A 71,699-nucleotide genomic window follows, 5' to 3' on the forward strand; every position below is an offset into this window, starting at 1 on the left:
TTTGTAGTTCTCGCAGGCGGTTGGTTCGCTCATTTAAAATACCGCGAGAGATGTCCATTTCTCGAGAGAGGCTATTCAAAGCCTCTCGAGTGTCGTGAGCCTGGGCGTTCGCGGCCGGTTGACGTTGGCGGGCCTCACCAAGTTCATTCAGCAGATCGTCAATGGCACTACATTGCTGCAGGGTCAATGCCTTCTCCTGGCAAAGATACCTTAGGGCTTCCAAGACTCGCGAGAGGATGTCAGTCTCCAATACCTGAGGACCCAGATGTTCGTGAAGCACCATCTTAGCCTCATCCACAGCAGAAGGAGGAGTTACCTCTAACACCCTCATCAATCTCTCGAATCTGGTAGGAGGCGGCGGAGGCGCCACAGGATCACGAACCACCAATGCAAAAGGGTGGACAACTTCCTCAGTTTCTTCATCTTCAATAGGTTGGTCTGTCCCTTCAGCCGCGGGAGAATCTGGAAACTCAACTCGCGGCTCACCATGGGCAAGTGGAGCAGATTCAAGCACAGGGCCCTCGGCTTCGACGGTTGTCTCATTTATTCGCAAGACTTGGGGGGCACCACCACCGTCAGTATCATTTTTCATCTCTTATGCGACTGTCCGACCGATAGGACCCTCAGCGTTTGTAGCCACCTCCTCGGTACAAACAGAATCCTGGTTAGATTCAGAAATGTCAGAGAGTGGGGTTGGATCAAAAGGGAAATGGAAAGCATTGGCCAACAGTGGCTTACCTCTCGAGTTGTCGGGTCAATATCTGGTACGTGGTCACCAAGAGGAAGAGGCCTCACTTCATTCACCTCTTGGACCTTTAGTGCCGCGAGAATCTCTGTCGTCATCAGTTCCTCATAAGCGGCAGAATCCTCAGAGTGGCTTTCCACACTTTCATGCTCCGAGGAGTCGTCATCGGAGATCGTTATTAGAATGGTAGGACCTTGCAGATGCTCTGTAGATGTGGGAGACGGAAGAGGCGCCACGGGGTTAGTTGATGCTTGAACTAGCGAGAGAGTTGGCTTTTCTGCAGTGGCTGAGGGTCCAGCCTCGCTCAGGCGAGAGGGATTAGTGGTCCTTTGACGGACCTGTCAAAAGATACATAGTGAAGATCCTGCCCAGATTCTAAATTTAAAAAGGATAAGACGGGATCGGAGTTTACCAATCGCATTCCCAGAGGTTCGTCATCTTCAAAACTCTCTTCGACGAATTGAGCTCGATCGCGTTTACAAGCAAAGACAGCAGTGGCCTGTACGAGAAAAGAGTCATAACTCAAAAAGGGGGGAAGCACCAAATATACAAGTTTGGGATCATTCTTAACTAAATTACCTCAGCGGGATCTTCATCATGCGAAGACTCTCCCTCAGAAGTCTCCTCTGCTATTGCCTTTTGTTTCCCCGCCTGAACAGAGGCTATCCTGCTCCAGGTAGTTTGCTGCAAAACACACTCAGGAATAAGAGCGAGAAAATCAACACAAGAAAAAAGAATGGTGAAGAAAGACAAAAACTTACTGTTGCCCTAGGCTCGTGGATTTGTATCCCTGGACGCGATGAGCGAGAAGGTAGAATAGGTCGCGGGGGTTGTGCTGCAGGGTTGGAGAAGCACTCAAGAATCTTGCGGTCCTCCGGACCAGGACTACTCATGCCACGAAAGATCAGGACGAAGAGTTCGTCATGTGGCAGGTCCCAACAGTTCACGGACACTTCTTTCCACCAATCAGCATAATCATCGTCGACATCGTTGAGGGGGTACAGCGCTCTGACCCAAGGGGGAATCACTATCAAAGTAAACTGACTCTGAAAGGGGGCAGACCCAGGTGGGGCTAATCTCCGCCAAGAGGTGTAGTAATTGGCAGAATCAACCAGAGGCCAGGGTACCAACTGGGCCAACCCAAATTGGCGAGCAAAATGGTTAGGGGCATAGAGCTCATAACTTACGCGTTCAGTGGCAACACGAATATCCAAGCAGGAGATGGCGCGACGAAAGGCCAGGAAGGCTCTTTCGCTATGATCCCGTCCACTGGGCAGAAAGCCATCATCAAGGGGAAGAGGGAATCGCCTAGAAAGGACTATTTTTGGGTCCGGCATCTCTCCCAGCAAGTACAAGTAAATAAAACACTCGGAGTAGGGTGGAGCTCGATACCTTACGTTGCGGCAAAGCCAGTTCCCCAAAAGGGAATCAACTGGAGGTTCCTTTGGAATATCACCGCGACGGAAGAGAGGGAAATAAATCTGCAGCCAAAAGGCAAGGATCCAGAAGGGGCCACTAATTTCGGTATCAAATGGGCGCATTACGGCTCTATAAAGGGAGCGATATAACGCACCCAATACAGGTTGCCCAAGGCCAACGCAAATACCATTGTAGAGAGCAGTGGCCAGAGAATTCCAAGGTCCAGTAGGTTTGTTGGAAGAAGTGCAAAAGATAAATTTGCAAAGCCAGAATTCCAGGAATGCGATACCTCCTGTATGGTCACGCCGGGTGCAGTAATACTCGCGCCAGGATGGGTAGGATCTGCTGTGATGCCCTCGACCAGCCATATCCATTCTCAAAGAAAATTGAGTGCCATCAAACTGACCATGCACATAGGGGTCAAAATCAATGGGCAACCCCGTGATGGTAAGAACATCCAGCCCAAACCGGAAATCGAATGTATTGCTGGAGGTGTTCCAGAAGCAAAGAGCGGCAGCTAGCGGTGCAGGGCTAGTATTATTGGGAAGACAAAAGCATAGATCGATGGTTTGGGTGATACCCACCGCATCCCATCGGGCCAAATCTCTCGCTCGGACCTCCTGATACCAAATATTTTCCTCGGGAGCGACGGTAGGCCAGTAGCCCACTTTCCTCCTTGGTCCCCAACTGCTAAAATCACCAGGCACCTGCCGAAGAGCCGCTATGGGACGGCGGATGGGAAGCCCATAATAGGCCATAGCATCATCTGGCAAACGATCGCGAGGTGTGGGACCCAGACTCGCTTGACTATCACTGCCACCAAAGCCCATCAGTCGACTTCTCTCCTCTCCGTTCTGACTTCTACATCGAACACTCATGTTAGTTCGCCAGGCGAATGCGGCTTTCTCAGTGATTTCATCTGCCTGATCGATAACGAATGGTTTCTTGGATGCCATTTCTAGGTCGCAAGGAATACTTCTCCAATACGCTTTGATTTATAGCTCAAATATGTTTGGAGATTAATTTATTAGCTGGGCCAGTGAGTGGCCCTAGTTGATAATTAATGAGTCATTATTCCATCTTGAGAATCGCATCTAAGGCGACAGTGAAGATACTTCTCCAATACGCTTTGATTTATAGCTCAAATATGTTTGGAGATTAATTTATTAGCTGGGCCAGTGAGTGGCCCTAGTTGATAATTAATGAGTCATTATTCCATCTTGAGAATCGCATCTAAGGCGACAGTGAAGATATTCCACCTTTTCCTATCACCGCAGGGCCAGCATAGTGGCCTGATATTTTTTAAAACATGATTAAAACCGATGCGGTTTTAGATGCTAAAGTTGCAGCAAAATATGGTGGTTTCAATTGGTCACACGTCATGATGACGATAGCCATGATCCAATCATCCTCTTTGGCATAAGACTCGCGAAGGATTAAATGAAAGCAAACAGTTTGCTATTTTGCATCTTATTTCGTCAAGTACTATAGGCCTTGATCTAGCCAGGAAAGCGGCTCCAACACCTACATTTGAGAAAATCAACAGAGAGCCAGCAAACAAGGCAGATACTTGTTGCTATACACATGGCGAAGCTACCACCAAGGAAGAGAAGGATCCTCATTCGCGATCAAAAGCAGTCTCCTTCGCATGGGGGGCACGCTAAAGTTTTGATTGCCTACAACCTGCCCAAGTTTCGCTAGATCCATGGGGGGCAATAAAGTTGGCAAAGGAAGCGTCAGTTCATGACAAAGGCAATCCAGATTGTGGCAAGCTTTATGGCCTATTTAGAGGCCTATATGGAATTAGTCAAGCCAATACAAGTGGCTTTGGAGCAACGACATTATAAGAGGAGTGCTGATTCAAGACCTCTTTAGTCAAGACGAGGACCTTTGACTTCGAGGTCTGGGGGGCAATGTTTGGACCCAAAATAAACATTTTGGCCTGACAAGGCGTGTCTTGGAGAAATTGAGGCGTGTCTTGGAGAAATTGAGCCAATGTCAGTGGCTCAAGCTATATATTGTCGACAAGCTCGAAATATATATTTAGAGGCTAAATAAAGCCTACTATGGAAGCATGGAAACATGAAAAGTCAACTTTAGCACATTTTCCTACTTCGGCTAGGAGAAACCGAGCTAAACAAGGAAGGAGGGGAGGCAGACTGACCAAATGAACTTGAAATGAGCTGAAACTCTGCAGATCCATTCTAGACAGCCCAAGGATAATTTCTTATGAAGAGTGCCAGAGATGTTTTTGAGTGGAAGGCCTTCAAACAATCAGTCCAATCTTTTGCAGAAGCAAAACTGGAAAACTGGACCTGTAAGAGGTCCAGCAGCGTTTTCGGCCCAACCACTATACCAAAAATTCTGAAATTTTGCCAGGGTGATCTACACTCATAATGGAACATTTTTTATGAAGAGGTCATAGTCAAAATCGGAATGCTTGTTGGAGAAATAATTGAAGGAATAAAGGGGCAGAAACTGACCTAAAACCAGCTCAATATTCACATGTTCATGTTTCCTACCCACATGAAGAAAGCTAGATGCTTTTCTTCTTTTCCTTGGATATATTTTTCAAGACAATCTCTTTAATAGATCATCATCACTTCCATGTTGTTGCACCTTCATGCCTTGCTTTCATTTCATCATTTCTCTATCTTTTCCATATTTTACAAATCACTTTCATATTCCACTTTCATTATTTTTCTTCCACTCATCATTGCACTCTTCTTTTTCTTCCCTATATAAACACCTTCTCTTCTCATTCTAGGACACATTCACTGTGAGCCCCGGAAAAATTTATCGAGCTTAAGTACAATAGTTCGATAATTTACTTATCGATTTCGATAAAAGTTAAAGTACGCGAGGTTATTTTCAGAAAGTTTCGTGAAGTGAAATCCTCAATTTAGAAGTTGGATAATGAAGTACACGTCACGACGAGTTCGTGGAAATTTTCGGGGAATTTTCCGGATACCCGAGCTAATTTTTAAGTATTTTGGAAGTTTTGGGATTAAGGAAATTGCTTAAAGAAATAGAAATTAGGTGGTTTGATCTGGACCATCCACCGCTTCCACCGCTTGATCACAGCCATCGAAGATTAACTGAGGGAGTTTATAAATGGGTCTGGGCTCAGAGGAATGAACTAGAAGTCTCGAGAGAGGACCACAGTCCTCCGACCCGGAAACGACCGCAAGGGAATCCGATTGGAACTCTCACGTCCAGCCACCCCACGACGGCGCGCGAGCTCCAGTCCCTTCGTCTCTGCGTCGCCTACCTCACCGTAGCCTCTGATCGTCCATGCACTGAACGGAGAAGAAGAATCGACGATGGGAAGCTTTGTGTCTCCTCCGGCGAGTTCTGCAATTTCCTGCTACTCCGGCCACCGTCTGAGCTGCTGGTGATCCGGCGCTGTTCTTCGACGCCGGCGGCTTCTCTGGTTTCTCTTGGTTCGCTCTCCACCTCAGTTCATCGTCAGTCGGGTTTCGGTTTCGAGATCAAAACAAGGTGAGTTGAATTGCTTTCGGCTTTGGTGAATTGTGATGGTTGTTACGCTGTTGACGGGTTGATGTTTTGGTGGGGATGAAATTCCAGAAGCTGTGAATTGGTGGGCATCAATTTGACAGTGTATTCATAGCCGGGTTTCGGAAAGGAGTTGAAGTAGAAGCTTGGGTTTTCCACCTGCAATTCGTGCTACCCAAGGTAAATCGAGGTTCTGCACTTTTGGCACGTTTGGCATATTGGATGAACTGTAGTGTTTTGCCTAGTCTAATCGAGTTGTATAGTTCTGGATGTTTGGAGTTTATGTTTGAATGTTGATATTATAGTTGTGGATTGAGTTTTGTTGTGAATCAGGAAATGGTTGTGAAGGATGAAAATGGTCAAGTGTGAGTATGGGTGTCCTTAGTAATTTGGGCACACCTTGTGTGAAATGGTAGTGTAAAGAAAGAAAAATAACATATTGGGTGTCCATAGTAGTTTTGGGTACACCTTATATGGAAATTGGAAAGTATTGGGTGTCTATAGTAAATTCCGTGTAATTACTATGCGACAAGATACGAAATGGAAGTAAAGACCAAGTGTAGCGTGATTGAGATAAAATGTTGATGAAATTGGAAACATGTTCTATGCTTGTACTTATGTTAAATGGATAGAAAGTGAAAGAAATTAATATATAAGTATATATATATTGGGTGGCCTTAGTAATCGGGTGCACTCAATATATGTTTGGTCGATAACGTAACTTCAAGTCAATGTTCGATAATTTAGGTAATTATCGAACCATTAATGATTGGTCAAACAATGGTCAAAGTTTGTCAATCCTGGTCAAACCAGGAAAGGTCGGTCAAACCTTGGTCAACTCCTGGTCAAACCAGGAAAAGTTGGTTTGGACGATATATTAATCGTCGAGATTTCGTTTAATTGTTCAAAAGTTATTAACTATCGAAATGTCGGAATCTAGGACTCCAGTTACCCTAGGAACAGAAGGTTCGCAACTCTCGAAGTACGTGAGAGAAAGCATCGGAATCCAGGTAGGGATTCAGGACTCTCCTCGGTTAGTTGTTTTCTTATATATTGTTATTTAAGTGATGCATGTTAAGTGGTACGGTTTGGTTAAGTTCAAATGCAACGCATACTAACCAAATTGTGAGAAAATGTGTGATGGCTTGAGGGCGAAGGGTGGCTCTGACTTCTTTGGGTTCGATCCCCAAAACCTCCGGAGGGTTAGTTACGCCGGTCGTCCGGGTATTCCGATCGTAATGACGGGCTCGGTACGTGTGCGTAGCTAGGTAGCGGACGCTCTCGCTACGCTTACCTGGTGATGAAGTAAATTGAGGTAAGGTCGTGTAGTGGGTCTATGGGACCGGCCATCTGGTAAGATTCAGCGCGCGTATTCAATTTTGTATCATGCATCGATTTTCGAGTTAAAAAGCATTCTTATAAAGTTTGTCGTTCTTTTAAATATTTGGTTTAAGTATGTTTCATACTGGAGCGCTCCCAATACTGGTCTAATGATTTTCAAACCCTAGTCGAGTTAGAGTTCCTGTTGAGCAGCGAGGACGAAAGCTCACCCCTACAACAGTATGGATGCAGGTACTGTGCACTGGTGACGGGACAGTAGCGGACGGAGCTGGGTGTGCGGAACAAGTTCGGTAAATCTTTGTTTGGTTTCCAATCTGAATTATACTTCGCAATCTTCGTGTTCAGGACTTGTTGAAATCTAGTCTCGTGTCAAAATGAGTTAAATTCTTTTCATAGGGATTCGTACCCCAAGCTAGCTTTTATCCAAGTTCTGGACGGATGAGATAGGTTTTAACAAATTCAAGTTTTTCACCTCAAAAGTATTTGTAGCTTCCGCTGTGTTTCTACAAAAAGTTTTTCAAATAAAATGCCTAGCGATCTTTAGAATGTAAATCGAGCGTTCGGTTTATGTTTTAGAGATTCGCGGCACTGTGACGTGCTTAAGCTGGTGAGGTGCAGTTTGGGGCGTTACATTCACATTCAACAACAACATCTCTAAGATGATCTAAGTTCTCTCTAGAGCAAACCTCTCTAAGAGCAACTCCTCTCCTTCTCTTTCTCTTAGCGGTGATCACACTCCTAGTCCTAGTCTTCTCAGAAGCCGACCTTCAGTGCCACCAAACCCTCTGTCAACGTGCTTCGGTCCTAGTCTCCTCGGGAGCCGACGGTAGTGCCGCGACCACAACGGTTACAGAACCAGCCAAGCAAGGGTAACGCCCTAGCAACCCAGCCAAGCTAAAGTCACGCTTTAGCAAGATCTCAACATTTCCCGGTGATGTCGCTCTGCTCGATCTACAATATTGAGTATCGATTGTGTTAACAAGAAGCTCAGCAAAAGTCCTCGCCACGAGGCACAAAGAATCCCACGACGAGGTTGGTGCTCTCCTCGTCTACAATCGCTTGATAGAAGTCAGGTCAAGGGACACCCCCGACGACCGCACCCGAACGGTGCTGGCACGCCCGCGCAGAAAAGAGACTGTTGACCAGCTGCAACAAAATTGGAGCCAAACACTACTTTCTGGGTTTTTGGTGGCATGGATGGGGGGAGAGAGAGAGTTTTGCGAGATCTGAATTCAATCCAAAATTGTATCCCCCATCAATTTTTGTTTCTTTGGTTTGAAATTGCTGTTCTATTTTCTGGGTTTTTGGTGACATGAATGGGGAGAGAGAGAGAGAGAGAGATAGAGAGAGAGCATGTGTGTTTTCACTATTTTGCGAGACCAAGAGGGGAAGAAGAGGAAAAAAGAAAAAAAAAAATTATTGTCAAAGAAAAAAGGAAAAAGAAAAACTGGGAAGATGAAAAGATGAAATTGCCCAGCTAAATATTATCCTGCCTCTGAGTTTCTACATGTTTCTGCTAGCCCTGAAGATTCCTATTCGTGGAAGAGCTTAATAAAAGGAAAGGAGGTGTTACGCTTGGGTACAAGATACCAGATTGGTTCTGGTCAAAATGTTTCAGTCTGGAACGATGCATGGATTCCACGACCTTACACGTTTCGGCCTGTGATGCCGGTAATGGAGGGGCTTGAAGACTTAAGGGTTGCAGATCTTATTGACGAAGAAACAAATGAGTGGATGCCGGATTTGCTGGAGGAATTATTCTCACCTGAGGAGGTACAAATAATTTGTCGTATTCCGCTTAGTGTGAGGAATCCAGAAGATCGGGTTGTCTAGCATTTTGACAAGCGAGGGGTGTACACCGTAAAGAGTGGTTATCAGGTAGCCAGGAGGATGTCATCCCATGCACAGCGTGCATCCACGTCATCAAATTCCAGTGACATGTCCTATCTATGGAAGAAAGTCTGGAGGGCACGAGTGCCACCTAAAGTCAGAAACTTCGTCTGGCGATTATTGTATGGCATTCTTCCAACAAAGGAGGCCTTGATCAAGAAACGCATCATGCATCTTTATCTGCATGGATTCTGGACATGCTTGAATGGCTCCCAGCTCAACAGGTGGGTGTTTTCTTCATGGCTCTCTGGACGGTGTGGGTGGAGAGGAATAATATAGTTTGGAATGGAGGTTGTTTCGTGCCCATGCATGCTGCAAACTGGTCTCTCAATCTGTTGAATGAGTATCAAAGACTACATCCTGCGACAATGGCTAAAGGTGGCCAGCGAAGAGCTGCAGGTGGGTTTGCCCACCACGAGGATGGCTTAAATTAAATGTGGATGGCTCGTTTCGATGTGAAGCTGGGATAGGAGGACTAGGGGTGGTTGTAAGGGACGACACTGGAAGGTTTAGGTGTGCCTGGTCTCGGCAGCTCCCATATGTGAGTTCTGCTCTTCATTGTGAGGCTGAAGCGTGTCGGGCAGGTGTGCTTTTGGCTATCCAGCAGGGGTGGAAGGACATTGAGGTTGAAAGTGACTCTTCCGTGCTAGTGAATGCATTGAATCGATGAAATGAAGATGATTCTGAGGTGAGTCGAATTATAGATGATTGTAAAGTTTATTTGCTTGAGTTTGATAACGTTGTAATTCGACATGTTTTTCGTGAAGCGAATAGTGTGGCGGATAGGATTGCCCACTTCGCTAGCCTGGGTCATGTGGTTGACCTGTCTTTTGAGGAGCCTCTTGACTTCATACAGGATGTTCTCCTTGAAGACTATTATAATGTAACTAATGATGTCCGAGGTCTAGGTATTACGTCCCCCTCGAGACTTCTATCTATCAATAATATTATGGGCGTGGGGATGAGCCTCCCAGCTTGACTGGGTTCCAAACCCCTATTTCAAAAAAAAAAAAAAAAGATGAAATTGCCATGAAATAGTTTACGTGGTAATGGAGTTGACGCCGTCATAGACGGCAAGTACTAAAAGTCGTTCCAGTTTTAATGTTGGGGTACTAAAATGATAGTTTTTGAAATTGATGTACTAAACTACTAAAGTGATGAATGACTTTTATTTGAGGTACTGTTTGTAAAATTTTCTCTTAGTATTATTACTATTATTTTTTTAAATAAAAAGAAAACATTAGTCGTATTATTAAAAAAAAGTTAATAAATAATAAAAAAATAAAAAAACAGAAAAGAAAAGTTGGTCTTGGGTTGTGAGTTGTGACTGGTGAGCCCCTAGTGGAATCTGAACTGCCCCATTTGAAGCTGAACCGAAACCCCGAGAGCGACTTTGCTTGACTTGGCATTCATGTCGAATACTGGAAGGTATGAGGAAACTGCTATTATTGCTGTTGTGATCAGCGCAAGCGGCCTTATTTAAGAAGTGATCAGAAGAATGGCACGAGTAAACTCATATACAAACATACAAGATGGTTTCAGCTATCTCCTCTTCTCCTTCTTTTCCCCATTCATGGAGATACGATGTCTTTGTGAGCTTTAGAGGTGAGGATACACGCTACAATTTTGTAGACCATTTGTTCAGTGCTTTGCATCACAAGGGAATCAACACCTTCATAGACAGCAATGACATAAAAAGAGGACAAGAATTATCTTCAACACTAGTTGCAGCAATTGAAGAGTCAAGGATTTGTATCATATTGTTCTCGGAAAATAATGCATCATCAAAATGGTGCTTGGATGAACTCGTCAAGATTCTTGAATGTAAACATTCAAAGCAACAGACGGTTTGGCCTATTTTTTACAAGGTGGATCCCTCCGATGTTGGAAACCAGAGAGGTGCTTATGTCAGGCACTTGCTTATCATGAATACCGATTTCATGATAACATGCCAAAAGTGTTATGTTGGAGGGCAGCTCTTACAGAAGCAGCAAACTTGGCTGGGTGGTCATTCTTGGACGGGTAAACTAACCACTACACTTGTATCAGATGATCATATATATTTTCATGATAGAAATACTTACAGAATATTGATATTGAGTATTGGTTACTGTCACTCATGAATAACACTTAACAGAGTATTTGCACATGACTGAAAAAAATTATTACTTGTTGAGTGCCGTTGTGATTGTTACTCAAAGCAAATTTTCAAAACAAAGACCCTACTTGTCATACTATGCATATTCTCTTCATTTTTGTGTGTTTATACACTGCCATTTCATTGATTATGTTGTGTGCTTTTAAACAAACAGGTATGAGTCTAAATTTATTCATGATATTGTTGGAGAGATTTCAGCGCAAGTACTTAACTGCACATATCTCAATGTGGCTGATTACCCAGTTGGCATGGAACCTCGGGTGTTACATGTGAATATGCTTTTAGATGTTGAAGAAAAGGATGTTCGCATGGTAGGAATATGGGGAATTGGTGGAATAGGTAAGACAACAGTTGCTAAAGCTGTTTGTAATTCCATTGTTGGTGGGTTTGAAGGTAGCTGTTTCTTGGAAAATGTTAGGGAAAACTCAATGCGAGATGGAGGCCTAGTGGAACTACAAAACACTCTACTTTTTGATATTCTAGGGGAGAAGAGATTGAAGGTGAACAATTCTGATAAAGGAATCAATGTGATAAAGAAAATGTTGAGCCATAAAAGAGTTCTCTTAGTTCTTGATGATGTGAATCATTTGGACCAGTTAAAGAAATTAGCTGGAGGGGTAGATTGGTTTGGTATAGGCAGTAGAATTGTCATCACAACAAGAGATAAACACTTGTTAACTGCTCATCAAATTAATCTGATATACAAGGTCAAGGAATTGAATTATAATCAAGCTACCGTTCTCTTCAGTTGGAATGCATTTGCAAGAAAGAGACATCAGGTTGATAAACTGATAGTCGAAACTGCACTACAATATGCTCAAGGCCTTCCATTAGCTCTTATACATCTAGGTTCCCGTCTATGTGGTAGAAGCACAGATGAATGTAAAGCTGCATTAGATTGTCATGCAAGAGTTCCAAACCAAGAGATTCAAGAAATTCTCAAGATAAGTTATAATGCATTGGAAGATCCTGTGAAGGAAGTTTTCCTTGACATTGCTTGTTTCTTTAAAGGTAAAAAGCGGAACTATGTGGTAGAAACATTAGAAAGTTGTGAACTCAATCCTAAGTATCGTATTGAAGTACTCGTCGATAATGCCATCATAAGTATTGAACGAGACAATATTTGGATGCATGACTTGATAGAAGCAATGGGTAGAGAAATAGTTCGCCAAGAGTCGCCAACTGAGCCTGGAAGACGTAGCAGACTGTGGTTTCATGAAGACGTTTACCATGTTTGTATATTTGATCAAACACTTGCGTGCTCTTTTTGGTTACAATACTTGCATCTTTTTCAATGAATTAGTTGATTAATTTTTGGATTTCTTTTATAGGGAACAGACAATATCAAAGGCATTGTGGCAAATTTGCCCAAATCAGATGTGAATTGTGATATGTTTGAATGCTGAAAGCCTCTCAAAGATGAAAAATCTTAGATTATTTATAACCTGCAATTCACACTTTTCTGGAGATGTGGAATATCTGCCTAATGAGTTGAGGATCCTTGATTGGCCTGAATGTCCATTACAGTCTTTTCGATCCAATTTTAATCCAAGAAAACTTGTTAAACTCAATATGCCTTGCAGCCATATGACACGACTGGGGGAGGGATTCAAGGTACTTCAAATATTTTCAGCCATTTGTTATTTGTTGAGTACTGTTTTCTTTAGTTTGAATATGGTGTAATAACCTCGTTAGAGGAATTGTACGAAACTCGTCGGAGGAATAATACGAACCTCAATAGAGGAATAATACCATCTCGTGAAAGAATCAAAGACAAACATTTCACCCTTCCTTTAGTTTTCTCACCCCTCCCTTTAGCTGTAACGGTCCTCCTCTTGTCGGAGAGCCATCATTCTGTTTCTTTTTTTCGTTTCTCTATCGACCTCTCTCTCTCACTCTCTCTCGTCCGAAAGATACCGAAACAAAGCAAAAATTTCTCCAAGCTCTCTTTTCCTCCACAGGCCATCATTCAACGCCGGACAGCCTCCAGTGGCATCATCTCAGCCTTGCGAAGCTACCTGCAGCGGTTTTGGGTCACGGCACAGTCGGAAACGGCGGCGAAGAGACCGGGTACGTCCAGCCCCGATTTCTTTCCAATTGTGATAACTCGAGCTACAGGCCATCAATCCTCACCAAACTTCATCCTCGAGCTCGCCTCAACTTCCTGAAGCTCCCAGAAGCAGCCTCACACGGCGGCGTGGCCCGAAGCAGTGGCTGCAAGTCAAACCCAATCAAGAACGAAACCGGAGCTATCGATCCAAATATCTTGAGCTACAGGACGTCGTTTTGAGTGATTCTTGAACCAGTGAGCTCGTCTTGAAGTTCTGAACAACTCTTCAGAAGGGATCGAAGCGAGTAGTGGAAGTTTTTACGTCGAACGGGAGCTCGCCGGATTCTGCAAATTTTCCGGCCACCGACGCTTTCGATCAAGATATCTCGAGCTGTAGAGCTTCTTTTTGAGTGATTCTTGAACCAGTGAGTTCGTCTTTAAGTTCTGAACAAGTCTCCTGAAGGAATCGAAGCGAAAGGATGACATTTTTACGTTGATCGGAGCTTCGCCGGTTTCTGCAAATTCTCGCCGGTTTCTGGAAAAAATTCCGGCCACCTCGACTGTTTTAGGTAATTTCAACCACTTCCGGTCATTTTCAGCTTACATGGTAGTTATGAAAGTTGTCAAGAATGATGAGAGGAAGAAGAGCAGCCCGGCCCCGACACCATTGGTGGTGGTCGGCGGCGGCTCTGCCACTAACTCCGGCGGCCCTTTCCGGCCACCTCCGGGGATCAAAAATATGGTTTCTGTACATTTTCAGATTCTATATTTCAATACGATCATTTTGATATATTATACACAATTTTTGGATATCGTATGATTAAGTTATGAATTTTTAAGTTTAGATCGATTTCGATCGTTAGATTTGTGATCTGTGAAGTTAGGACCGTCAGATGGACTTGTAGTTTTGATATGATGATCTTATGACTGTCCCAGTGGCTTTGTGTGGTCATGGGCGAAGATCCGACCGTTGGATCTTCGTATAAATGCAAAACAGTGATTAGGGAGGCGATTCGTGAGAATCCGTCCGTCGGATTTTCGTATAAATTTGTAAAGATGTTAGTAAGGATGATTCAGGAAGATCCGACCGTTGGATCTTCGTGATGATTTTTGGGGGGTGATCCTAAAGGCGATCCGTGAGGATCCGACCGTTGGATCATCATTTAATTTTGATCCGACCGTTGGATTGTCGTTTGAGTATGTTTTTTGAGCTATTGGCTAAGTTAAGGTCATGTGTGATTAGGTGATTGACGGTCTCCCTTGGGTGAACGATTTCGGTGTGTATTGTGTTGAATTGAAGACGCAGCGGGAATATCGAGGTGAGTAAATCGCACATGGTTCATTCACGAACCGAAATTCGGTGATTTTATTTAATTGAGAAATTGTGGAAATTGTTTTATGAAAATAAATATTTGTTTTAAATTATATGGACTTGATCGACTACGGTCCATAGGTAAGTAAAATGTATTTAAACTATAAAAATGAATTTCTAGATTTTATTGCATGTGAACTATAGTTGGTATTAGTGGTCACTCTTGTGTGGGTGACTACGTATATATATATTTACGTGGAATATATATTGGATGGTGTAATTTACTGAGTTATATCTTGAGCATTACCCTTTGGAATATGTGATTTATCTTAGATGTTGTGTTGTCTATGATAATGGGTAATTGAGTAAAGTGCGATAGTTGAGTCGTTGAGATAAATTAAATGAGGAGTCGAGTGAATTGAGAAAAGCAGTCATTCGTAAGGTGAACCTTGGCCCAGGTGACACTTTACGATACAGTTAGAGCTCTAGTCTGTCTGCCATCATACTGCTTGGGGGATAAACGAGTTATCATATGCCCTTGGGTATGACATGACATACTGAATGGGGTGATTAATATAATTAATCATAAGCCTGTAAGTATGATATACTGAATGGGGTGATTAATCTAATTAATCATAAGCCTGTAAGTATAATATACTGCATGGGATGATTTATATAAATAAATCATAAGCCTGTGAGTATATATTGAGTAAACAGTTGTTTGTTTTTGAGTAGTCATGTTGAGATGTGAGTTGATTGATGCTTGAAGTGACGTTGTACACTTCAATTATTATGCAAAGAAAATACTTGAGTTAAATTTATGCTTGAGTCGATTTGGTTACTTTAAATCGTGCAATCCTTTCATTTACTCATACGAGCTGTCAAAAGCTTACCGGGTTTGTGTTGTTGCAATCCCGGTACACTATTCAAATTGTGTAGCGGGTAATCCTACAGGTCAGGAGAATCAGGACGGTGATCGTGCGGGTTAGAGAATTTGTTTTAGTTTTACTGCAATTGTAATTGTGAGGTGAGTTATGCTCATTTGAGCCTTACAATATAATTTGGTGAGAGTGTGCTGTAATAAACAAATTTGAGATTTGGTTTATGTAATATCGAGCGATGTGAGGTGTGGTTGTTTTGAGAAAAAAATTCAGGTTGTATTTATGTGAGTTGTATTAATTCATGTTTCGGATTTGGATTTGTTATTCAAAATCCGGGGCGTGACATATGGTGATCTTGAAACTTTGATCCTTTCCTTGATTTACTTTCTTTGTTTGCTTATCTGTTCTTTTTTTTTTTTCCTGTCTCTCAGAATTCGCAAAATGTGAAATCTATAAATTTTTGTAGCTGCAAATTCCTAAAAAGCATCCCTGACTTCTCCGGAATCCCAAACTTAGTGTACTTGAATCTAAATTACTGTGAAAGTTTAGCTGAGGTTCACCCTTCAGTTGGATTCCTCAAAAGGCTTGTTCACTTAAGTGCTGAGAAATGCTCTAGCCTTGAGATGTTTCCTCCAAGACTCAGCTTGAGATCTCTGGAAACTTTTCTACTCGGAGGTTGTAGCAAGCTTAAGAGTTTTCCAGAAATCGTGGGGACAATGAAATCCTTAAAATGTATCACACTACCTGGCACTGCCATTAGAGAATTACCGTTGTCAATTGGATATCTCAGTGGACTTCAGGAGTTAAATCTAAATGAGTGTGAGGACCTTACAAATCTGCCATGCAGCATTTATGAATTGCAACATCTACAATATCTCTTCCTTGATTCCTGCCCAAAACTTGTTGCATTTCCGCATTTGGAAAACTCTGAAGTTTCAGGTAGTTCAAAATTACTTCCTTTGGTGCTTCCCAAGCTCTTGCGATTTAATATGGGAGGATGCAATTTATCCAAAAGTAATTTACTGGCAACTCTGGATTGCTTGTCCACATTACAAGAACTTGATCTATCCGGAAGCAATTTTGTCAGTCTTCCTATATGCATTAGCAAATTTGTCAATTTGTTGGACCTTAACTTGTGTTGTTGCAAGAGGCTTCGGAAAATTCCACAACTTCCACCAAAGGTATGTTGGGTAGATGTGGGCGATTGCAAATCATTGGAAACGTTTCCAAAATTGTCAAACATATTGGAAAGTCGTGAGTTACAAGGTATTGAGTGGATGGACTTGTTCAATTGTCATAGATTATGTGATAATCTGCATTATGAAGTGGCAGAGATGGATAATATTTTTCAGAACCAGGTCTCATTTCTCTCTCTTTACATAGAATGTTTAATTGATGTCACACTCTGTCAATATGTTCTTGATTCATGAAGTGATGCTTATTTTGTGACAGGTCTCTTCTAAATTTGGCATTATACTGCCAGGGAAAATTCTACAGTACTGGAGGGTATCCCATGCTGTGAGTTTTGTGAATATTTGTGACCGTTGGATCGGTAATATATCCAAGGGTCATGGATATTCGAAACAAGCTGACCTATTCAGAAGGTATCCCGTTTGGCCGTCACTCTCAGTTCGTCACCGTGCCTCCAGCGCTGGGCCTCCGTGCGCGGCGCTCCTCCGCTTCGCTGTGCCACCACGGCTCTCTCTCTCTGCGCGACTCTGCCTCGGTCTCCCTCTGTTCCACTCCACTGCTCATCCAGTCCTTTTCAGCCTCCAGCCCACAGGTTCTCTTTCTCCGGCACGGACCCTTTCCATCTCAGCCTCTCTCCTTGACCGTCGAGGCGTCGACGGTGACGGACTAACGGTGGTAAGTGAAATAGTTTATCGAAATTTCTGGATTTTTACTTTTCAATCAATCTGTATCTCATGAACATCTCCACTACTTTCTGGGTTTTCAGTCGAATAGCCTTGAAGTCTCGAACTTGGTTTCTCTCTTCCTCAAGCAGCAAAGCAGAAAGCCAGAAACTGTTGGTTACACTCTGGGTTCGATTTCTGGGTTTTCACTTACATTCTGGGTTTCACTTTTCAAGCTTGCTTGGTTACTGAAATCAAGCTTGGTAAGTTGCTGGGTATTATATATTTGTATGAATGTATAATCATTGTATGATTAAAATCATTAAATTGATTGAGCTTCAAGTTGCTGCATTTCTGAATATCTCCATTAGTTGATCGAGCTGTTGCCTGTTGCCTTGTTGATAAGTTGTTTTATTGGCTGTTTTGATTGAGCTGTTTTGCCGTTATTTGTATATCTGTATTGGTCCTGTATCTGTTTTGAAATTTGGCATCTGTTTTGCCAGTTTTGGATGGTAACTGAATTGCAAACAGTTTGGTAATTTGGATTGGGAATTGCAATCAGAGTGTTCGAATGATTGTGGAAACTATTTGTAGAATTGTTTTTACTTCCATTACTGAGAATTATTTGTACTTCAAGTTTTCTGATCCTATTTTCAAATGGTTTTAGATAGATTACAAGTTGCATTTCTTTTCATTTGTACATGAACTGTGTTCAGGTTTCATGCACTCTGTGCATTATCAGTAATCTAAATGTCCTGTTTGTGGTAATTACAAGTTTTAAGACAATAGTTACCAGGTTAGAAACTATTTTACAAAATTGACGACAAATGTGTTGTACAAGTGGCAAATCTTCATATATCGTACCAAATAGAGCATGTATCCTTATTCATGTAATAGAGTTCTCGAATGTGTAATTGGGTGGTACCTTGTGTAATATTCCTCAATGAGAAAATAATTACATCATTGACAATGCTTATTACGAATATAAAGACAAATTATCAAAAGTATTGTAATAAATGTCCTCTTTGTGGTAATTACAAGGTCAAAGACAACATCTACCAATTTATGAACCATTTTATGAAATTGACGACAAATGTGTTGTATAATTGGTAAATCTTCATATTTCGTACCAAATAGAGCATGTGTCCTCATTGATGTAATAGAGTTCTCGAATGTGTAATTGGGTGGTACCTTGTGTAATTTTCCTCATTGAGAAAATAATTACATATCTGACAACGCTTATTACGAATATAAGGACAAATTATCAAAAGTATTGTAATAAATGTCCTTTTTGTGGTAATTACAAGGTCAAAGACAACATCTACCAATTTATGAACCATTTTATGAAATTGACGACAAATGTGTTGTATAATTGATAAATCTTCATATTTCATACCAAATAGAGCGTGTGTCCTCATTCACGTAATATAGTTCTCGATTGTGTAATTGATGTTAACATTTTGGTATTTACTCCATTTAGGACAATATTTACATGTATATAGACAATATTATAAATTGATGACAAATGTGTTGTTAAATTGGTATAATTTTTTTTTTAATTTTCATGTGTCAAAATTTGATTGGGTAACCTAATGACCAGTTCATCAGGTTACCATCAAATTAAATTGTTCTATATTAAAAAAATAAAAAATAAAGGTATGGGGTACCGTGGGGGTACTCTAGCTTGTCTCATACTGCCAGGTAGTGAAGTTCCAAAATGGTTCAGCTGTCGCAAAGATCCAAATCTTATATGTGAATTGCTTGTTGGCTACTCTCTAGGCTGGAGATCAGTATGTGAACTTTCCATTGGAATCCCTCCAAAAATGAAACAGAAGAACATAGGTTTGGCTCTCTGTGTCGTTTTTGAATGTACAGAAAGTAATTCTGCTGATTGTTGTTTTCGAGCTCAAGTGTTAATCAATGAAGGATACAGCTGTCGTCATGACTTCCATTTCTATTCAAGGCAGACAGAGTCATCTCATGTGTGGCTCAAGTATATTCCATTAGAAATGAGGCCAATGATGAATGGACTGAGTTGGTTGCTCCCTGATATATGTAAAGTTGAATTTTACTGCAGCGGCAACTCCGGCCTTGTATCCTTTATAAGTTGTGGGGCCCACCTAATATGCCAACAGGTTGATGATGTTATGTCTGTTGATGGCACTTATGCACAAGAGCAGTGGCTATCCTTCACTTTGGAACCAATGATTGGTCGAAAGCGCAAGCACCCATCCACTTCAGACAATAGTTAAGACTAGAAAAGGAACCCGCGCGATGCCGCGGGGTTTTATTGTCAATTGATCTAATTGTAGTAATACATTCTAGCTAGGTTGTTAATGATGAAAAATTATTGTAACGAAAATATTTATCTACGTTGTGAGCTGCGGTTAGTAACGTGCTTATGTAGATAAATAACATTTTAATTCACTCACTCTTAATAACAATAGGAATTGTTTGAAATGAATCCTTAATCTTATACAATTCAATTAACAAACCCTGCACGCTTTCTTGACATTACAACAGATCTAATATAAATTGAGAGACACATTTCTAGCATGGTCTATACCTCTAATCTGCTCTTGATGGGTCTCCCACCGCTCATTCGAAAACCGCACTACAGATTAAGATTGCAGAATGTAATGTGTTAGTAACTGATCTGGATTACACGAAATTTAAGGAAATGCTAAGCATGTGGTGATAGAAGTTGCTGCAAAGTGTAAAGCGGGGCGGTAACTATGACAATGGGAATTTCATTTATTAGTTTGACATAACCCTGATCATTGAATTGCTTTTTAAAGTATACAACGTGCATGGTTATTAAATAATAAATACAGTATGGATCACATGTTATTTTTGTTTTATAGGCAGCCAAAAACTTAAAAAAGTAGGTCTCAATCATACTCATCGAAATTGAATTGGATATGAGCACCGCAGGAAGTATAGCCAAAAAAAAAAAATTATCATATGCAAATTGAAGAAAGTATCCCAAGTAAAAGAAATGAGAAATACCTTGAGTTCATCAGCCTCACCCTCGAGCATGCTTCCATAACTACGGTGAATTTGGAAAGACTGATCAATCTGTACTAAAATTTCCACATGAGTTCAATGCATACCCATGCTCTGCAAAAAATCTATTCATATGGCAGCTATTTATCTGTGAATTTTGAAGGAAAAAAGGATACTTGATGCAGAATCAACAAATTGGCCATCGATTAGATCTTAGTGTATTCAAACAACAAAAAAACTCGTTCCTTTAAGCACAAATGCACTGACACACTATCGTCTTGCTCCCTGCAAAATCACAATTCAAAGCATTGATACTAATCCTGTTGCAACTGAAAATTAAAACACTTGCATCCAATTACCGTTAGGATACAGTCAGTTTCCTTTTTTAGCTGTCCAACAGCTGCATCCTTGAATTCAATTTTTTCAGGACTCACTCTTGAATTCAAACTTGATTTGGCAAACCAATGTTAGTATCAACTCTTTCTGATCAACTATGGCTCTTGGCCCAGACAACGTCCTAGGCATAAGGGAGATTGGAAAATTAGGATATCATCAAAGTAAACCACCAGAAAATTTCCATTCCTTTACAAAGTGGTTAGTGGCAAAGAAGGAGCGTCTGCTTAATGTTTCGATGTGTCACCTTTGGTTGAATGGCCTTGTGTAAATAAGCAAGACTGCAAAAAGTATATCTTGTTTAATAAGAACAACATCTTGGTATCAAAGGAAAAGTGAGATATCTATGGTGACGCATACCTTCATGAAGTCAATGCTTCAAGTTTCCATTGTTGATATACATGCAGTATATCTGAGATAAATATTTTGCTCTCGACACTCCTAGCAAGGATGCACAATTATATATCAAGAGTATGGGAAAACAAATGTACCCATTGAAACCCTGATATATACATACAGAACATCATTTTCAAATTTATAAGTTGGAGGGCAGAACATTCCAGGAAGCCATGAAATGAGTATTACTTAATCATCGTAATGAGTTGTACTACATTCTCACCACTACTCGAACTGCTTTCTAATTGTTTCGACCAAAACTCGGTTACGCAAGGTGCATCTCTCTCAAGTTTGCACTGAAGTATCACATTATAACTGGTCTTTGACAACTATCATTGCAAGCCCATGAGTCTGAGACACGGTACCTTTTGAAGAACAACTTTTCCCATTTGGATTGGATCAGAGTATAGATGTGAACTCCATTGTTATTTGGGCAAAGTGGCTGCACTACAAAAGAACATTAAATTACAAAACTTTCAATATAGCAGATTCTATCCTTCAACAAAGTAATTTCAAATCTATCCTAAACCATCAGGTAATATATTTGCACCTACCAATACCTCCATATTCATTCAATGTAAGAACAATATCAAGATCTATCAATGATGAGAACCAAGAACACTGTTCACACTGAAGTAAATAAGCCAATTAAATTACAAAAAAAAAAAAAAAAAAAAAAATCAGAGTGCATACGTTTCTCAATCTTCTGACTTGGGATCGAAGACTGGTGATCTCCTCATCAATATCAGCGTGGATTGGATTAATTCTCAATTGGATTTGATCTGGGTTCACCCTTTTGTGAGTCATCTTTCAAATTCAAGCCTGAAAGCCATCAAACATTCAAACGTTTCTTCACTACCTGAAGAAGTCAATCGCCATCATAATGATAAAGTTTAAATTTTTGAGCCATGAAAATTGCAGAACTTAATAGATGTTGGAAACTGAAAACAAAAACAAAGGCAAGAAACCAAAAACCCAGATGACCAGGTTACTTGATGATCAACCACATCCTAAACCCAAGAGCACAAAGCCACCAATGTTGTATGGTGTAACGATAATTCTTCCTTAATATCAAATTTCCACTTTAGTTTTGATTAAACCCAGTTACGAATTGAATTCAAACCAAGAATTAGAAGGATTACCTTTCTTGGTAAGCAGTGGGTTCCAAATTGAGGCTTGGTTAACTTGTTGCTTATGATGAAGACATCGCTGGCTGCATAGGTTTTGGTGTCGGATGATGCCGGAGAAACTCGGATTAAGAGAAGAGGAAGTGATGGGGTTTAAGTCTTGGTGCAACTTAGCCCACGTGCCAGTGACGCGTTTCTTTCTCCATAATTCCTGAAATTATTTTTTATGTGCATTTTTTAATTGTCAGAAAGATATATGGACACATTGTCAAATCAACACCAAAATTCATTAATTAGATTAAATTTCCCACCTTTTTGCTCTTTGCTCATTTAGATTTCCCACCTGGAAACAACTTTAACTAATCAACATGAATGCATGTGCAGCATCATGAAGGAAAAAAAATGTGCAGCCTTATTAAAATACTTGGCCGAAGGGGATCCCTTCCTCTTTGATGGATCAACTCCTTACCAAATTTGTGTTTTGCATAATGTTAAGGAACCCATTAGAAATGTCTCTCTACTTCTTTCTGGTACCTCGGTATGTGTAGTTAGACATATCAAGAGAAACTGGATGTAGTTCAGCATTTGTAATCTTTGTAAATATGTAGTTCATTATAGGCTTTTATTTACAGATTTTGTAGAACATCTCTGTAAACGATGTTTTTAGTATATTTATTTGACATATCATTGTTATTATTTATTAAAATTTTTAGACCATCTTTCGACGTAACTCTTGATAGCGCAACATATAATTGTCCATGAGTGAAAACAGGTTCAGGTAGATATATGCCTACTTGATTTAGTGATTGGCCTTGACTTTTGTTAATCGTCATAGCATAACATGGTCGAATTGGGAATTGGCGTCTTTTAAAAATGAATGGCCATTTATTTTCAGATGCAGTAAGAACAATTCTGGGTATGAAACATTTGTATCCTAGCTATATTATTTCCTGTTAATATTTTTGCTTCTATTAGTCTATCAAATAACTTTGTTATTATTAATCTTGTACCATTACATAAGCCAGATGTTTGATTTAAGTTTCTTAGTAACATGATAGGCATTCCGATTTTTAAAGTTAATTTATGCGACGGTAATCCGTTGAACTCAAGTTTATTCAAAAATTCTGTAGGATATAAAACATTGATATTTTCATTACTTCCAGAATTTATCAAAATTGTGTCAGAACTTAAGTAAGTTGTTTTGTCACCTGGTAATAAATTTATAGCATAATCATTTATATCTCGAACTGTGGTATTTCGAGGCGTAACAATTGCACGTTCTCTCAAATAATTAAAGTTATTGTAATTGATGTCAAAATTTGAATAAGTTGCAAGAAAAATTGATTCTATTGGATTGTTATAAGAGTTAATAAGCAAATCGTCTGGAATTTCTATCCAAGATGTATCTATATCGTTTTCATCATCAATTGAATGTATACAACCTTCTCCAACTTGTAATAGCCAATTTGCAAAAATTGATATTTTCTTTTTATCCTCATCTGTTAAATTTTTTTTTGATAATCTCATATTTTCTGTTAGTTGAAATATTTTAAATGATGACCAAAGGTATGAACTGTTTAATGAAGCTTCAATTATCTGCTCTTTAGTTCCTCCTGCAACAACTGGTAGAATTTGTCTGAAGTCTCCACCCAATAAAAGAGGTTTACCACCAAATGGTTTGTCGATTTGCATATTGTTTGGACGTGATAGAATATCGCGAAGGGATTTATCAAGTGCTTCGAAACAATGTTTATTACACATTGGAGCTTCGTCCCAAATAATTAATTCTGTTCTGTCAAGTAATTTTGCAAGATGAGTGCCTTTTTTTATTGGACATATTGATAAATTATTTACTATGAGTGGTATTTTAAATCGAGAATGAGCAGTTCTGCCTTTTGGAAGTAATAGCGAAGCAATTCCAGATGAAGCAACAGCTAAAATAATTTTTCCTTCAGATCTTAGTTTGCTTATTATTGTATGCCATAAAAAAGTTTTGCCGGTTCCTCCATGGCCATGCACAAAAAACGCGTTTGATGTTTTTTCTTCGATGGCTTTAATAACTTCATTGTACACAATTTTTTGACATGTATTTAATTGGGCCACTAAATTTGCATGTTGATGTTTCAATTCAAGACAATCATAATCTAGTTCTTCTCTTAACAATTTGTTTTTTAGCTCCAGCATCTTATTTGTATCAGGCATTGGCAATTGATGATCTTTCAATGATGTGGATGACATGTTAAATATTTGCTCTAATTCGAATAAAAGGCTATTTTTTAATTCTGATTCTGGTAGAATTACATTTGGAGTTCCGAGTTCAGTTCGAGCCTTGTGTAAAATATCATCAGACATGTTTGACCAATGTGAATCTAATAGCATTTGGGGATTTGCAACATCACAGAACAAAATTATTGTAACAAAAAGTTGTCGCATTTCTGAAGCTGTTGCAACATGTGAAGAATTAGTCAATGCTTCAATCCATTCTTTGTCATCGCCCAATAAACCTAAAGCTCGGCAGGCTTCTTGATAAGATGGATGTGTGATACCATTAATCGTTTTTATTGAATCGAAATCACGACAACCTTTTTGGATATTTAATAGCATTCTCATGTAATATAATTCACCTAATGCAGGATTCACATTTGCTATTCTGCCGATGGTTTCACATCGTTTTCTGGGTTTCCAAGATTTGTTGCGATTGTCCCAAACAAATTTAGTTGGAAATTCTGTGTAAGTTAATCCGCTTGCTTCAGGGTAAGTCTTATTTGCTTTAAACCATCCAGTGAGCGTAGTATCTTGCGTACTCCTATAATTTATTACTGATTCAAGAGATTGAGATTCGTTAAAAATGATATTTTGTTCTGAAGGCATATGAATTTGTAGATGTTCAACTGCAGGATGTCTAGAATGAATTGCATAGTTAAACAATCTCCACACAGATTCATGGGGACTCAAATAACGACAATTGAGATAGGTTTGAATTTCATCGTTTAGATTTTGATGTAACAAAACCCGAGCTCGATCTGGACCTTTATTAATATACTTGAATAGATATTTAATGAGCATAGATTGAGAGCATGATTCAACATTGATATGAGCGTTGTATCTTAATAATAAATTTGGATTGTAGGGTACAACAAAATTATTCCCGACATGCACACCATTTTTTATCACAAAGTTCGTGCCATCGTCATGTCGCCTATATGCTGGTGGCGCATTTGCTTCAAATCTAGTATTTGTGTTGTATGCTTTTGGAAAAAATTTAGAACATCTTCCATCTCGCATGCAAGGAGATTTTGAATTTATTTGTCCGCAAGGTCCATGAATCATGAATTCACTAACTATTTTAAAAAGTTCGGGATTAACTTTTTTGTCTGGTAATTCTGCTGAAATAATAGAATCTATATCAGTAGCTGTATAACATTTGTAGTTTCTTTTCAACCAAAATAGCATATGGGCATGAGGTAGTCCTCTTTTCTGAAACTCTATTGTGCAAACATCTGCATTAAAAAAAAAAAAAATAAACAAATAAAAGGTTAGATGCAGTAAAATAAAATAAAAAAAGAATAAAGTAGAATGCTTTTTGAACAATTACCTGCTTCAATTTTTCCAAAAGGCTCTCCAGATTTAACATAAGCAATCATATCTTGCAATTTCATTTTAAAAATTCTTGAAATTATATCAGGTCTATCTTCTGGTTTATATCCAGGTATGTTTTCAAAGTATCTCACTATTTCGGGCCATTTAACATTGCAAGTAAAAGTTATAAATAGATCAGGATTGCCGTATTGTCTACATATTGCCATGGCATCTTGATAATTATTTATCATATATCTAGGACTTCCAGTATGGGAGCTTGGCAAAATAACTTTTTGTCCTAGATCACGACCGTCATTAATTCCAGTTGAAGCAACATTGCAAATATTTTTGTAAACTTCACTTCTGAAATTTTGTTGATTATTTCTAATCCAGTTCAAACGATCTTCTTCAACAGTTGCATAAGAGTCAACTAAAAATTGTTGGAACAATCGCCCACCTTTTAATAAAGTGTTTTCTTCATTATTTCTATCTTGAATTTGATATGCAATATAACTACACATTGATATTCTCTCTCTTTTTTGTTTGTGATTTGCTGTATTTTGTTGCATTGGAATATCATGTCTATATCCATCTTCACCATATGGAAAAAGAATTGGATATTGTAATGACATGTACTTGGGATGTATTCTAGAAATCCGTTGTAATCTCCCATCATTGGATTCAACAATTATGTCTTTATTTGAGTTAAACTCTCCAATGTCACCGACAATTAAACCTCCAATTTCTTCATTTATTGGCTCTTCATATTGTTTGCTATCAGTTGGTCGGCGACTGAGCATAGTCATATTGAATGAAGGCAAAGAACGATGTTCATATTTATCTCTAGCCATTCGATAAATTTGTACCAACTCATTAGTTTGATCAAACATCGTAATAAGTCCTTGCACAATCTCTGGTTTGATGTTTTCATTTTCATGAGTAGGATCAATAGCATTGATACGATTTGAAACCTCATTTTTTGTATCATATACATATAATTGTGCATACTTAGGGCATTCACCATCAGGAGGTAAGATAGATCCCATTAAATGATGTACCTGACCACTTATTTTGAAAACATAAGGACCTGATCCATTATTTATACTCCGATCAATTGTTGCTCCCATTGATGTAAAAGAAAACATTGAATTATAAACTCTAATATTCTGTCTAAATAATGTACTTTCTGGAACATTTTGTGGATCTAAAATTTTCTGAAGAAAACTTGGTGCTGAATTGGGTTGTTGAAGTTTAACTTGTCCATTTTTGCAACAATTGGTATAGATGAGATGTGCCTTTTTAGACGGTTGTTTGTTTGCTTCTTCTGACCAAAAACATGCGCTGCAATGATTACATGTGAAAACATTGTCACCCAAATCCTTATAGCTTAGATTCGATTCTGCAATTGTAATTAGATGTCATTGAATAATTTATATGTCTAAAATTTTTCAAAGCAAATGGTAAAATGTGAAATAAATAATTTATAACCTTGTTTGCTTCTTTGATACAACGCCTGACCGAAAGTAGATGAGCCCTCGACTGTATCCAAATTAGAAAAAAGTTGCTTATAATATCAGTAAGATAAAATAATTTTATAAATATGAATAGAAATAAATTTTACCCGTTGCACTTGTAGTGTCATTGTCTGAATTTATAGCAGCAAACAAATCCTGATTTCCAGTAACACCTTGGTTTGCAGCTATATTAACATTTTGTTGATTATTTCTAACTTGTTTGTCGCCATGTCCCAATCCGTCTACATTTTTCAAAACCCGTTTTCTTTTTGTTGTTGGCTGCACCACTGCATGTAAACAGAATTTACACAATGTAAATGCAAATTATTTTGAATTTTGAAGTGGAATATAAATTTGGTTCAAACTATTGATGTAAAGTAACAGTTTCTAATTACCTGTTCTGTCTTCATGAGAAAAAGGGCTTTCAGCTATAGCGGCAACGAAAGTTTGATCATTGCTCATTTCTCGAATATCTCCCTGAGTTGATAAACTTTTATCATGACTTTCAGCACAGTATAAATTAGCAGCACTGCAATCTCCTTCTAAGAACCTTTTTTTCCTTGTCGCCCGGGTCTTCGGAGCCATAACTGTATTTAAAATTTTGACACATTTTAGTACTGCTAAATGCTAATATGTACTCATACGTAAAGATAATTTTGTTGATTGCATTATACAATACTGTTCAGATGTACTGATAAGTAAAAACAGATTTTCCATTAGATTACACAAAAAATATTACACTTACGGAACATAAGAAAAAAAAAAAAAAAAAGAATCAAAGCAATGGAGACCTCAAAAATCATGAAGATTATTGATTCTGGCCACAATTTTGAAACTGCGAGATGTAGACAGAACCAACGAAAAGCAAGAACTATTTACACTTTTAATAGGTATTCAAGTAACCATAATCAGAAACTAAATAAATCAGATATCTCTAAAACTATCATATATCTAACAAACCGAAATTCCAAACCATATAAACATGCTGAACATAAAGGAAATAGTTTCAAACATGCTACAATATGAGGCTTTGACAGTCATTTAGCAACCAATTAAGCATAAATCATTAAAAAAATAAAAAAATAAAAAATCCAACCTGCGGTTTTGGCGGCCAAAGCTAAAAACATGTAGAAAGAATATTTAGTCAACAAACTGTTAAAGCAGAATCATATGCTATAAGCGAAACATATTAGATTAAAAACATTATTTTCACCAAATAAAATCTTATGCTTAGTTTTAAAGGTACAACAATAACAAACATCCAACCTCAATTACTTATAACTCCAAAAATTGCTAACCAAAAAAGTTTAAATATGAGATTACCTGAATCCAAACCACTTGACGAATTCGACAGCACACTGTTCTGAGAATCTACAAAATGGGAAACCAATATATAAAGAATTTGACAATATCATGTGTATATAAGTGTGATAAAGTAAACATAAAAGAAAATAACGAAGATAATGCACACAACCAAAATCAGTAACTGATATAATAAAACTCACCTAAATCACAATAACAGATGAAGCTAGCACTAAACAACAGACAACAGAACAGTGGCGCCAAAACAACCCGTAAAATGTTTTGCATAGAATCTGCAAAAATCAAACAAAAGAACAATAAAATCCTCAAAACTAATCATAAAACTACCAAAACTAATTAAACATTGCTTCTAAATTGCTAGTAGCTTGATGAAGCAGGTTATCAGCAACCTAAGACGAAAGTAGCAGATCATTAATATTTTCAACGGTTTTGGGTTCAGGAATGAAGGCTCATAGTTTAGACTTCATTAACGCATTTGAAAAGGTCGAAAAAAAATTAAACGAAGCAAAATACGACCTGTGTAAAAAAATAAAAAAATAAGAAATAAACTACTTGACGACTTGATACCAGAATACTTGTTCCTTCTATATACTCTCTCAATCCCCAAATGAATGTTCAAAGAATTCTGAACATAATGAAAGCTAAAGTGTGAGACCATATTATCTGACAGTTAAGAAAATAAACATGCAACTCATCTTTCAGCATTCTTATAATTGGGAGTGACTATCTCTTATTAAGATGCATTAAAACTATCAAGATTGCAGCAAAGAACACACTTGCATTTGACGTCACAAAAATGCATCCTGTGAAAAATTTAAATTAAAAATGTAATTTGCACCTTGCATAATCCCAATGTGAGCAACTAATTTTGCAAGCAACAGTAAAATCTTTTTTTTTTCTTTTCTTTAGTGCTTAGTCCTTTTTTTTTTTTTCAATTTATAGCAGAAGTATGTTTCGATTTAAAAAAAAAAAAAGTACAGCTCAATGTAAGCAATAAACTGAATAAAGACACATATAAACCATCAAAAGCCTCTTTAATCATGTTCACATCATTCAGAAATAGCATGTTAGTTAATTGTACTAAAATTAAGCACCCTATTCAATACAAAGCATATAGATAAAAGATCTAAAGACTCTAGACGCGCTTGATTCAAGATTGCAGGGAGTCCATATGTGAATTTATAAAAAAACAAAGACACAGGTCAGATTTAAGTTGTGCAGCCACAAACAAAAGAAAGCAAAACAGCATAACCAAAGCCTCACTCTTTATGATCAAATACTCAATTTTGATGAAGGTAAATACGACATGTTCATAGGAATAGAATATAAATGAAAAAAAAAATAATGGACCTGGAAGTATAAATCTTCTCCTCAAATGAAGTACTATTTCTGTTGCTGCTCTTCTGGAGCAGAGCAAACAATTTCACCAATCTTATAAATCTTCTTAAAGAAATTATAAACAAAACCACCAATCTTTCACCCAATTTCAACAACCAAAACCAAATTGCTCACCTTTTAATGATATTAATAAAGCCGCAGGAATACATATCTTTGAAAGTAACTAATCACAATACAAAAGTAAAAAAGTAAATCATCCTGGAGTCAACCTAGTAATCAAGCCAAACACAGTCCAGCTAACTTCTACTATTGTAATGTGAATGCAAAGTAATGAAGAGAGAGAGAGAGAGAGAGAGAGAGAGAGAGAGAAAACAGACTATTACCCAACAAAAGTGTAAATAGTACAACCAAGCTTTAATAATTTGACAATTCATTGAGTTCTAGAAACTCTTTAACCGATTCTACATGTAGTTGTCTAAGACTGTATCCGAAAGCTTACGCAAAAGACTCTCTCGATCTATCTTCATGGACAGAACCGTAGTTTCAATCATCTTCATAATATTCTTTTGACTTTAAGAGCAATATTTGGCTTTAATACGTGTTCTTGTCACAAAAAAAAAAAATAAAAAACAACAACTCCAAAGATTGAAGCAGATTCCTTAAGTTGCTATAAATCAATTGGAATTTATCTAACTTTCAAGACAAATGATGCCCAAAACAATCTCAGCTATGATAATCACCACCCAAAAGGAGGTTTAGCCTCAATGAGTACAAACAAATAAAGGTAACTATTGACAACTCCATCTTATCGATCTTTAGGTACACATCCAAAAATAGCTCTATCAAAGCACGTTTCTTTTTGCCAATGCTCTTAGTGCACATATTGTTGCCAGTAGAGTGAATTGTCATTAGGAATTGGCACATAGTCTTCCAGAACAGAAAAGGACCAATGTTAATTCAAACCCAGAAAAAATAAACAGATCAAACAGAGGTTACAGAGCACGAATTTGCTCTCCTTTGCAACACATACTTTTTAATAACGTCCCTAAACAGTAATATGCGTATAAACCCACAAATCTAAACCTGTAACTTCAAACACAGTATAACTTTTGATACTCAAGAACTATCAAAGCGCTCAATTTCCTCAACACAACAGTGGACAAAATGATTCAAAGCCTCACTCTTTATGATTAAGTATTTAATTTTGAAGCATCTAATCCTTGACCCATCAAATACACGACCCAGATAGAATTTCAATCAGAAAATTTGAGATCAAAAAAAGAAAAAGAAGAAGAAGAAACCAACAGATTAGATTTTCACAAATACCTTCCACTCGCTTTTCTTTTCTTCCTTCCGCCGCTCTCTCTCTCTCTCTCTCTCCTCCTTCCTTTCCTTCTTCCCCTGTCCACAAATACCCACCAACGTTTTATCACTGATTCACTATTGACCTTGTAAGAGTTGATGTCGGTGTAGATAGGAAGCAAGGACCTGACACTTATGCTTATCCACCCAGCAAGAATGGCAAAGCTGCAAATTATTACAAAATAAGGACAGAACCGTAGTTTCACATCGGCTCGGCTGGAGCCGTACTGTTACACGGCTTAGTAACAGTACCCATTATAGCAACTTTAGTATTATGTATAATTGTTGCAACATATTTCTTGCTGCCTATGCAAGGGTTCCTAAAATATGCTTGGTAGGCCTCTATTCCTTGAATCTCTTTAAAGTCCTGGAAGTTATTTCATCTAACTTTTGGAGAGTGATCTAAAGTTTCCTTTGCATGTCATGGTATTGAATCACAAAACGTTCTGGAAGGGTGTAATATACCGTGCTAATTAGATGTTTGCGAGAATGCCTTTGACACCAAAAATGCTAGGAAGAAATTCTTTGAAAAGCATAATTCATGAATTGACATTAATTTATGGTACCTCAACTTCCAATTACTATACTTATATATAGTCTTATACTGACCTCAAATGCAAGTTTAAAAATAATATAAGTTAATTAATCCCCATTTGTTTTAGAATTTTGGTGATAAATAAGGATGCAAACAGTCCATGTTTAAGAGATCAATAAAATCCAAGAGAAATAATTATAATTCATAACAGTCTTCCTGGTGTCATATCTATTGACCACACAGACTTTAATCCTTTTTTTCTCATCTTAGGAGGAAACCTTCTGCACCAAGTGGCTGAAAGAACTGAAGAAAGGAATATCAGTTCCTTGAGAGTCCCAACATTTATTCTCAACTTGAGACTAGATGGTAGGATTCTTATGGATACTAGTTTTCCTTCAGTTTGTGAGGAGCAGCTGGAGGCCTGGAGCCAGTCTTTTTAAAACTAAACATGGTAGAATATTTTGAGCTTGCCAATAAAATTTGGGTGCAGCAAGGAAATATGCTTTTTTTGGCTCCAGTTTTAATTGTATTTCTTTATTTATCCCAATTCCCTCAATTATTATTTGGTTCTTTTTTGTAGCCCTGGGTAAAACGGCTTTGTGCGAGCCCTACAGTGTTCAATGGGTTCTGGTGCCCCAGATTGGATGGTCTGAATCTTCATTCCTTCTTTTTTCATTGCTGAGAGGGACATGACTCTAGAGTCGTAGACAAAGAGATGGAACTATACAAGGCCATGAAGAAGCATAAGATCAATTGGAAGCCTTGATTAGCCCCGGAGTACTGTTTGTAGGTGATTGGTTTTAAGTATTCTGTTTTTTATTTTATTTTTTATTTTTTTATTTTACAAGAATGGTTTTTACAAACGTTCTAGTCTCAGTAGGGCAGTAGGGTACTAATGTTACCGTATGAATTATTTTGCATTTTAAATGACTATATGCGGCTGTTTTAATTCCATATCGGTACAGTTTTTTCTTGTTATTATTTGGTAAAGATGGCTATTGGCTCAGTTGTATTATTTTGAAGTAAATCTTATTTTTTTGACATTTTTCCTGCTGTTTGTGTTAATTTCATGTAACACGTATTTTACATGATCGACAGAGATTGATGTTGTGGATAATTCTGCTGCTCAGTATTGTCTAATATTTTAGAGCCAGTACTGGGGTCTGCAGTTTACTAATCCAAGGACTTTTCCTTGTTTGTTGCTGCTTTGGGCACTTCTATCTGGGGTTATATAAGTTTATGCAATGCTCATGATGTTTCTCATGGAAAAAAGAAAAGGGTGAAAATTTATCTATTTTGCAGCAGAGTTTTTGAAGGAAAAAGTGAAAATTTAACTCTTATCTTCTCACATGTCATGGCATGCTGGGAATATGGGTAACTTTAGTAGACCAGGTCAAAATGTATAACAATTCTTACAAATGAAGTTGGGCTGGTCCTTTTTTGTCCTTCAAGCGGAGGTACATCTAATTTGATATGTTAAATATTTTATATTTTCAGAGCTTACAAGTTTTTGCCTCTGAGGTCTTAAATGTTACTGGAGTTCCCTTTGAAATGCGGAAAATACTGCATGCTGTTGCTCTGGTTTTGGAGTCTTGGATGCTTGGCAATCTTAGAACCAAAATCAACATTTATATTTTCAGAGCTTACAAGTTTTTACCTCTGGGGTCTTAAATGTTACTGGAGTTCCCTTTGAAATGCTGAAAATACTGCATGCTGTTGCTATGGTTTTGGAGTCTTGGATGCTTGGCAATCTTAGAACCAAAATCAACTCACAAACTTTTGGTGCATAGTTTTTCCATGAGCAATTCTGCAAAGCAAGCAATCGTGATGTTTAAGATGCTGAACACAAAACTGCAAAAACATTTGGATGCTCAGGTCAGTTCTTTCAAGTCTTTTTTGGGAATGCAATGTTCTTTTATAAGCATTCAAGAATTTTGGACCAAATCCCATATTGTATTCCAATTGACCTCTTGTGTAGCCACTCCCACAAGAAGGTCCATTTTTCTTACCCTCAACTACCTCCCACGATTTCATTCTCGTAATAATGTGTACAATTTCTTGGTCATATTCCTTCAGTTTAGCTCCACTCCACACGGTCAGCGTCAACTTTCCATTTCATAGATGCATTCTCAGCTTCTTTTTCTTTCACTCTGTTCTCAAAATGGTTCTTTGGTGCCTTTCTCTGAACAGCTTCGTAACTGATAGAATTTGAAACTGCAAGCTTGGCTTCAGAGGGTATTAACTAGGTTATGTATATCCTCCTCCTCCCCCACCCTCTCTCTATGTGCACACACATACAGAGAGAGGGTGAATATATATTAGCTAGGTTATGTATATATATATAAGTATATATATATATATAATATAGGTACACATACATGTACATGTATTTTCTGGCTTGGGCTTTTGTTGTTTTTTGCTGAAACAGAAGCCTGAATGCTTTATCTCTAGTATAGAAAATATCATATGCTGTGGAAGTGGCTCTTATGGGTTTCATGAAGGACATATAACTGAATGCATTAGGTAGTGACTCTCTCCAATGCTGTTATTTAACTTGGAAGCTTGAAGTTATTAAATCAGTTGAAAGTTTACACCCCATTTTTATTAAAATTTGTCAAAGGTGGTATCAAAAGATGTTCTTGCTTGGCTTCATGAAATAAAGGTGTTTTCTTGCCGTATGAGGTCCCTTTTTCTTCATAACAGCTTTTAGTCATATTCCAAGTATACGAGGCCTTGAAGAAGCATGAAACTTTTTCAAATTTTTGGTACTGTTAGTGTAATAGTGTGTAAGAAGGGTGGGGAGACAGTTAACTCGTCTCCTTTATTGTTAGGCTTATAGAGATCTTTCACCTCTGCTTTGACATAATATTGGTGCTTATTGTTATGCGGCTTAGACCTAGTTCAATAGTGATTTTGCTCTTTCACTGAAGAAACTGAACTAATTAGACCGGGTAGTGGGCAGAGGTTGGATAATGGTAGAATGGTGCCTCCTTTTTCAGTGTAGAAGTTGTTAAAGTGAAATGTTGATTTTTTTTAGGGTAAAGCTCGCACAGCTGTTTGCTGAGCTCTTGTTGATATTGTGCTCCCTATCAATGTCAACTGTTCAATTATAATGCTTCTTGATCATCCTCTTCCAATTGTAAACTTGTGAGATGTTAAACATCAATTATGTTACAGTGATATACTTCCCATGTCAAGTTAGAGACATGGAACTCGGATATTATTGAACAAGTCAATTAAGTAAGAAAAGTTGGGTTACTTCTCTGATCAGTTAAAAGAGTTGAGGTTGTGTTTGGGTGTTTATCTGTGCTGTTCTGCTTTCATTTTGGTTTGGTCTCCAATCTACTGTTTCCTAGTGGTTTGGTAGTGATTGGTTTGACTAGTAAATGAGCTTGTGATTCAAATAAATCCACAAACAACATTTGTTTGCTGTTTCAACTGAAAATGTATGTGTTTTTCCCTCAGGATTTTTTCTTTTTTCTTTTTATTCGTGTCTTAATTGGTTGGGCATAGTTCTTGGCTTCTCTATAGGATTTTGCGACATAGAAGGAGGTTTATGAAGAAGTTCTCCATGTTGGTTCCGAATTATGAGCATCCGGTGTTGAACCAGTTAAGTATATCAGTGATTTGGATCTTATGAATTATATCTGTAAATTGTATTCTTAATTTTCTAGTATTTACTTGATCATTTTTGCAGATGTCGGTGTATGCAAATCCAATTTGAGAAGGAAAACTTCACTTGATTTCAAGCCACAGTACAAGCTAAATCGACCAAAATAATTCTTGAAAGCTTAAGCATTGGTTAGTAGCTCCGTACATTTACTGGCTTTGCATGTCAACTATATCCGTTAATTTGTCTTATTTGTATTTTTGTTAATTTGAAATTGTCTATCAAAATAATCTTTACAGTATTTGTTATTGTAGTGCTTTAGTGAGTAGATTAATAATAGTTAAAAGACATTCTCTTCTACTGAGAAATGTTGTATGACTTGTATCTGCCATTCTTTTGAATTATTCTCATTCTATCTTATTTACTGAGAGTACTGTATATAATTAATAGAAGAAGAAACTTTAGTTAGCATTTAAAGAACGTTGAAGATGATCAAAATGAGCAACAACATGGAAACATTACATTCTCTTGTAGATAATTAGATATCATTACTTTCTAGTTGTATTGTCTTATCAAACATTACATTCTCTTGTAGATAATTAGATATCATTACTTTCTAGTTGTATTGTCTTATCAAACATTACATTCTCTTGTAGATAATTAGATATCATTACTTTCTAGTTGTATTGTCTTATCAAAAGTTGCTCTCTTTGTTGATGGAAATCCAGTTTTCTGAGTGTATAAGCATATTTCATTAGTCTGTCATTTGAAATCCAGTCTTCAATCGCATAAGCTTTTCATCAGTTTGTCATTTGGAAATCCGATCCAGTCCTTAAGTATGTAAGGTATTCATTAGTTTTAAATTTTTAACTCGGTCAATTTTAACCTTTCTACAGAATCCAGACTTCGCTCTAGTTTTTGTTTTTACAAGGATTATTTATGTGTCAGGCCCCTTTACTTTTCAAAGGGATTAGCATAACTTAGCCTTGTTAGCTTCAATCATTATATAACCTTGAAGCTTATTCTTGTAGTGGAAGATTTTTAAAATGAAAGATGATCTAAGATTAAGGCATAATATAGTATAAACGATTTGATTGAACAAGAGCCAATGGACTTCAATAGCATGACTTGGAGACCAAGGCTAGGTCCGCAGCAGTAGTTGTGCCTCAAGTATCTGATTTTTTTTTTTTTTTTTTTTTCAGACATAATGGCAGTGCGATGGAACAGGGCCCCAAATTATATATTTGTGTAAAAGGGCCCCAATTGCATGAATGTTTTGTAGTTCAGTTGACACTGTACTTCTAATTTCAACTAATTGATACAAGTTCAATTCACATTGCATGTCATTTGTTTTTTTTTTTTTTTTTTTTCCTGGGGCCCCTTTTCCTTCCTCTATTTTCTTGTTTTTTTTTATAAATACTACATTTATCCCTTATTCTTCTTTCATTTATTTTTGTACTACCCAAAAAATTATATTTATCTTCCTTTTCCTTCGTCCTTTTTTTTTTTGTTGATAATACATTTATCCTGGATCATTCTTTCATTTTTTTTTTTTTTGGTAGTATCGTATTGTATTGTATTAATCTTCGTTAATAATTCAGTTGTAGTTTTGCTTGTTTTAATGGAATTTTTGTTTACAAGTTTTAGTCCTCCATTCTTTCATTTTTGTTTTTTTTGTTTTTAAAGAAGTGGAATAGTAATATAAGATATATAAGAGGCCCAAAACAAAACAAACACTAAAAGAAAAAAAAATTTAATTGTATTTATATTTGTATATATATAACAAAAATTTTCAATAATATATTTATGTAAGATCGGGTAAAGAGGGCCGTATTCTCAATCTCGAACAAGGCCTCTAAAAATTTTGAGACGGCTCTGAGTCTTGGCATGAACCAAGATTTATAGATTTATTTCTTCATGTATATATGGTGGCTCAAGGAGAAGATCTGGAATGGTTTGGGACTTTGGGATTCTTTGTTGGAGGCTTTTTTTTTTTTGACTTTGTCAAGGGTCTTTGTTGGAGGCTTAATTTGGCATGATGGAAACTGTGTTGTACATGATGATTAAACAAGTTTTGACAGTTGAAGCTTCAATTGATGCTGCTGCGGCTTGGATGGAGCCATCTGTTACTATTTTGCAGTCGACATCCACTTCTCATTGCTGGAGTACAAATTTGGGAAGTGAATTAAATCAACAAAAATGTACAAGTCCTTCAAGTCTATTTGTGACATTAAATACTGATGGACCTATCAATCGACAACAAGGGCATTTCTGGTACTGGTGCACTTGCGCAATGATGAACGTAACCCGACACCTAACGCTTGTGAAATATTGGCCATTGTTGATGGCCATTATTTCTGTTTACAAGCTGGTTTCGACGTGTTGAAATATAGAGTGATTCTCCTAGAGCCCATTTTGTGGCTAGAGTTGCTCTTTCCGTACCATATGCTACTTTTTGGATTGGAATTATGCCTGTGTGGCTCAACTGAATCTTAGAAGTATACATTCTCAAAAAAAAAAAAAAAAAAAAATCTTAGAAGTATAGATCATGTGTATTATTGGGTGTGGTCAGGTCGTATTGGGACGATTTTAATGAGATCATTATACGCCTTTTGGATGTGTTTGTTGACTTGTTCTATTCTAAATATAAATTCAGCTTTGATAAAAAAATAAAAGTATCGATCTAATTTTCATATTTATCAGAAAGTCCAGCATAGTTTTAGTTTTCACTCATTTTTTCATCACAACAATTTTTTTAAGAGAGACCGAATTGATTTGTGATGATTGTTACAATAGGAAGTAAGGGCATTAAGTATAATTTCTAGAACATAAATGAACCATGTTATCAACTTGGTCCGTTGAACACCCAAACTATGGATGCAAATTCATTTTAGTCGCTATTATTCGAATTTCAACAGCGACACCACTGTATTCAACAATGTGATTCAATTCATCAAACCCCCTTAGTCAATTTGTTAATTTGGCTCGCCGACGTTGTTCAAGAATGGACCATCTTTTATCGACGAGGACTGGCTCAAGTGTTGAAGTGGACTCCTGTTGTTGTTGACATCGCATGAGGTTACAGGAGCAGTGGAATCCACCGCTTTAAATTTTAATAAAAAAATTAAATGCAAGTCGCTCTCATTGAGATTTGAACATGGGAAAAATACTGGTCACACCCTGTACTTTTAGGGCGTCAACAGTTTAGTCTCTATTATCCTAATTTTAACAAATTACTTCTCAGACATTCAAATCTCACACAATGTGGTCTAAAATGACCATTTTACCCCTCACATCCTCTTCTTTTTCTTTTTTGTTCTCTCTCTCTCTCTCGGCTCAGAAAGACGGCGTCGGAAGATTCATATCATCTGCCGGAATTGTGAGATCGGAGAGTTGTGGCTCACAACCTTTTGTTCCTCCACCTTTTGTCATACTAAAAATACAACCCCAACAAACTGGACATAACAAACACGGTAACCCCCGCACAGGTGAGGCCGAAAACAAGACCTGTGTTGCTCTTTTTGGGCTAGCCCACATGAGAATCCATTGACAAACCAAAAATACAAGACACAACACCATTGCTCTCAGGTCCAAACTCATTGATGATACCAGCAACATATAGAATTGTGAAGTACTAAGAATCTCTAGAGTGAGAAGAGTTACCATCAACGGCGATCAACTGTTGCTGAACCTTGAAGCCGGCGGCTACGCAAGCGTCGCAGGCGGAGAGATCAGTGAGATCTGGTCTGCAGGAAGAATCGAGTGCAGTGGTGCCATTGAGCTTGGGAAGACTCAATATGGGCACAGATGTTGGGGATGATCACAAACTGTGGTGACGGAGCTTCGGAGGTCTTCTTCGCATGGCGGCAGTGGTTGGAATTAGAGATTCAGTCGAGGTCGATAGCGACGGCAACCCACAACTCTCCGAGCTCACAATTTCGGCGGACGATCTGAATCTTCCGGCGCCGTCTTTCTGAGCCGAGAGAGAGAGAGAGAGAGAGAAAGAGAGAGAGAGAGAGAGAGAGACAGACAGACAGACAGACAGGAAAAAAAAAAGAGGAAGTGAGGGGTAAAAGTCATTTTGGACCACATTACGTGAGATTTGAATGTCTGAGGAGTAATTTGTTAAAATAAGAATAGTAGGGACTGAACTATCGACTCTCTAAAAGTATAGAGTGTGACTAGTAATTTCTCCTTTGAACATTTACATGATTGGAATGGATTGGCATTAAAAACTGGACTAGATTTGAAATGATTGGATTAGACTGTAAACCGTACGCTGTGTGCGAAGCACTGGATCATAACAAAGCAGGACTAGAAACATACTCACAAAGCTAATAAATTCCATTCAATCAAGCAAATACCTCCCAACTAGATTGGTTATCAACCTTAACTTGGGTCTTAATACTATATGGCTAAAAGTTATCCTGACTTAGAATTAACCAAATCCGGGAAAACATAGCCTCTCATTTTGAGTTGCTAAAGAGCAAATACAAGATTGAAGGGACCGAACTAGGTGATGCTAATTTCGTCGTACAAAAAGCTTAATTAAGGGCATACCCCTAAAAATTACTTAATTAACCGCATAAACTGAAAATTATGCGTCAGTGCTTCTCCACGAACCCTTTGATCCCTGCAATCAGACGCTCAGTCTCTGCAGCTGTTTCTGGGTCCATGTCCACCGCAATCTTGTTGAGATAGAAGCTGTGCATCATTCCCTTGTTCATCAGAATCTCCACATCCTTGTTCGCCTTCTTCATGGCCTCATAGTACTCCATCTCCGTGTCAATGATCAGGTCCTTCTCCGCAATGCACAGCAGGAACGGCGGCAGCTTCAGGCTCTCCAACGGCGGAGCGCCGGATCCCATCGGACACGTAATCGGATGGTCCTTGGTGGAACCTACAGGCAGTGCCAACCCCAAGAACTTGTCCACCATGTCGAGCGTAAGAAACGGCGACTGAGGCTGCTCCAGCTCCGACTTGCTCCTCTCCGACCGAACGAACCCTGGGTGGATGGGGATCCCGCCGGCGAGCTTCAGTGGACTTAAGTCTGTACTTCCCGCTTGAGCCGCCACTTGGTGGACGATGTTCCCTCCGGAGCTATCTCCGGTAAGGAAAACTCTGTTGAAATCCGCATAGCTGAGAAGCCATGGCTCTTTTTGTTCCGCTAAGGCGACAGAGCGGAGCCAAAGGAGAGCGGAGTAGCCGTCCTCAATTGCGGCAGGGAGGCGGTGCTCCGGTGCCAGGCGTTGGTAAACGGACACGACAATGGCGTTGGCGGAGCGCGAGAGCTTACTGTATATGTGGTAGTACATGTACGAGTCAGCTTGGGTGATGCAGAAGCCTCCTCCATGGAAATGAAGTATGATGGGGAGCTTTAGTTGCTCGCTGACTTTGTTGTCGTCCTCCTCGTGCTTTGGCTGCTGCTCCGGAAGGTAGATCCGGACGCGGAGGCCGGAGGTTTGGTCGACCAACACGTCCTTAGTGGCCACACCATCGATGAATTCGTCATGGGGCGGGACTGGTTCGGTCATGAACTTGACCTCGGGAGGTCCTGTCCATGTCCGGTCGACTGAGCCGTCATCGTAGACTCTTAGCCAACCGGACACTTCTTGGACAAGCTTCTTGTTCTCACGGACCATGGTGATCGGTGATGATAAATGGGAATATATATTTGTGGTTTGGACTGTGAGATGGTTTGGTCTAGTTAGGCAGCTACTTATATAGAAATAGAAGTGTGACTATGAGCAAATCTACTGAGCCATGCCACCAAGAATTTTCTCAAATTTTAATTAGTAATGATAATATGATGTCAGTCCTCTAATGTTATAGTGATATTGTTCGAGACTTTTCAGACCAAATAAGGTCGAAGTCTTCGATGTTTTCTTATATATATTTTGGTGGTTGACCTCTGTCCATGCCAACATCCTATTCCTACGTTATATAGCATAATTTATGTGTGAGAAGTATGAATATATTTCCTCTCTTTTTTTTTTCTCGCAAATTTCCTTTGTACAACCCTAATTTCTCAATACAGAATTACAGATCCCCATAAACTTTTGTACCTCAAATTATCTAATTTATCCCTGTTCTCACTACACCAAAATGAAATGATAAGATAAAAAACCTACAGAAGCCCATGGATGTCTAAGATTTAGCTCGTCAGCCTTAGCTTGGCACAATTCCTCTTTAATATTTTCGTATCACTTGGAACTAATTAGGGCTTCTTCTAGTGGGCTTTACAAAAAAACATTCCAACTATGAGAGACAGGAACGCGCCGCACGCGCTCGGATTTTGATCGAGGTTTAGCCAAGGTTCTCTCGTCCGGCGGCACTCCACGTCGGTGGGGCTTGCCTCGGCGTCGCTGTGAGGCTGCCGGACGGGTGTTGATGGTCTAGGGTCCTTTGGCTTCTAGGATCTGCAGTGGCTCTAAGTCTGATAGCAAGATTTTGCTTTGTTTGGTTTTTAGCTTCTCCGTGGTGGGGAGTCATGGCGTCCGGGTCAAGGGGTGGTGCGGGCTGGTGTTTGGCTCCAGGCATCGGCGGCTATGCAGCTTCATTGTCGGGGTGCAGTTGGCGTTCTAGGGGCACAAGGGATCCTTTTCTTTTGGATCAGGTCTGGTGCTTTCTCGATTCGATGTTGACTTTGCGGTGGTGGCGGTGTGGTATGCGGCGGTCCTTGAAGTGGGCGGAGACGATACGGTGCGGTCGAGGCAGGGCTCTGGTTGCGGCGTGCGTCCTCCTCAGCGTAGGGAGGTGGAGGTGGAACGGGGCTGGATCAGCGATTTGGGCCTAGGGTTCTGTTTTTTCTTTGGGCCATTTGGGCTATTTAATAGCTGGTTTTATTTTCCTTTTTTAAGGAACTCTAGGATAGTAATTTTTTACTTTCAATAAGTCTAATTTTTTAGGGAGCTACGCACTTTTGTGCCTCTAGCGAATCTTCCGGAGTAGTACCGATGGAAGATTCATGCTATTTCGATGTATTTAATGTCAAATGAGTGACCTAGTTTTATGTATCACTGTGGGTACTAACACATCTTCTTGTCTGTCTATAGATGGCAGCGGAAGGGTATGTAAGGGTCATTCTGGCTTTTGATCAATATATTGGCTATCGCCTTCTTTCAAAAAAAATTAGGGCTTCTTCTGATATATTTCATTATTGTTAACATGAGCAACTTTGAGAACACTAATTAAGCCTTTCATCTTTTGCTGGTAAAAAAAAATCAGCACTAAAAGAAGCAAATGAATAAAATGAGCTTGGTAGTTTGGTCTAAACATGGGAAATGGTAAATAATGTTTATGGAAAAAAATTGTAGTGTGGATGCACGCTCTAAATTTGTCATAAAAAAAATTAACTTTTTATTTTGGATATGAACAAAATTCTAAAAAGGTTTATGAAAAACAAAACAAAACAAAAATCTGTTGAAGTTGGAATGACAGGTTTAACAAAATGTTCGACATAGAATCTGTTAGAAATTGTTAAAAGCTATTTTATACTTGGTATAGAGAATGACAATATACAAAATATGAAGTATATTGGGTCATATTGCGCGCTATAATTATGTATTCAGGGGTCGTCTTGGGTACCTTGATGTATGTCATACCCTTATTTTTTTATTTTTTTTACTTTATTAATTGTGGAAACCTACTGAACTGGTCAACAGGTTACCCAATTAAATATCGACATGTGTCATTTTTAAAAATAAAATTTACCATATTAACAACACACTCTTTCTTGATATGTAACATTGTTAAAAATCATGTAACAAGTATTGTCAAAATAATAAATTACACATAGTTAAACTACAATTACGACTTATGACAACAGTTGTTGTGGTTATTGTAATTGAGTAGTCAAAGATGTAAATATCATATTTAGACAACTTTTATCAAATTTAGAACCTTGATTATCAAGTGGAGAAGCTTTTGGTCTAATTTTAATTTTACCATGTTCACAACACAAATGTTGTCGGAATTGTAAAATGGTTGGTAATCTTGTAAATGGTATAGTTTTTGAAGTAATTACTACAATCAGAACAAAAGTTACCGCTTTTACACCAATATATAGTTGCGAGTTATGGTAAAATATGTAGTCATTGAGAAATTATTTCATTAATGATAAAAATATAAAGATTTACTACTTTGACAACAAATTTGTTGTTGCACTTGTTAAATTGTCCATAAATTAGTACATTAGTTTAGGTTGAGTAATTACATAAATAGGACAAAAGTTACCGCTTTTACATCAATTGTTGTGATTGTGGTAAAATGTGTAGTCATTGTAGTAATCATTTCATTAATGATAAAAACATAAAGATTTACCACTCTGACAACAAATTTGTTGTCATACTTGTTAAATTGTCTATAAATTAGTACATTAGTTTAGGTGGAGTAATTACTACAAATAGAACAAATGTTACCGCTTTTACATCAAGTGTTGTGGGTTGTGATAAAATGTGTAGTCATTGTAGTAATAATTTCACTAATGATAAAAACATAAAGATTTACCACTTCGATAACAAATTTATTGTCACACTTGTGAAATTATCCATAAACTAGTATATAGGTTGTAGGTGGAGTAATTACTATAATTAGAACAAAACTTTTCGTTTTTTCATCAATTGTTGGAATTTGTGTAAATTACGTCGATTAAAAGTAATTACTAATTCGACGATGGACATTACACAATATATTACTTTAATTACGCAAGGGAGAACTTTATTACACAAATGAGGACGGGTAAAGCTATGGACATTAACATTTCTCATACATGTTCTATTTTATATAATATTTACCACTCTGAGGACTCATGTAACCACTTTGAGGACACATGTGGTAATTAGAAAAAAAATCCTCATTAAAGTAAATAAGGTATTCGTTTAGAGTAAAGTAGGTTCTCATTTGAGTAATTAAGTCCTAAAAGTGGTAATTGTAATAGGTTCTCATTAGAGTAAAGTAGATTCTCATTTGAATAAATAAGTCCTAAAGTAGGTTCTCATTTGACTACATTTAAAACAAATATTATTTATTTTTACACTAATTGTTGTTAAAATGCATGTAAAAAGAATCATATTTGGTTAAGGAAACTACTAATGATATAATTAATTGGTAATAAAGACTACTTAACTAATACTAATTTTGCGAACTTAGGTTAGAAGGTTTTGTTTTTAATAAGGAAAAAACGTAATTTTCAATTGTGTAATTGTCCATTAATAACAAGCATTAATCAAGCATTAATTCACTAATAATAAAATTAATTAGTAATATAGGCTATTTAACTAAAAGTAATTCGGTGAACCTAGGATAGAAGGTTCTTTTAATTTTTTTTTTAAAAAGGAAAAATCATAATTGTGAATTTTCAATTGATAATAAAAAATTAGAAAGGCTAAGGGCTAAACAAGTTACCATTTTGTTAAATATTTTGAACCATTGGATATATTACTAATCCAATGGTCCAAAATATTTAACAAATGACAAACACCAAGGTACCCAAGAATTCTCCTATGTGTTCATACTATAATATTCATTCAAGGTGAATTTTTTTTTCTTTTTTCTTTTTTTGCTAAACCCTGGAAGGAATAATATTGAGCAGAAAAGTCCAGTTCTATTATTTAGATTTTTTTCGATGTAAAGTGCTATTATTTAGATTTTATGCATGCAGAGGCGGAAACATCATCCTGCTTTATTCAATTATTCAGTCCTTTTCGTTTTTCAGTACTCATTTTACACATGCACACGATAATGTCCACGGGTATAATGTTGAGTCGATGGGTCTAATGTTGAGTTGATCCCTTACACAGGTGGATAAACTGGAAGCTACATATGATCGGAAAACAGTGAAGAGATCGAGTGTGGCGTGTAGAGCGATCGATGATAGATGAAAAATGATAGTGGGCTGCGCTGCTGCTTCTGTTGGAGGCGGACCAACCATCTATCAATTTTGTGGTCAGCACCCCGTGATTTTATGCCGTAAGATTTATGGCGTAAGATAAACCAACCAAGAACAAGAAAATGAAGCTAGAGTTGGTGTCCTCTCGATATCTCTCCTCGGAAGCTACCGATGTCTTTCTTTTCCTTGTTTGTCTGTTTTCTTTTCCAGCACTAGATTTCTTTGCCGCATTTTGTTGGTTTCTTTAGTCTTGCCTTGTGGGACTTTGACTAAAGAGGCCATTGTTTCTTCTTTAGTTAGCCTGTGGGCTCTCTACTGTTGTTTCCCCGTGCTGTTTTTCAGCCTCCTTTTTTTTTTTTTGGGAAATAGAAGTTTGAAAACTCAGAAAGCGATGGCTGCGAAGCTCGTTGAATCTTGGTTGCTTGATCTTGAGGTCCAAGTATATTGCGAAATTCGTTCGCAAGTTCACCCCATTGGCTTGCAAACAATTAATTTTGTGAAATTTCCATGGATGGTGCACAAATGGGGTACACAAGGCTGCTTTCAACACTCGTGACTTGACCATGGAGCAAGTAATACCAGTGCACTATACTTTATGTCACCAACTTCTGAATTTCGGTGAAAGTGTGTATGTATATAATATATATGGTCAAAGAAAATGCAAAAGGTGGTGGAGAAATCCTCATCAAACTATTCAAAGATCGCGATCTTTCTCTGTAAAAGATCTTATGTCATGATCGACTTTATGATCTATCGGCCTTAATCTTAGTGAGAGTAGGTAGTTCAAAGGACTTCATACGGGTCTCTGTTGGTCTGCATCTTCTCCTGGCATATGTGTGCAAGCGTTAAAACCTCTCGTAAAATTTAAAACGGAACGATCACTTTATAGTTCTATATATATACTAGTCTAAGGTTGTTGGAAAAGAATTAAAACGGAATGATCACTTTATATATATATACTAGTCTAAGGTTGTTGGAAATCTTTTCCAACATTTCTCCGCGGGAAAAATATATACCTCATCCATCCATGGACAAATGATTTATTTTTTTTTGGTACAAGTGGGGCAATCAGCACAGAAAGAAAGAAACAAAAGGAAAACTAGCCAGCACTGCTGGCATTAAATCTTCTAGCTCTAGGAGCTCCCACAATATCGTCTAAAAGGTCTTCAGTCACCAACGCAGGAGGATCATGAAAAATGCAGACTCCTTTGGCATGCAAAGTACTATTCTTGGCTAATAAATCAGCAACCATATTACGTTCACGATGAACATGCTTAATCTGAATAAAGTCAAAGCCTTTCAAGAGGTTTCTGCAGTTCATGATCAAAGTCCCCAAAGGATGTAAACCAACATTGTCATTGTGGATGAGACTAATCAAAATAGAAGAATCTGATTCAACTTCCAATCTTGTAATATTTAGACTCAAAGCAAGGTGAAGGCCATGATACAAACCCCAGGCTTCAGTTTGTAGAATTTCACCAGTACCAATATTAACCATAAAACCACCACACCAGCAACCCGAATCATCTCTTATAACACCACCTGCTCCAATTGAGTCATTGTTTGCTCTTGAGCCATCCACATTAAGTTTATGGTTTCCCATAGCAGGTTTAATCCAAGAAAGCATTTCAACATGACAATTCATGTTCACATTATGCTTAACAGTAGCCTTAAACCATTCAGCAGCATAGCTAAAAACAATCTCAGGAGGATTATGAGGATAACAAAAATTCACATCGAAAACTCTTTTACACCTCCATTTCCACAAAAACCAGCAGTAGAAAATGAAGAATATGTTCCAGCTCAAATTTTCCTTGTAGTAACCTTTTTGCATCAAGTTAGCTAAAATCCATTCCTCCCAATTTAAATTAAAGGTGTTCATCATATTTGCAGGGATATCAAAAGTTTGCCATACCTGTTTGGCCATTGGACAATCTCGAAAGAGATGTAGCATAGTTTCCTGAACATTGGTGCAGAATTGGCAGGATGAGTTAGCTGTGAGTCTTCTTTTTAAACGTTGCTCATTTGTTAAAAGTTTACTTGACACAAAGGTCCAAAGAAAGATCTTGAGCTTAGGAGGGATAGGAAGAGACCAATTTTTCAACCAAGGATAGGTTTGGAAGCCTTGTTCATCACAAAGAAGCTTATAAGCAGATTTAACAGAGAAAATACCAGAAGAATTGCCTCCCCAGATAACCTGATCAGGTAGATCATTGTTAGCTATAGGAATAGCAGCAATTATATCAACAATATCAGCAGGGAGGTTGGCAAGCAAGAGAGGCAGATTCCAGCATCTATTTGTCCAAAAATCTTGAACCAGAAAGTGAATATTAATAGTATCATGATTTAAGGAAAATTTTTTAAGGATACCACAACGAGACCACTTGTCAATCTAAAATTTGGCACAAGCACCATTCCCAATTCTCCAATTCAACCCTTTCCTCAAAAGACCAGCACCATAGACAATACCAGACCAAGTACTAGAGCAATTAAGAGGCTTTTTATATATAACTCGATCTCCTGCAAAAGATACTCAGAACGGAGGTACTTCTCCTTGTAAATTTTATTCCATAGCCCCTGGTCATTTTGGACCACTCTCCAACTTGCCTTAGCAAGCATGGCCCTGTTCATGTCAACTGACTTTTTGATCCCCAGACCACCATTACACTAATTAGGTCTGCATACGAAATCCCAGTTAGTGAGATGAATTTTCATTTATAGCTCAGTGTCTCCCCATAAAAAGTCTCTATTAAGCTTATATAGTTTGTCACAAATCTGAACAGGAAGCTTGGCAGTCTCCCCATAAAAAGTCTCTATTAAGCTTATATAGTTTGTCACAAATCTGAACAGGAAGCTTGGCAGTTTGCATTGCAAAAATGGGTATTGAAGAGTTAACAGATTGAATAAGAGTCAAGCGACCAGCCATATTCAAAGTCTTACCTTTCCAACTTGCCAATCTGGATTGAACTTTATTGACAATGCCAACATAAGTATTCTTATTCGCCCTGGAATGGAGCATAGGCATACCAAGATAGACACCAAGATCATTAGTAAAAGGAGATCCACAAATTCCACCAATTGCCTTAGCAATGTCATTCTTAATGTTTGGAGAGCAGTAAACTAGAGACTTATCAAAGTTAACAGATTGACCAGAAAGACCACAGAATATGTCCATGCAATGCTTTAAGACCTTGGCCTGTTTAGTAATAGCATCAGAGAATAAAATTAAGTCATCAGCAAAGAATAAATGGGACACATAAGGACCAGATTGAGAAGACCGAATGGGCTTCCATTGCTGAACCTCAACAGCAGATCGAATTAAGTGAGATAGCTTTTCCATACAAAGCACAAACAGGTAGGGAGAAAGAGGATCTCCTTGTCTAATACCTCTACCACCATTGAAGGAGTACGTCAGAAAGCTCGCCATTAACTATGACCTGATAGCTAGCAGTAGAGACACAATTCATAATAAGCTTGATGAGATTATCAAGGATTTTCACTTCATATAAAACCTGCTCAATAAAATGCCAATTAAGTTTGTCATACGCTTTTGACAAGTCCACCTTCCAAGCCATAAACCCTTTAGCACCTTTAGAATTTTTGCATTTGTGAAGGATTTCCTGAGCAATCATAATGTTATCTGAAATATGCCTTCCAGGAACAAAGCTCACCTGGTTTGGACTGATCCATTTACCAAGCATAGGTCTGATTCTGTCGACAATAATCTTAGATATAATCTTGTAAACTGTACAACACAAACTGATAGGCCTAAAAAGGTGCATATGTTGAGGGGCTTGGACTTTTGGAACCAAGGTTATTAAGGTGTGATTTAGACCAGAAGGGATTTTACCATATGAAAAGCAGTGGTGACAACATTAATGATCTCAGAGGAGAAAAGGGGCCAATGTTGTTGGTAGAAAAGAGCAGGAAACTCATCCACACCAGGAGCTTTTAACGTACCAATTCTAAACAAGGCATTATATATGGACATCTTGATTAGAAACAGACCTGCCCATCAGCTGGAGCTCACTTGCATCAACATCAGGAAACAAAATAGGAATATGAAACCTCAAGTCCTGTCCTGTTTCAGCAGTGAACAAATTTTTAAAGAAGTCGACAGTAATTTGTTTCATGATAGTAGGGTCATTAGACCAAACCCCATCATCATCAAACAATCCATCAATTTTATTTTTTCTCCTCCTTATCATTGTAGTTAAGTGGAAGAATTTGGTATTCCTATCTCCTTCACACAACCATTTATCCCTTGATTTTTGTTTCCAAAAAATAGCTTCAGCATCTCTAATCTTCTCATATTTTGAAATCAGCTCCTTCTCAAGGTCCTGAAGAAAAGGATTATCATGTCTTCCCAAGCTTCTTTGGATACCACAAATTCTGGCTAAAAGATTCCTCTTCTACTTAAAGATATTACCAAACACTTCCTTATTCCAATTATTGAGAGAAGTAGCAAGAGTAGTCGCTTTATGCAAAAGGTCACCAGAGCAACTATTCCAAGAATCAGTGACCAAATCATTATACTTTTCATGATGCATCCACATAGCTTGGAATCTAAAAGGTGAATTTCTTCTTGTCTTTCTATTATCGGGGTTGAGTTTGACTAAGATGGGACAGTGGTCAGACTTCATCCTAGCCAAATGGACCACACAAGCATCGGGAAATAGAAGCCTCCACTCACAAGTACAGAAGCTTCTATCTAACCTTTCTTTAACAGTATTGTTTTTCCAAGTGTAGTCCGCACCTTGGTAGCCCATATCAATCAGACCATTCCTATAGACCCAGTCTTGCATACTCCCAAATCTATAGTGTTGGGAACCACCAATTTTATCAGAGAAAGATAGAAGCTCATTAAAATCTCCCACAAGCATGCACGGCAGATTAACTTGGATGAAAAGATTATCCAAGTAGCTTCAAAGATTACTTCTAGATGTGTTACATGGGCTGACATATATTCCAGTTAGCATCCAAGTTTGACAACCATTCCAGACAACTTTCACATAAATAGATTGAAAGGTCGAGTCTATAATATCAATAGTAAATTTGCTTCTATTCCAAAGAAACCAAAGACCTCCAGAAAATCCATTAGCTTCCATAACTTTAAAATGAGTGAAACCAAGGGAAAGAAGATACTTCTTAGCACCCTTGAACTAAATACGAGGTTCACAAACAATTAACAAGTCAATATTATGCATCTTAACTAAGTCCTGAATTGAGAACCTAAATTTCTCACCTCCAGCTCCACGAGCATTCCAAAAGAGGATGTGATCCATACAAACAATTAGGAGGGAGGAGGGTAAAAACCCAAATCAAGCATCAACCATTCCTTCCCCAACTTGGGAAGGTTGGTTATCATCCATAATCAACATACTATTATCAGCAAAGGTTTTTTCAACAAAACAGTCAGAAGCTTGGTGTATGGAAGGGTGTTTCCCATCATCCATCAGAGTCTCCTCTGGAGGACAATGGCCAAAGATAGCAGAGATTCCATCACCAAGCACATTAGCATCAATATTTTCAAAGGAAAGTTTTTCGGAAACATTAGGCTGGTGTTTAGTAATAGAAGATATGGTACCTTTTGTCTTCCTTTGATACTTCATAGCAGACTTGGGATCACTGCTGCTAACAATATTGTCAGAGACATCTTGCATTGGAACTCTAGGAGCAGCTTTCATAGCCCCTGAAGCAGAACTACCAACTCCAAAATCATTGAAAACTGTTGACGTACCAATCTTAGTGGAAGTAGCCTTATTCAAATTCTTTTTCTTATCTTGGAAACTTGTCCACAATTTTATTATAGAAGGAGTCGATGTCTTTGCAAAATTGTCATCAATGGTCTTAGGTTCACCTTCAGTAATTGTATCCTCATCTTGTAAAACTGCAAATCTGGAACCCTTATTATCATTTCTCTTTACTCCCTCAGTATCACTTATTTTCTTTTTATTCTTGTAGTTCATCAACATCCATGGTCCCATATCTTCTTTAATAACACCAATTTGAACTTTAGAAGTGTCCAACTCATGATGCAGATCAGCCTTTTCAGTAGAGGCCATAACTTGATCCTCAATGTTAATGCAAGAGTCCTGAGGTTTAGTAGGAATATTAGGCTCAATATGCACAGAAGGGCACTTATCTTTGGCATGACCAAAGCATCCACATTCAAAACATATAAGGGAAATTCCTTCATACACCACATTGTAGGCCACAGATTCCACTTCCACGAAAGGGCGCAATGGTTTACTTAGATCAACTTCAACACATACTCGAGCAAATTTTCCTCTAGCTTGGCCAATAGTAACCTGATTGACCTTAACCACATCTCCCAAAATCTTGCCAATTTTAGCAACAGTGTAATCCTTGAAATACTTAACAGGCAAACCACAAATTCTAACCCATAAAGCCATTTTTCCAATAATCTCATTCATAGGATCAAAATCAGGTTTCCACTTCCTAACAATTAAGGTCTGACCAGCCAAAATCCAAGATCCACCACACAGAACATTATTTATATCTTCTTCCAAATTGAATTTAACAATGAAGAAGTCATTAGGCAAATCAATGAGCTGCCAGCCCCCTTTGGTCTGCCACTTCCTTCTTAAACCCTTAAGCATGAAATCAAAGGTGTTTGTAGAATTTGGTTTGCCCATAAGCTTAACAACTACAGCACAACGGCAGTCATAGTCAAGTTTATTGTGTACCTTCTCCGAGAAAGAGACGTTTTGACCGTGCTTGCCTTAGGTATACACGCAGTCATCATCAGTGAATTCAAAATCCGCCATCATGGTCTGTCGGTATCGATCAACAGGATTTTTCAGTTTGCAGCATAGCTCGAGTCGGGTTGTAGTGTAGGAGTGGGTTGGAAAGTGGAATCAAGGTCTTCCATACGCAGAGCTTCAAGATCAGAGGATATATCTCCACCATTTTTGGTACGTTTTCACTGAATCATCGATGAGTCGCTGGCTCTGCCACTTCCCAGTGGAAGGGAGGAGAAGATGAACGCCGGGGTCGCCACCAATACCTTCAGACAACCAGAGAGATGCCGGAGAAGGTGAAAACGACAGCCAATCGGTGAGAGAGCTTGGTAGCGGCTAAGGGTTTTTTGGAAAGGCGCGTGAGGTGCGTACAAGGAAGACGGTATTGGACATCCAGTAATACATGTACAAGCATTGGACAAATGATTTAATTGGAAGGAAACAATTGATTGGTCCCTCTGTGTGTCATCTTGCTGACTATTTATTCTTGACAGTCTTTTTTTTTTTTTTCATAAGGGCCGGTGTGGCTACTTTCAAGCCTTAGTTAATGAAACCACAGAATACATGGGGGACATGGTGCCTAAAACCCAGATTACAATATGCATCATGAGAACTAAAAAAATGTATTCTAGCAAACACCAACTAGCAAAGAGTGCTCTACTGGTAAAGAGTACTCTATTGGCTACTCTATTCGGTTTACAATTGTGGTGACATACCATAAAGATAACTCGATTACGAAGAAGCATCATTACAAGTAGCACAGTTTTCCCACTATGTTGCCCCCAGAACATAGATTCGATGACACTTCTTCTGTTCATAGCAACATGCATTAGCCCAAATTCAAAAGCCCAAAGCACAAAAGGCTCCACAAGCCAAATAGGTAGCCTCCCAAGAGACCTCTGGGGCCCAAAACGTCCAAGCCTAGCTTCAAGTTCAGTTAAAGGCCCAAGAGGCCTGAGAAACTGTAAATGCACTATCTCCTTCAACCAGACTCCAACATCACCGCAACCATAGCTTGGGACATTATCGTCGCGTCGGCAACGAGCTTCCCCTCAAAACCAAGTTCAGGAATCTGGAAATCAGGCCACCACCATTCAGGCCACGACCAATTCAAGCAGCCATCAAACATCTGCGACCAGAGTAGAAAGCCCAAGAGGACAGTCCTTCCATTGACAAATTAGAAGCATCATGATCATCACTAACAAAGGTAGATGGGAGGAAGAGGATCAGACCCAAAAGCTTTGGGATTGGAAGTCAGCCGGAACTGTCGTGTACATCGTCGATACAAGGCGACGGCACTAGTGTTAGCGGTAGAACAAGCACTGCTAGAGAGAATAAGGTTTTCATAGCCCCAAAATATACATCAATTTTATATAAAAGCTTATTTAATCAATGTATACCATATTGACTGAACCGCCCTTCCCTCCATTTTTTTTTATCAAATAAACAACTCATATACAACAATTGCTCTATTGTGAGTCGAACTCATGACCTCCCAATTATAAAGAAGAGACTTATGCCACTAGACCAAATGATACTGCTGTAAGACCCCGGAAATTTGTTATTAATTTCTGATGGTTTCTGAGAATTAATAAAGTGTTCATTAGAGCTATTTCGTGGTTCAAGGGTAGAGCGGAAATTATTTCGAACAATTATTCGCTCGAAATGCTTCGTCTCAAGGTTGACTTTTTATACGTTAGGATTCTGCGAAAACCTTCTTCACAGAAATCGTAGAATGCGTCGATATGACTTCGTGGATATATGGAACGCGAGAATCGGAGTTTGTATGAAGAAGTTATGGCCATCGGAAAAAGTTTCTATTTTGGTTAAATAGGAAAAATCCAACAAAAAAAAATCAGAAAATCCCAAAGTTTCAAAAAACGGAAACTTTTTCACTCTCATCTCTCCCGACCCCGTATCGGCCCGCCATTTTTGTCGGCTGATTTCTTCCTCCTCTGACCACCAATCGGAGCACCGCTTGTCCCATTCTCTTCGCCTCACTCCCCTCTCCAACTCTGTGAAGTTTTAGCACCTGGGTCCGAACATGCACGGCGCAGCAACGCCAGAAAGTGGTGGCGGCGCTGCAATCCTTGGCCAACTTGGAACTCACGATTCCGGCCATCATAGGCGGTGATTCTTGGGGGTTTTTGGAGCCCAGAGGATGTAGAAGCTTTCTCCCAAGGTGACTTGCAACGATTCAATTTGTGGAGATCGAATTTTGAAGATTGGGATTCTAGGGTTCATCGGATTTCAAATCTTTCGAGGTAAATTCCGGCCAAATGGCTTTGATTCAAACTCTGTGCTAGTTATGAATGTTGATGTACATGTTGAGAGGAAGAGTTTGGCATAAGTCTCGCCACCTAATACAAAGGTCGGCGACAGCTTTGCCACTTTTTGTGGCGGCGTTTTCCGGTGGCTTCCGGCCACCTTTCAGGCAGTTTCTATCCCTCATTGTGAATTACTCGTTGATACAAGCATTTCTATATATAATTTGTAATTTTTTGAAAATTGTATGAGCAAGTTATGATTTTTAGGGTTTTAGTGTTTTCGATTCGTTCAGTTTTCGATCCGTGAGGATTCGGCTGTCCAATCGACTTGTAATTTTGATATATTGATCATATAAGTATTTTGGAGACCTCGGGTGGTCTCGGATGAAGTTTCGCCTTGATTGGCATTACTTTCGGGATTTTAGTGCAAACGGGGATTCGAACTTTAATCGTTTTCCATTCGTGTACTAATTTAAGATCGTATTGTACTTAGGTGACTATCGGAGCGTGTTCGATACCTTATCTGCTATAAGAGAAGACGCAGTAGGATTTAGAGGTGAGTAAATCTCACGTGGTTCATTTACGAATGAATTTACTTATTAGTCGGAATTATGTGATAAATTGTAAATTGTTTTCGAAAATGACTATTTGTTTTAAATGATATGAATTCGATCGACTACGTTTCATAGGACTGCGGTTCATAGGTAAGGGAAAATGAGATTTAAAGTATAAAAATGATTTTCTCGAGTTTTTGCGATTGTTAACTATAGTTGGTATATATTAGTGGCATTCCTGAGTGGATGACTACGTGTGTGTGTGTGTGTGTGTGTATATTTACCTGAAATATATATATCTTGATGGTGGCATTGTGATATGGATAATAATTGTGATTTTGTTCAAGTTATTGTTTTGGGCAATTACTCTTTTCAGGAATGCAATATTTTGGGTAATTGTCGATTTTATTGTGTTGAAAGTGTACATGAGTTATGGTGTAGCATGTCGAGTCATGTACCACTACTATCACCCTGATCCGTAGATCCGAAAACATTTAAAAGCCGTACATGAGTTATGGTGTAGCATGTCGAGTCATGTACGGCTTTTAAATGTTTTCGGATCTACGGATCAGGGTGACAGTAGTGACAGAGGCAATTATTATTGTAAGGCTGAACCTCGGCCGAGGTGACAGGTTATGATTCAGTTAGAGCTCTAGTCTGTCTGCGATAGTATGACATAGGGGTAACACGTGGTTACTTGGGGACTCATGAATGAGCATTTTTAAAAGAGAGTTTCAAGTGGTTTCTTTCTTTTATTGTCCAAGATGGACTTGATTTTCATATTTTGGGTGAGTGGAAATAATATGATTTTTATCACTTTAGTGATGTATATTACCTTAAGAGGTAAGGATGTCGATTTTTGAAAACGAGTCATGTTGTGAGATCATTTATTTGGAGTTGATGGGTGAACATCAACTTTAGTGCGAGTTGTTTGACTTCTTTATCTATTTTCCATTTCATTCTAATTGTTTGATTTTATATGTAATCTCCTGAACTAAACTATATGCATGGATTACTATGGTTTTGGTTTGTATACTATTGGTGATTTCCTGAACTAAATTTCTATGCAGGGATCGCCGATTTTCATATAGAATGATTTGATTTGTCACGGTTGTGACATGTGTGTTCCTAAAAAAAAAAGGATTTTGTTGTTAGAATTAATCATTGTTTTGATTTATTGTTCTTGAGTCGAAAATGTGTTTTTGGTGTTATTTAGGTTTACTCATACGAGCTTGCAAAAGCTTACCGGGTTTGTTGTTTCAACCCGGTGCACTATTCCATGGTGTAGGGTTTATTGTGTAGATCAGAGTAACTGTCGTCGAAGCTGAGGTTTTGTAGTTGACGTAGCTTGCACGTAGAAGGGTACTTTGGTTTTAGTCTTTCGCTGTGTAGTGAGTTGTGGTGGGTGTGTTTAGTTATTGAATTATTATTCAGTTTAATTTGTAAACTGTCTGTAATGTAATATGTGACTCTAAAGAACGAGTCGGTATTGATATTGTGAGCTTAGTTTGTTTAGTTGCTTAAGTGTTTTTCTTGTGCTTGTTATGTTATCACGTTTCAGAATTTGAGGCATGACAACTACCCCCCCCCCCCCCCCCCCCCCCCAAAACCCAAAAAAAAGAAGAAAAAATTAATCTTAACTTTCACTATACATCATAATTTCATGCCATATGCTTGAACTTCTTGATTAATCTTTCCTTATTTTTTTAGTTGGTTTATATTTAATCGAATTAAGCAAACACCAGAGATCTTTAATATAGTGGTAAAAACCATTGTTTACTGTGTTATTCATTTGTTTATGTTTAGAACGATGATAAAAAAAACAACTTGTACATTTTGACCACCCAAACATTTAATCCTGATTTTGTCGCTACTATAGTAATGAATATTTCAGAACATTATGACATAGAGTCCTACATCGATTACAAAAGGCTTAATTGTCAATTTGCTACTCTAGGTTTTCATAATTAGCCAAGTTAACTTGTTTTAATTCTTCTATTCTTTCATCCAAATATTGATTAACTTCGAAAATCTTGGATAGTAAATAATTAATTTTAAAAATTTTGTGAAGCAAATTGGTTAATTTTGAATTCTAAAGTAGCAAATTTGACGAAAGCATAGCAAATTGGCTAAAATAAAATCTAGTGTAGCAAATTGGCTTAAATAAAACTTAAGACTACAGAGAAAGCAAAGCAGATTGGCTTTAAATAATATTTAGTAAAGCAAAGAAAGCAGAGAAAAAGGGAGAAAAAACCCTAGAATGCTCTTGGCCGTCTCTACTACTCAGTCATGGCTTTTCAACAGGTAAGGGCCGAGAGTTGGTCCTCAAGTATGCCTAGCCAGAGTGAAGATTGGGTGCTACCAGTTTCTGGTGTTGGTTCGCATGGACCCAGATGGGAAGGCAGGAAGGGCTGGCGGTGGTTTGTGGGTTGGCAGAGAAGGTCGTGGTCAAGGCGAGATCGTGCAGCCCATCATCCGGGGGCATGCCAGAGATGATCGATCCAGGAGGCTGGATTAGGAGATGAGGGCGTGGGTTCTGATCGCGGTTGGTCTGGCCTTGGTGTTGTTCACTGTGGCATGCCGGATCTCGTTTGTCCCGGTTCGGAGCTGGGTTGGTCGGCCTGAGTAGAGGAGGACAGAGGTAGAGGTGTGGAGGATGGAAGGTTGGCCGTGGGAATTCATGCGAACCGCCAGTGCGATGGCATCCACAGATCTCAACTTGGGCTTGGGCTAAGGTTTATGTGGGCCTGGGCTGTTGCTTTGGGCCAAGATATTTCATATTTTATTTATTTTATGTTTTTCTTTTAATTAGACGTGGCTTTATGCCGGTAATAAGTCCCTACTAATTTGTGTTTGGGTGACATGGGCGTTGTCCCGGTATGCACACTCAGTGTGCTTTGTCTGGACTAGCGGCAGGATGAAATTAAGTGTCGCCAGATTTATTTCTGTGCGGCAACATAGTGGGAAAGCTGTGTTATTTGTAACGATGCTTCTTCATGATAGAGTTATCTGTCTGGTATGTCACCGCTATGTCAAAACAAATGGAGTAGCCATTCGTGCACTCTTTGCTATTCGGTGCTTGGTAGAATACATAGATTTTGTGGAGAGTCTTGATATTATTTCAGGATGTTCTCTTTATGCTTATTGTAATATGGGGTTCAGGCTATATGTCCTCCCCGTGTATTCTATAATTTTATTTATCAAGGCTTGAGGGCAGCCGCACCAGCCCCTTTTTTTTTAAAAAAAAAAAAAAAAAAACACACTCACACACAAACTTAAGACTACAAATTGACACTAAATTAAATGTAATACCCTATAAATTCGTTATTATTTTCCTAGGATTTTCAGGAATTTATTCAATGATTGTTGGGACGATTTCGTAGTTCGGGAATGGAGTGGAATTATTCCGGACGAATAATTATTCGAAATGCATAGTTTTAGAGGGATGCAAAGTTTGTTTTTATACGTTGGGTTTCTCCAAAAACTTCCTTCACGAAAGTCGTAGAGTGCATCGATACAAGTTCGTGGATATGTGGAACGCGGAAATCGGAGTTCGTATGAGAAAGTTATGGCCGTCAGAAAAAGTTTCTATTTATGTATAAATAGGATTTTTCCTAAAATTATTTCATAAATTCCAATTTTTCTTTTTTGGAAATATTTTCTCTCTCTCTTCTCTCTCGGCTGAAACCCTCATAAATTCCAATTTCTCTCTCTTTTCTTTTTTTCGACTGACCCGACCCGTACCCGGCCGACCCAACCCGACTTTTACGATGAGCTCCGGCGACCCCAGGCCACGAAACTGGCACAGACCTGCTCGCCTCCTCCATTCGGTCCTCCCCTCGGTGGTGGCTTGCATGGATTCTCCCCCATGGCGACGGATCGCGGCGGTGAAGGCAGACCCGATCGGAACTCTCAACTCCGGCGACGGCAAGGCGTAAAACCTGGCTTGTTCTTCTCGTGGGAGCTTCCTCTTTCAATCCATGGTGGTGGTTGTGGACGATTTTCACCGGAGAAGAGTCAACTCGAGGTGAACGGTGGATTCTGGCTTGTGAGCTTGATCCCGGCCGATCTAGGCCGATTTGGCTAGAACCCCAGGTATTAAAGTTGCTCTACTTGGTATTCTTGACATTTTGGACGGTTTGATTAAGGTGATTTTGAGTTTTGGTCCGACAGTGCAAGTGGTGCTTGTGCAACCGCCTGTGGCGGCACTTGGCTATGATTCCGGCCATGTCAGAGACAGTTTATGGTTCTATATACCATCTACTCGTTGATACGAGCATTTCGATATATAAAACGTAATTTTTGGAGATCGTATGAATTTGTTAGGGTTTTTACCGTTTTCGATTATCTCAGTTTTTTATCCGTGAGGATCCGGCTGTTCGATCGACTTGTAGTTTTGACATATCGATCGTACATGTACTCCGTAGACTTTGGGTGGTCTCGGATGAGGTTTCGCCTCGATTGGTGTTACTTTCAGGTTATAGTTTGATTTGGGGATTCAAACTTTAATCGCTTGCTTTGAAATTAGATGTTTTCGTACCACAAGTGGTATTAAGATGTGACTTTGATGTGATTAGGTACGTGGAAAGTGTGTTGAGTGGATTGCGGCGATTAATGCTTCTCTCGGTTTGTGTGTGAAGACGCAGCGGGATTCTGAGGTGAGTAATCTCACAATGTTCATTTATGAACGGAGTTACCTTTATAATTTTGGGAGTTATTTATTTAACTGCAAGCTATAGTTGGTATTAGTAGGCATTCCTGAGTGAATGACTACGTATATATATATTTACTTGAAATATATATTTATTGGTGGTTTTGTTGATTGAGAAAAACAATATGCATGTTTGTGCACATTTATTGTTTTGAGGTGTGGCTTTTCGGAAAACAAATGATTGTGGAAATGTTGATTTCTATTATTTTGAAAAACATTGAGATTTGTGTAACATTTTGAGTCATGTGCGACTTCTTTAAATGTTTTATTCTGAGGGACCGAGAGGCCTGAGGATTCAAGGTCACAAGTTGACTTTTGGCAGTATATCGAGTAATCACGTCTTTGGCTGGACAAGTGGTTACGATTCGGTTAGAGCTCTAGTATGTCTGCCAGTGTATCTCATGAGGTAACAGAGCGAGGTTATTTCTAACTCATGAGTATGTGTTTTAAGGAATCAAGGAGTGAGTTGCTTTCCTTATTTACGATTTGAAAGGAATCAAGGTACGTGTGAGTTGCTTTCTTTATTTCGTGTTGATAGAAATTAAGGTGTGACTTGCTTTCTTTTATTTACGATTTGAAAGGAATCAAGGTGTGAGTTGCTTTCTTTATTTCGTGTTAATAGAAATTAAGGTGTGACTTGCTTTCTTTTATTTACGATTTGAAAGGAATCAAGGTGTGAGTTGCTTTCTTTATTTCGTGTTGACAGAAATCAATGTGTGAGTTGCTTTCTTTTATTTACGATTTGAAAGGAATCAAGGTGTGAGTTGCTTTCTTTATTTCGTGTTGACAGAAATCAAGGTGTGAGTTGCTTTCTTTTATTTACGATTTGAAAGGAATCAAGGTGTGAGTTGCTTTCTTTATTTCGTGTTGACAGAAATCAAGGTGTGAGTTGTTTTCTTTTATTACGATTTGAAAGGAATCAAAGTGTCAGTGTTTTCCTTTACTACGTTTTTGAAAGGAATTAAAGTGTGAGTTGTTTTCCTTTACTACGTTTTTGAAAGGAATCAAAGTGTGAGTTGTTTTCCTTTACTATTGAGTGAGTTGCTCTTGTGTTGCATTACCATGATTTGGATAGCATGATTTGGTAATTCGCCTTCAGCATTGATTATGATTTCAAACATTACTTGAAGTTGTTTTGTTCTAAACTATGATCATAAATCTAAATACTAAATTGAAGCCTGAGCATATAGATTTTGTCACGATTGAACTTGCTTATGCATGCTATTAAATGATGTGATATGCTTATTGACTGTTAGGTTGAGAGGACTTAAGCATGTGTTTCTGTTGCTGGTTTGAGTTTACTCATACAAGATTGCAAAAGCTTACTGGGCAAACCTGGTGCACTATTCCATGGTGTAGGGGTTTATCCTGCAGGTTAAGGTGAGCGTGGTTGAAGCCGTAGATTTTTCTTGATGTTACAGTGATAGGTTTACTACCTAATTGTAGTACACACTTGTTAGTCTTCCACTGTGTAATCAGAGTAGTGTGTGCAGTTACTTATTAAATTGATGTTTCAGTTTAATTTGTAAACTTTGCTTAATGTAATATGTGACTCTAAATAACGAGTCTGTATTTACATTGTGGGTTCGGGACATCGTATGGTTGTCTTGTTTAAAGGAAAAATTTTCACAGCTATTTAGTATTGGTGTCCGAACCATCACGCCCGGTGCTTGGTATTGATTTATTTGTATTACGTTTTGTGTTTGAAATTCAGGGCATATATGACATTAAAATCTATGATAATAAATTGGGATGCATTGCTATTAACCCATTAATATTCATCAACTCTTATTTAGGTCAATTGATTCACCCATCATTCTCAGGACCATGCACCCATGAATGTTGGTGATTTTTACGTACTCTAACTTTCAACATGTGTAACAAAAGGCTTTACGGTACTCTAACTTTCAGAACATTATGACATAGAATCCTACATCGATTACAAAAGGCTTAATTGTCAATTTGCTACTCTAAGTTTTCATAATTTTAGCCAGTTGAATATCGTTTTGTCAAATTAACTTGTTTTAATTCTTCTATTCTTTTGTCCAAATATTGATTAACTTCGAAAATGTAGGGTAGTAAATAATTAATTTAAAAAATTTTGGGAAGTAAACTAGTTAATTTTGAAATCCTAAAGTAGCAAATTTGACAAAAGCATAGCAGATTGGCTAAAATAAAACACAGTGTAGCAAAATGACTTAAATAAAACCTAAGACTGCAAATTGACACTAAATTAAAATCTATGATAATAAACAGCCAATATGCCATTACAAAATAAGTGAAACGTTCAAACCTCCTAATTAAAGAAGAGATGCATTGCTATTAACCGATTAATATTCATCAACTCTTATTCAGTTCCATTGATTCACCCATCATTTTCGGGACCATGCACCCATGCATTGTAATGCTGCAATGAATGATGGACCCCGATGATAGTGAAACTAATTTGATGTTTCATTTTATTATTGAAAACGGAAGCTAAAGCTAGAATTGGTTACATCAGGTCATAATTAGAGTTAGGCAATTGATTATGAATGTTGGTGATTTTCACGTACTCAACCTGATTCACATTTTCATTGTTTCAAGCACATGTGAAAATTTAGTATGAAAATGTTAATTATAGTGTGAAAATTCCAACCCAATAAAACTCGGTATAATCAATAAATAAATAAATAAACAAACTGACCCGAATCGAACCAGAGCAGATTAGTCCCTTTCAGCCTTTTCCACACTCCCTCTCTCTTTTGTCTCAGAATCTCATTCCCTTCTTTCACTTCCCTACTTCCCACTCCTTTTGAACTAGTGTAGATTATAGAAGTGTGAAAATCACCGATCTTATTTCATGAACAGTTCTACTATAGTACACGTTGTGCATCAACAGATTAATTAAATTGGTTGGTAGATCTTGCTAGGTGCCAGCTCCTTTAATCTGTAGGGCAGAAACGCATGATGGAGCCGCCTCCCCTATTCCAACATGTCTTGCTCCTTTTCGATCTTTTCTAAGCACATGATCCACAAAAGTAAAGAAAAAAAAAAAGAACTTATTTGCTTTTCACCTTTCAGCCAAAAAAAAACACAACTCGTACATTTTGACCTCTCAAACATTTAAATATTTAATCCTGATTCTGCCTCTATTTGCACAATGGATATTCCAGAACATTAAGACATGCAGGCCTACGTAGATTGCAAAATGTTTAATTGTGAATTTGCCCTAGATTTTAAATTAACTAATTTACTATTTTTTTGTAAAATTAACTTATTTTAATTTTTCTATTTCTTGATCTAAATTTTTTTTTTATAACGATTTGTCAACTCTTTTATAATTCAGCGGAATTACATAACGACATACTCACGTGGGGCTGATAAAAAAGTCATTACATAAGCAATTCAACGTTTTAAAATCTTATGAAGCGCATCCAAAATCTAGTCATTATTATCCATGGGGCATCAAATAGACACAAGTAGCGTGACTAGCCTTGGCGACATCTCATCTAAACAAACAAAGAGGTCCCAGGTTCCCCATCCTTCATAACAAAACAAAAATGAAATTAAAAATGACAGACCTAACTCTAACAAACCAGCCCGGGTCCATTGAATCTAAAGTTCTTGGTCCAAATATTGATTAGGGTTTAGGGGCAATAAATGACTAATTTTGAAAATTTAGGAAAATATTTTTTATTTTTATTTTAATTCTTTGAGTAGAAAATTTGACGGAAACATAGTAGATTAACTTAAATAATACTTGGGATTGTAAAATGACACTAGATTAAGTGAAACATTCAAACCTTCTTAATATGAGACGTATTGCTATTGACCAATTAATATTCACCATCTCTTATTCAGGTCAATCAATATTCACCAGCACGGTCTCACTAAACCCATGTACCAAACAAGCACTCTGTCGTGTCACCCTTTTACAGTCCCAAGACTTGCAATTTAGTGAACTTGCAGATAGATAACTTGCACATTATGGCCCAAGTGCCCAACCTAATTAGAGAGTTGGGTTGTAATATTTATTTTTCATCGTCCAAAATAAAAATAAGAACCTCAAAAATAACAGATCATCCTCAACTAATAGAGTGGGCTGGAATCAAAATAGAGGGCTCTATGCACGTAGGCCACTACTGTTAGAAAGTACGAACCTGTGGATTCTTATAGAGATTGCACAAAATAATGGGCTGCTTAATGTTTAATGAGCAACAAACAAGCAAAGCCCAAACAGGTAGTTCTTGCGATTTCAAGCAGTGTGAGAACAGAACAAACGTCGACAAGGAAAACGCAAAGCACATTTCGAGAAAACAACACAATAGGAGGAAACTTGGAGCCCCAATTTAACTTCAAACCTGGCCCAATCTTCAGGAGATTGATTCGTATGCATGGCGAGGAATCGGATCAAAATGGGTACGTAAACATTGCATGCTGCTACTGTTGATCTGCAAAGGCTGCTATCGATCTCCACCAACTTCGATCAACAGCTTACCTCCAACGACACTACGACAGCAACGAAATTCCCTCATCGGAAAAGAGCCACAACAATATGTGTAGTTATATTAGGGGTTTACTCCTACTCTAGTACCTAGGTCTTTTGAGATAAAACTTCACATCAATTGTTGTGTAATTAATTATTGTCTAACTGGAAAGACCTCCAGACCTAGCTACCAATGATTGGTAAATGCTTGTGTGAGAGAATGGGTCGTTCTTGCATGTGTCTACTATTCATATATCCCAAAACTATTTTGTAGTATCCCTTTGACCTAGTTTACCGTTCGATTTCTTAGTAGGAGAACTTAGGATATATTAATTAGTAGGACACTTGACCAATAACAAGTTTTGGGTTAGTCACTAACTAGGTTGATCGCTTTATCTCAGAGCATCTATTGTTGGCTTGTTGCCGAGATATAACTGTACATACCAACCAATACTTGACTAGTACAAGATCGATTTCATACTAACCACCAGACCCCGCAGGGCCACCCGAGTGCCACATCATGGGCCGGGTCTAATACCCACCATGATGGTGCTCACAATGGGCGATACCTTGGGTGACAAAGGCCCGGGTCTACCCAGTAGAGCTCACCAGAGTATAAATCAGAACCTGCTATAACCATGAAGGGATAAACTGCATTCCACATCGAATAAATGGGAAACATCTTTTCCATCCTGAAGTATATAAGTCAGACTCAACCACCTTCAACAAGGTAATAACTTCTCCTTCATTACTATTACTCTGTCAAATTAGCAATAGAACCTGACTTTAACATCGGAGAGGCATAAACCGTCTTGTACGGTTTATACCTCTGACATTGTGTGTTCTGCTTCACAGGGTCCCAAAGTCATTTTGATACCTGCCAGTTGGTATAGCATTCTGCCTGACGTACCCGGAGAAGTCACCAGAAACAATAACCTCCATTACTTAAGGATGAAATATATGGAGTTAGCTAGAGGAAATTTTAGCTTGATTGTATCACTTATAACGTACCATTGTTATTCATATGAAAATTGAGTATCTCACCGGTGATATAGACAATGATTTTGCCAAATTTGGGTAAATTTTGTGTGTTCTTAGTTCTTATAGTTTATTTTAATAATTTATTTACTTTTCTATGGGTATATTTTGCCATCATTGTCAAGGAAAAACACTCCATTTACTCGCCAAAGACATTTTCAATTTCATAATTCCTACTTTGAGTATATTATTTTTACAAATGTATAAGAACACAGAGAGAAAACGAGAGGCACATCGTCTTTTACAAATGCAGTATCATTTCATAATGTATAATAGTACCTCATTATATTTGGCCGGGATTACAGATGGATTACCTACTGCGGAGTTCAATAGGTATCACACATTCACACAACAATCAAATAAGTTTCCCCTATTTTCATTAGCACATATTGGATTTGGGCTTACCTTGTGTTATAAAAGTTAATTGAAATAGGGACTTATTTTCAGTTGAGAATTGAACAAGAATTTCCTTCAGCCATACCTAAGGGAGTTTAAGAGAGGTCTAATTCGATTATGACTTCCGCCACGCAAGCGGATCGGATCCAAGCCAAACCCTTTGGAAAAAATTCTCTTGTCTAGTTGTCTTAATATTGTCAGAAAAACAGAAAACACCAATAACCCTATTCTAGGCCGTGCACCAAGATGAACACAGAGAGGCTCTACGTACCAAATACAAATATCTCATATAACACCATTAAGATTAGGGATTATTCGCATATATCCATGCATGGATATATAACAGATCACAGTCGCTAGTTTTGCTCAAACCTATTCACCACAGTACATCGTTCATCATAGTCAATATTGGTGCATGGAATCGGTACATTCCTGGGGTTTCGACCCAAAGCTTCAAAGGTATCAACCTTTGACCCTTAATCGCGCCGGATTGCGCATATGAGGGATACCTTTGTTACCTTTATTTCTATATATGAAGTTATCAACCTAGAAAGGCTAATCCAAGCAAAATTCATCTACCTAGCCTCATTGAAGAACAAAGAAGAAGATCAGTTTTCATTCTCCAGATGACCTCATCAGATTGATGTTCCAAATACTTGATATTTAAGTTAAATGATTGTTTCTTTATGGATGTGTTTCTGCAACAAACTCAACACATCTCATGTAATTGGAGGTCCAATTTCCAACGTATATCTTTATATGTCACTAATGCACATCTTTTTGATAAAGCCTGCTAGGGTTCCAATAATTTAAACCCTATGTGAAATTCAAATAAAAGAAATGCTTAATATGGCCTTTAGTTTTAATGACCCTTTTAGTTAATCGCATCTGATTGGTCTCTTTCTGACCATGCAATTGTAGTCTCACTAAGTTTACTTGCGTGAGGGATTTAATTGTTATTCTGGAAATACACATGGACTCAACAATGATTAATCAATAACAAGCAAAGCTAGCTTTTTTTTATTTTATTTTTTATTGCTTCACTATTGCTTCTTTCTCTCTTCTCCGGCATGCGTTTTCGATTAGTATCGACCCATTTGTGCAAGCAGTTCAGTAAGCCAAAATAGATAAAGCTGTAAAGCAATGCACGTAATTGGTTTCATGAAAAGACATTCAGCAAATGAGGGCTCAAATAGAGAAATGAAATTTTTGACCAGAAAACACTTTCCAAAGTGATGAGTACCCTATTAGATTCAATAATACAAAGCCTTTTTGGTCAAACAAATTGATTAGCTTTTCTCTACGTGCATGATTAAAAGTTGCAAAGAAAAAAAGAGCCAACACAAAATGTTTTGTCCATTTGCTTAAAGGGTTTTCACCTGAGACATCACAAAGATATGTTTATTGTCTAAAATTAGAGTAAATTGCTTGGTGGAAGTGTCTGCGGACCTTTCAGTAAATTTTCCTAGTGAAGGCAACAAGTTTGTGTATGAATAAGAAAACGATGAAATTGGGTTCGTTGGATTGGAAAGTCTAGTCTAGCTAGATAGTACATTGATTGAAAGAGATAGCTCACTCCATTTAATAAAACTCTATGGAGAAAAATTATTAAATATGGACTGGGCAGTACTTGAATCAATTTGTTAAAGTACTTGATTAGTGATATTAATATTGATACTTTTTTGTAATCATAGAGTTCTTAGTTATGCTTCATCAGGTATGAGTCCATTAAGGGTTGATCTACTTGCTATAGCTTTTTCATGGCATGTCTACTGGTACACATTCATTATTAGTTCAATTTACCATCAAAAGAAAAAGGTGAAAAAGCCACTAATTTTTTTTTATTTTTTTTTTAAATTTGTGTGTTAGAGAAATGGGAATTGAGAGAAAATCGTTGTGTATTCTCATTGATAATAAGAGTCTCTTTATATAGAGGATTACAATGCATATAATCTGAATCATACAAGGAAAGATAATCATACATTGAATATGAATCTCTAGATTCTTCTAATTAAACCCTATTACCACTAGGTCAAGTAACCTAGAGTTTGGGCCAGACACAAAATAGAGATTTACTTGAACACTCCCCATTGTGTCGCCCAAACGCGGTACTTCTCTCGTTGCCTCGCTAAAAACCTTGCTGAGTAACAAAAATCCAGTGGGACAAAAATAACCTTTGTTGAAGGGCAAAAAGAGCACAACACACCCTTCACGTTTCGAGATGAACACGTAGACATCTCCCCCTGATGTCTGCGCCTCCCCCTGATATATGACTATGATCATAGGAGTTCAGATAACCTTCGAAAGCCAATTCTTGCCACATGTTTCTCAAACGTGGATTTGGGCAATGACTTAGTAAACAAGTCTGCCACATTGTCCTCGGATCGAACCTGGTTCACTTTGATCTTGGGGAGCTTCTGTTGTTGCTGATTATAGAAGAACTTAGGCGATATGTGTTTGGTGTTGTCACCTTTGATGTAGCCTTGCTTCATTTGTTCAATGCAAGCAGCATTATCCTCATAAATGCTCGTGGGCTCATCTGTGGTAGACTTCAGACCACAATTACTTCGAACATGCGTCACTATGGATCTGAGCTATATACATTCACGAACTTCTTCGTGAAGAGCAATAATCTCTGCATGATTCGAAGAGGTAGCGACTAAGGTCTGCTTTGTAGACCTCCAAGATATCGCGGTCTTTCCCGTAGTGAACACATAACTAATTTGGGAACGACCTTTGTGCGGGTCAGAGAGGTACCCAGCATCAGCAAAACCTTCCAAAACACTTACATCGTTTTGGGATGGGGAGATGGAACGCAGACCACCATGTGTGGCGTCCCTGGTAATTGATGGGTCCTAATCCATCATCTCTCTGTAGGGATAGAACAAGCCCATATCGATCGTACCACTTAGGTATCGAAAGATATCTTTAACACCAGTCCAATGGTGTCGTGTTGGCGCAGGGCTATATCTAGCTAACAAGTTCACAACGAATGAGATGTCCGGTCTTGTGCATTGTGCTAAGTACAATAATGCACCTATCGCACTTAGGTAAGGCACTTCTGCCTCTAGCACTTCTTCGTCATCATCTTTTGGACGGAATGGATCCTTCTTTGGATCAAGACTACGAACGATGATTGGGGTGCTTGAAGGCTTAATCTTGTCAGTATTAAAACGCCTAAGCATCTTTTGGGTATATGCTGATTGATGAAACAGAATACCATATTTATGGTGCTCAAGTTCCAAACTGAGGCAAAACTGTGTTTTTCCAAGGTCTTTCATCTCAAACTCAGATTTCAAGTGTTCAGCGGTTTCCCTTAACTCTTTAAGGGTGCCAATTATATTCATGTCATCGACATAAACCGCTACTATTGCAAATCCGGAACTGGTCCTTTTTATGAACACACATGGGCATAGTTCATTGTTGACATATCCCTTACCAATCAAGTAGTCACTTAGACGGTTATACCACATCCGTCCGGATTGTTTCAATCCATATAGTGAGCGTTTCAACCTTATAGCAAACACGCTCCGTGGTTTAGAGTCCCTTGATTTGGGTAACTGAAGTTCATCTGGAACCTTCATGTATATCTCTGTATCTAGATCCCCATATAGATATGCAGTAACCATATCCATAAGCTGCATGTTCAGTTTTTCAGAAACTACCAAGCTGACAAGGTAGCGTAACGTAATAACGTCTATTACGGGAGAATAAGTCTCCTCGTAGTCGATTCCAGGGCGTTGTGAGAAGCCTTGCGCCACAAGTCGAGCTTTGTACCTTACAATCTCGTTTTTCTCATTACGCTTTCTAACAAATACCCATTTATGACCAACTGGTTTGGTGTTGGGCAGTATTGGTACAACCTTTCCAAATACCTTTCTTTTCGCTAAAGAATCAAGTTTTGCCTGGATCGCATCTTTCCATTTTGGCCAATCAGCTCTACGTTGGCATTCATCAACGGAGCGTGGTTTGATGTCATTGGTCTCAATAATCTCACGCGCTACGGAATACGCGAATACATCATCAACGATGATGGAGCTTCTTTCCCACATCCCATGTACACTAGTGTAATTTATAGAGATCTCTACGTTCTCAACGATGATGGAGGTTCTTTCCCACATCCCATGTACACTAGTGTAATTTACAGAGATCTCTACGTTCTCAGGGATAGGTTCTGACAATGAGGCGTCCCCCAATGATGTCTCTTGGACATAACCATAATCCGGAACATTCTCATGAGACGGATTTTGAGTATCGATGATCAAATGATTTGTTTGTGCCTCATTCACTCTCTTTCTAGGGCGAGTATCCATCGAACCAATCGGTCTACCACGCTTCCTCACGGGACCTGGGCCATAGACGCCACATCACTGCCATCTTGGGCAGTGGCGCCATCTCCTGGTGTAACAGGAGTGGCGTTACATCCAACAATTGGAACGTCAATCCTTGCAGGCACGTTTGCAGCAGGTATGTGTGATCTCGTCACTTTGGCAACATCAGAAAACGCATCAGGCAGAGTATTTGCTACGTTTTGGAGCTCGATTATTCGTCGCTCTTCAAGTTCGGACTGTGCGGTACGGGAATCGAGATGAGACATAGTGGGGACAGACCACGACAATTCCTGTCGTTCCTGTTGAACATCTGTGTTCTTATCTCCCCCTAACGATGGGAAGACTGTCTCATCAAAGTGACAATCCGCAAATCTAGCGGTAAAGAGATCGCCTGTCAATGGTTCAAGATAGCGGACGATAGTTGGAGATTCATAGCCAACATATATAGATGCCCATTCGTCGTTGTGGACCCATCTTAGTATGCTGTGGCGGCGTAATAGGCACATAAATGGCACACCCAAAAATGCGTAAGTGCGAGATATCAGGCTCATACCCAGTCGCTAGCTGTAATGCATAGTAAGATTGGGTGGCAGTGGGTCGTAGACGAATTAGTGTCGCTGCATGCAATATTGCATATCCCCAAGCAGAAACAGGGAGACTGGTGCGCATAACCAATGTCCGTGCTATCATTTGTAGTCATTTAATAGCGGCTTCTGCGAGATCATTTTGGGTATGAACATGGGGAACTAGATGCTCTACATCAATCCCCAGTGACATGCAATAGTCATCGAAAGTTTTCGATGTAAACTCTCCAGCATTATCAAGTCGAATTGACTTAATAGGATGGTCAGGGTAGTGAGCCCGTAGACGGATAATCTGGGCGAGGAGTTTAGCATAAGCAGCATTTCGAGTGGACAACAGCGCGACATGTGACCAACGTGTCGACGCATCAACCAATACCATAAAGTATTTAAAAGGTCCGCATGAAGGTTGAATTAGTCCACAGATATCCCCCTGGATTCTCTGTAAGAACGGAATGAGTATTTTAGGATCCTTTGCGTAGGACGGTCTAGGTCCTAATTTCCCGAAGGAACAAGCTTTGCAAAATGAGCAAGGGGCCTTAGAAGCAACCAATGAGGATTTTGGTTGGACCTGAGCGTCTGTAGCGCTATTAGAAGCAAAATGTGTGACTACATCACCCATCATGGCGTTGGAACCATGGAAAGTGGCATCCATGGCGTCTTGGCCATGGGGAGAAGTATTCATGGCGTCGTGGCCATGGTTGGCGCCATTTATGGCGTCGTCACAAGGGACTTGGGCGGCCCTAGGGTGGCTTAGGACTGCTGCAACGCTAGAAGCAGTGGTGGCAGCTGTCGTACTAAGTCCAGGAATCAATTTTCGATTCTTGCTTCGTCTCACTCTAAAGAATGGATGTCCGTGTGAAGTCTTTAGTATACGGATCACCATTTCATAACCAGGATGTCCTAGTCAATCATGCCAAAGCCAGTATGTGTCAGAATCTAAGAGATCTTCTCTTATCACATTATTGGATTCAATCTTAGAGATCTTCTCTAAGATGCGCTTCCGTCCGCAATCATTAGAGGTAATGCAAATGAACTCTTTTCTGTTCTCAGTATGCGTTTCCGCATGGAATCCGTTGGCTCTTATATATCTTTAAAGCTTAATAAGGTTCGATTTGCCTTGGGGGCGTAGAGAGCTTCTGCGACTTTAATCAAGGTGCCATTAGGCAATAGGAATTGGGTCATTCCATGTCCTTGAACTAAACCTGATGGCCCAGCCATCGTAGTCACAGATGAATATGTAGGCTCTCTAAGAATAATTGTCTATGGCGTAGAATGGTGTGCGTAGTCGCACTATCCGCAAGACATTGTAGTTCTCCAGAATCCATTCCTAAAAGAAAGCTCGTAATTAA

The 71,699-nt window shown here is 38.4% G+C and overlaps 3 protein-coding genes and 3 long non-coding RNA genes across 17 annotated transcripts; 3 read left to right on the plus strand and 3 right to left on the minus strand.

Moving 5' to 3' along the window:
- The first annotated feature begins 10,341 nt into the window (after nt 1–10,341).
- Nucleotides 10,342–16,742, plus strand: LOC133716227 (disease resistance protein RUN1-like). Its single transcript, XM_062142945.1, has 4 exons — nt 10,342–10,933; nt 11,224–12,301; nt 12,401–12,462; nt 15,779–16,742. The coding sequence occupies exons 1-4, from the start codon at nt 10,860–10,862 to the stop codon at nt 16,740–16,742; spliced, it is 2,178 nt and encodes a 725-aa protein (XP_061998929.1). The 5' UTR covers nt 10,342–10,859.
- A 28-nt stretch (nt 16,743–16,770) lies between these two features.
- Nucleotides 16,771–17,915, plus strand: LOC133717513 (uncharacterized). Of its 2 annotated transcripts, XR_009849683.1 has the most exons (3): nt 16,814–17,178; nt 17,270–17,428; nt 17,882–17,915. It is a non-coding gene; the product is annotated as an uncharacterized LOC133717513 (long non-coding RNA). The 2 variants fall into 2 exon arrangements; XR_009849682.1 differs by lacking the exon at nt 17,882–17,915 and having other exon boundaries at nt 16,771–17,178; nt 17,270–17,524.
- Nucleotides 17,916–19,564: 1,649 nt separating this feature from the next.
- LOC133714343 (uncharacterized) lies at nt 19,565–22,230 on the minus strand. Of its 7 annotated transcripts, none has more exons than XR_009848610.1 (7): nt 22,103–22,230; nt 21,654–21,819; nt 21,184–21,407; nt 20,925–21,066; nt 20,348–20,845; nt 20,175–20,243; nt 19,565–19,779 (listed from the first exon to the last, which is right to left on the minus strand). It is a non-coding gene; the product is annotated as an uncharacterized LOC133714343 (long non-coding RNA). The 7 variants fall into 7 exon arrangements; XR_009848609.1 differs by having other exon boundaries at nt 20,175–20,214; nt 20,348–20,456; nt 20,531–20,845; nt 20,925–21,407; XR_009848605.1 differs by having other exon boundaries at nt 20,348–20,456; nt 20,531–20,845; nt 20,925–21,407.
- A 1,044-nt stretch (nt 22,231–23,274) lies between these two features.
- On the minus strand, nt 23,275–31,161 carry LOC133716228 (uncharacterized). Its single transcript, XM_062142947.1, has 12 exons — nt 30,016–31,161; nt 29,854–29,906; nt 28,686–28,775; nt 28,504–28,551; nt 28,277–28,297; nt 27,576–27,767; nt 27,288–27,467; nt 27,155–27,205; nt 25,683–27,065; nt 25,249–25,587; nt 24,389–24,528; nt 23,275–23,295 (listed from the first exon to the last, which is right to left on the minus strand). Exons 1-12 carry the CDS (start codon nt 30,048–30,050, stop codon nt 23,275–23,277), a joined length of 2,553 nt encoding a protein of 850 aa, XP_061998931.1. The 5' UTR covers nt 30,051–31,161.
- Nucleotides 31,162–31,484: 323 nt separating this feature from the next.
- LOC133714344 (uncharacterized) lies at nt 31,485–37,848 on the plus strand. 5 transcript variants are annotated; one of them, XR_009848612.1, is made up of 4 exons: nt 31,485–31,537; nt 32,009–32,189; nt 32,319–35,347; nt 35,436–35,768. It is a non-coding gene; the product is annotated as an uncharacterized LOC133714344 (long non-coding RNA). The 5 variants fall into 5 exon arrangements; XR_009848613.1 differs by lacking the exon at nt 31,485–31,537 and adding an exon at nt 36,551–37,848 and having other exon boundaries at nt 31,966–32,189; nt 35,436–35,539; XR_009848615.1 differs by lacking the exon at nt 31,485–31,537 and having other exon boundaries at nt 31,966–32,189; nt 32,319–33,613; nt 35,252–35,347.
- A 1,823-nt stretch (nt 37,849–39,671) lies between these two features.
- Nucleotides 39,672–41,095, minus strand: LOC133714878 (carboxylesterase 15-like). Its single transcript, XM_062141145.1, has one exon. It carries the CDS (start codon nt 40,988–40,990, stop codon nt 39,953–39,955), a length of 1,038 nt encoding a protein of 345 aa, XP_061997129.1. The 5' UTR covers nt 40,991–41,095; the 3' UTR covers nt 39,672–39,952.
- Between the last annotated feature and the right edge of the window lie 30,604 nt (nt 41,096–71,699).

Source organism: Rosa rugosa, chromosome 6, assembly GCF_958449725.1.
Source record: "Rosa rugosa chromosome 6, drRosRugo1.1, whole genome shotgun sequence".
NCBI lineage: Eukaryota > Viridiplantae > Streptophyta > Magnoliopsida > Rosales > Rosaceae > Rosa > Rosa rugosa.

Coding starts and splice junctions, on each gene's coding strand:
- LOC133716227 (XM_062142945.1), top strand. CDS start 10,860: ATGCCAAAAGTGTTATGTTGGAGGGCAGCTCTTACAGAAGCAGCAAAC. Junction 10,934..11,223: donor GGGTGGTCATTCTTGGACGG/GTAAACTAACCA, acceptor TTAAACAAACAG/GTATGAGTCTAAATTTATTC. Junction 12,463..15,778: donor TCAGATGTGAATTGTGATAT/GTTTGAATGCTG, acceptor AAATTTTTGTAG/CTGCAAATTCCTAAAAAGCA.
- LOC133716228 (XM_062142947.1), bottom strand. CDS start 30,050: ATGTATTCCTGCGGCTTTATTAATATCATTAAAAG. Junction 27,206..27,287: donor TGACACTACAAGTGCAACGG/GTAAAATTTATT, acceptor ATTTGGATACAG/TCGAGGGCTCATCTACTTTC. Junction 23,296..24,388: donor CTGAACTCGGAACTCCAAAT/GTAATTCTACCA, acceptor ATTTATTACCAG/GTGACAAAACAACTTACTTA.
- LOC133714878 (XM_062141145.1), bottom strand. CDS start 40,990: ATGGTCCGTGAGAACAAGAAGCTTGTCCAAGAAGTGTCCGGTTGGCTA.